We start from the raw sequence: 61,369 nt of genomic DNA on the forward strand, positions 1-61,369 counted from the left end.
AGGTGACACATTTTTTAAGATCAGCAGCTAAACGGAGGGATACTAGAGGCATCAGTTGAATAAATACTGGGGGGAGTATTGGTCTTTTAAACGAACTATGTAATCATGAATACTATATCATTTTCAATGTGTTTCTCACTCCGAATGTTTTTAAATTGTATAGTTCAAAAGTTTTTATTGTACTTTTGTGGTGTTTAATGAAAATGCCGAATAAATAAATTAAATGAAAATGAAATACTACATACATTGTTAATTTGAAGCACCACTCATATTTCTTCTATGAAGATTGACTTTGGCCCATGTAGAATCGGCAAAACGTTCCTCCTCTAGTCTCAGCGGCCCAGAAGGCCGGCGAACCTCAGATGTGTTCGTTATTGGTGGTAACTCACGGGTCGTTCCTGCGTGCTTGTCACTGGGAGATGGCGCCTGCCGTGCCTGCATACAGCTCTATGGGCTGTGTGTGCGGAAGACAGGCGGGCCCTGAGTGCAGCAACCGCTGGCCCCGCCCGGACCTCTGACGCTGTGACACCGGGCCCGGCAGCTGCAGCAGCGCCAGGAAGTGACCTGCGGCTGCACACGCCGGTCGGAGAGGAGGCAGCTGCAGGACCCATCGCAGCCCGCACATACATACCGCCAGCATGCTGCCCGAAGCCCCGGAGGGCCAGCTCAGCGCCGTCAGCAGGGCCCTCTCCGCCGGTACGTGCTGCGTAGTTCTCCCGCCACCCATCCTACCGGGCGGCGCTCACCGTGACTTGCCTTTTAAAGCTCTGGAGGCGTTCATTGCCGGTCCCGCGATGCTCAATATCCCCAAACATTACTTCACTCCCTCTGACTTACTCCCCACTTTTTCAAGATCAGGGGGTAGAATTGTTTCATGAAGTCCACTGTGTATGGTTCTAACGGCATGTTTGAAGGTCTAGTTTGAGTAGCACTTTATCGTCCGAAGGCAATTATTCGTACTCGTTGAGTATATCGGAGGAAAAAGGGACTGGCTAGTTGTTGGTCGTTCTCTAGAGTGTTTTTTTTTGTTGTTGACATTTTTAATTAAAGAAATTACATGCTATTTTAGTGTTGCATGTAGTACATTGAGAATTATTAAATGCTTCCATGTGCGTTCGTGGTCAAAACAAGTAGGTGTTGGTTTGTTTGAGGGATTTGTGCAATTCTTGATAAACGACCTTTTGCACCTCCTTTTATTGTGCCCCAACCTGTGTCTCTTGCAACTTATATTATCCACAGTAGTTAATGTTTGAGCCACATTAATAGTATATTTTACTAATTCTTTTTTAGTTGTGCAAGTTCTTATTTGAAATATTTTAGTTAAATACCCGAGTTCGCCTTGACTGTTTGAAATGGAACAGCTTGCTGAATGAGTTAGTAATGTCGCTGTCATCTACTTCCAATTTGGATTGTGAGCCTGGGCGGTGAACAGGTTCTTTACAACTTGTTAGTAAATCTTCCAAAAAAAAAAGGAAGAAAAATCCCGTTAATTCTGTTAAAGAACTGTTTCAGACAGTCATTAAATGACTATTGCAACCAGCAACAACATGGAAGGGCATAGTCAATCCTTTTGAGATTGTCTTGCAAGCGTTTATAAAATAAAGTCGAACAGGGCTACATCAGGTTCGCATAAAATAAGGCAACTAATCTAGAGGAAAATATGTTTTCTCCCTGTTGCTCTTACAAGGACATTTTTATTGAATTCACCTTTTTTACGGATGAGCAGGTAAAGATGCAAATCAAATCTATAAAGTCTTGCTCACCATTAGACCCAGGCCTTCTTTCATTGGTAAAATTAGCGCATGAGGTCATTCATTGCCTTTCACCTTACCATCATTTTTAACAAAATGTTTAAATTAAGCTATTTCCTTAAACTGTGAAAAATACCCTCTGTGCCTCAACTGATTAAAAATTCACCTCAATATGCACCAGCAATCCATGAATAAGCTCCAAACACTGCAAAATGCCTCAGTACCCATGCTTTTAGGGATCTCCAAATTTCAATCTGCATCTCAAGCTATACGCAAATTAAATTGGCCACCAATCAAGCAACATATAATTTTCAAGGCCCTATGTTTTTCCCATAAAGCGCATCCCAGTATAGGCCTGGACTATCTGAAAGGCAAATTTAAATGGTACTATCCAAGCAGGACGCTCCGCTACCCTGGGACCAAAAATGTCATAGTCCCCAAGTTCAAACTCTCCACGTGGGGGGAAAATGCCTTGTCATCTGCACAGCTTAGGGGTGGAATACTCTACCTCTACATATTAAATCCATGACTAATCTACTATTCTTCAGAAAAGTGCAAAAAAATCTTGCTATTTGATAATTAGTTAAGGCTTCTCTCAGTCATTCTAGGGAGACAGCGCCAAGACTCCTCTGGGTATTTGCGCACTTTAATAGTATATAATAAAAAAATCCCTTTTATATTTGCTTTTTCTAGCAACTAATTTTGTTTAGTTTTAAAGCCTCCACTCGTCCTGTGACAGTGCCTTTTCATGATCAGTTCTAAAGTGCCAGTGAGGTTGCAAGGATAACAATAGTAGCACGGCCACATTTTTATAGTGGAAGTTGCAAAAGAGACAGAACAGGTACCAATGTTTCTCATTGCTTGACTCAAGCTAGGCGAATGCTAGTGTGATTATGAGCAGGGTGTTCATCTGGGATTTGTTTTTCCCTTTAATTTGAAGATTGTTTCCTATTATGTGCAAGGTCATTTATTTGATCTCAGTTCTCATGCAGATTTTGAAGCATGACTTTTAGGACTTCAACATCCTTCAGTCAGACTTGCACTGACCATGAAGTAATCCACCCCATTAAAAGTCTCATGTAGGGCAGAGTAAAATGAAGACACTCTTATTGTAGGCTGTAAGCACCTCCAAAAATCTTCACAGCCCCCTGGTCCCTTATTGCCAGTGATTTGGACACCACCAATCTTCAATAAGGATTCCATTCATATCGTGGTCAAACTAAATATCCTGGATACCATAAAGACTCCAGCCTTTTTTTGAGGGACCATCACCTAGTGCTAGACCATCTCTAGTAGTTCATTATAGAATTAGAACTTTAGTCACATTTGGGGCATACACATTTAGAAGCCCAATTTGTTTACCCTCCAGTTAAAAATATATATACCTACCCTCCTGGTCAGCAAGTGTCTTTGAGATCTTAAAGGGAACATCTGCGCAATCCAAATTGGGACTTCTCTAGCTTTTGTGAAAAACTGGTAACAGAAATATTGACCCCACCATTTTTGGGTAATTTATTATTTTTCTGCAGCAGACTGATGCCTATTATCTTTTCCACAAGTAATTTAGTCTTCACTGATCTTATATTCCGACACAACTTCACCGAAGATAACCTAGACTTAACTCTGTCTGGGTGGGGGGAACTCTGCGATCATATCTCTTCAACTTCGTTATGATAACCTCAAAAAAGTTTGAACACCACCGAACCACGCTTTCACTTCCGGGTGATGTAAATAATGATAAACAAGCATTGCCCAAGAATACAACAAGGTATGTCCTGCCAGAAGAAAGCCTCCTCTCCATAAAGTCACTAAAAAGTAAAAAATAAAAATAAACAGTACATCTAAAAGCAGGAGTGAGTATAAAATGCAGGATACTTCATATCACAGCCTGATCTAGGCACCAACCCCAGTGTAAGATGTAGCCATGCCATAGTTCAGACCCAAGAAATTTAGAATACTTGCGATGATCACCCAATGAGTAGCCTCCACTCTAGGCTGTCTCAAATAAAGACAGCTTAGACAGGCGCAATGGTTGCTGTGTCTAAAATAGCAATTTTCCCAAAACATTTCTTTCAAAGGACACTTTTCTTGCTCTGGAAACCCCGGAGTTTGACACTATTTCTGTGGGCTCTACCTTTTGCATCCTTCACCTTTGCCTCAAGTCTCCTAACACTTAAGTACAGGTGTTTACATTTGAGTTAGACCTGGCCTGTCATTATTGCCATGGTTGTCTGAGTAGCTGTGTGTGATTTGCAGTTTTTCAAAGGTCAGTACTGAGAATGTTAATTTTGATGTTTGTGTTTTTTGCTATTAGCAGGTCCTTGATGGAAGAGGTGTGGTGCCGCGGATAGGGCGACTGACTCCGGAATCTGGGGATCACGGTTCGATCCCCGACACCGGCGGCAGTGTGCCCAGCACCATGTGACTCTGGGCAATAGCTTGCTTAATCTTCCCAACGGCCCCCAGCGCCTAGAGACCCTTACGGGTGATTGTGTGCTTTACAAATGTGGATTATTATTATTATTATGAAGGGGAGGCATTTGCAGGACCTGACCCATGAGTTAATAGGTAGGATAGGGCACATAGATCAGTCCCCAGTACCCTTGTGGCACCACGCAAGCCTGAGTGGCACAAAGTCATGGTTCACTCTCCATCCTTCTTGGGAGCAAGTATTACTGCAGCCAGGCATCTTAAGGGGATCATTTGAGGGGGAACATATTGGAATCTTTGGCTGCAGTATTGCTTGCTCTTCGAAGGGGCATACACATTCGTGCCAAATCACAGTTATGTGCTCAGGATTAGTGCAGTATGTTTAAAGGGAGATCTAAGCTACACAGAGCTGTGTGGTAACACCTTTTCTGACAGCCTCGTTCCCATGTTGATGGGTTTGTTGCTGGCGAGAATGTATCCAAGGTGTTCCATGTCGAGCTGGAAGAGGATGGAGCCCTGGGGTACTCCACAAGCGAAGGGGAGTTTCTTGGGAATATGTAACTGTCATCAGTAAGAGTTGATTTCAGTTGGCAAGATTAGTGTTGTTGTAGTATGGGTATTTAAATGAAACATATTATGCCTGGTGAGACTCTACGTTGGATACAAAAAGCAATCTATTCCGCTGGAGCCCAGTGTTAGCAGTTAGCCATGTATATAAGGATTGTAGTGAGTCATGCAGTTTCCATTCAGTGACAGGCAATCTGAAGTCTTCTTCTCATGAAGCTTAGTGCAAGATGTGGTCAAATGGCTAATAGTGACCTGTAATTCACCTTATTTTGGTTGAAATATTTTTTAAGTAGAGTAACAAAATGTGCCATTTAGCCTGGCAGGTTTACACATTTAAGGCTACAGAATAGATGTTTGCATAGCAACACCATGATCTAGAGAGAAACGTTTAAGGTTATTTTGTAGTTCAAAAATATTCTAGTAGAAACTCATTCACAAATTGAATATAGGGTGTAAAAAATGCAATACTTGACTTCATGATTTTTCAGATTGCTGCAAAATTTCTTCCTCTTTCCCCATCTCTCTGCAATGATACCCCTTGTTAAGTACTTGCACATTTTGTTGCTTGATTGGAGTTATTTCAGTTGGTTCTGCTATGGTTGGTGTAGTCTGTGAGAATAAGGTTGCTGTGTTTTTCCCCCCATCATGTGTCCTGCTGGAGGGTTGTAATTTTGACTCCAGTGTAGATATTAGGCCTTTTCCTTGTACTTACTAGGGTTCACACTTACTATCTTGTGGAGGGAGTAGTAGTGTAATACTAGTCTGTTTCCAGAAGAGTCAGGTGTGGAAAAGTCTCTGGATTAGTGCTTGGTGATCTTTCAAGTCGAAAGGCTGGTAATCACTTCTTTCGATTTGAAAGGCATTGTCACACATGAATGGATATCTATGTGCGGTAGCATACACTGATGCAGGTTTGCTAGTCCTGCGGAAAATGGTTCATGATTATCTGTTTCAGTAGCTGGGTAGAGTCTGATTTTACAGTGTTTTATTCATAAAAAGGGTAGGTGGGTGATACAGTAGAAGTTGGTGAAATTATCTCGGTTCAAGCAGAAGGAGGATTTCTCCTGTCTTGAGATCATTGTGGAAAGGTCCTTGGCTGAGGGAGAAGTTTAGGAAGTATGTGATGTTATGATCTTGTATTACGTTTTACACGGTTGGTATAGTGTTTAGAACTATGAGCCATGTTTGTTCTGTTGTTATGGTGCTTCCCTCATAACCCAGCAGACAGGTTTGACTGTTGCAGCTGGCATATAAGAGGAGCACTGTTGTATCCAAAGATGAGAAGAAGAGTAGTAAATCAGAACAAGATTTATTATTATACAAGTACAGCACTCAGATCCAAGCAGAGTGTTTCTTCTTTCAGCTCCAGCCTTAAACTGACAAGCAGGAGCCCAACATTCTAAACTGCTAAGCAACACCTAATTAAAAGATGCATTAATAACACATTGTTAAAGATACATGTCCATCTAATGTACAAATAAATTGAATAAAAACATAAACAGAATAATAAATAAAATAAACAAAATACAGAAATATGATATAAAACACCTCCTCTCCTTATAACAAATAAAACAAAGTTAAGTTACATAATCTTCCAGGTATTTTGGTGTAGATTTTAACCTAGAACTAGCTCTAATAGAAGAACTTGACAAATCAAGAGATAAAATAGAACCATTCTCTACACTTTCACTTGAGATTGACTCCGATTTTTGTGAAGCATCTCTTGGAACAGTCAAGTCACTAGCTTGTGATGACGCACTTCCTGTATAACCAAAAGAATCATAAAGACAATCATCAGATTGCATCCCAAAATCTGATTCCACTGAATTTCTCACTTTAGCAACATTTCTATTACTCCACCATTGCCCACCTGCGACCATGACAGCATGCTTGCCCACTTTAACTACTGTTGTTTCTGGATAAAATCTAGACCTTTTACTGTAAATGGTCTCCTAATCCTGACCTTGTCTCCAACTTTAAATTGTTCATTTTTCACATGTTTGTTCACCATACCTAATTTTTGATTTAATCTGAGACCTTTTTACTTTGCTTTTTATTTGATCCAAATTAGGTACATTTTTTCCAAACTGAGTTTTACTGACCACCCATTCTGGAGATAATTCATTAAAAGATTCTCTCCCTTGCAGCATGGCAAACGGAGTGACTCCAGTTGTGGAATGAGGAGTATTATACAACCAATTTCTATCACTTACTACTTCTTGCATGTGCAGACCTGAAGATACAGCTAATTGAACAGAATCTTTTATAACACGGTTCACTCTTTCTACTAAACCATTTCCTTGTGGACTATACAATGCAGTAGTTAGATGTTTGATACCAAGATTACTCAAAAAATCTATCATATTGTGTGAAACAAATTGCACACAGTTGTCTGATACAAGAAACCCAGGAACACTTTCAGATCTGAACATTTTTTAAAACAAATTGATAATTTTCAGTATTGAGATCCTTCATAAATTTTGAGTAGTAATCTACAATTGTTTGAATAAATCTGAAACCTTGATTTAAACCACCCACAGGGCCTAAAAAATCTATCCCTAATTTCTCCCAAGGATGTTTTGGAAAATTGACAGGAGATAAAGGGGAATTGGCTGTGCGTAAAGACTTTTCAGCATGAGTACACTCAACACAATTGCTCAATAAAGTCCCAACACGGACATCCATTCCAGGCCACCAGTAATGTAACCTCAATCTTTTCTTTGTACTGGTAAGTCCCCCATGTCATTTGTGAGCCAGGGCAATAACTTTATCTCTGATAGAAATTGGAGGAATGAGTAGAGAACCTCTCAAAACAAGGTTATTTTCAAGACTTAATTCATCCTTGACTTTGGAAAAAGGAAGTCTATCTCTGTCAATTTGCCAACAGAGAGATATTTTCTAAGAATTTCTTGAGAATTATCCTCAACGGAAACTTTTAACCAATCAGATTGAGAAATAACTCCCTTCGTTCATCTCAAGCCTTCAACCAGACTGACCACAACTTCTTTGTCATCAATCACCATATGAAACTCAGGATCGTGTAAGAGACACCTTGATAAACAAGCACTGGCGTTGCCAATAGGTCTCGCAGTAGGAAAGTTGGAGCTATTACAATTGCAAATAACAATGCCTTTTATTTTTATTTTGCATGTTAAAAACATAAAGAGCTTTGTCATTTACAAAACCAATATCTCCAACTTTCCTACTGCGAGACCTATTGTGCACTGCACAGTGTGTGTGAAAGTGGCACTGCGTGGGTGTGAGTTGCTTTGAGTGAGTGTCGTTGCGTGGGTGAGTGTCGTTGCGTGGGTGAGTGGCGTTGCGTGTGTGAGTGGCGTTGCGTGTGTGAGTGGCGTTGCGTGTGTGAGTGGCGTTGCGTGTGTGAGTGGCGTTGCGTGTGTGAGTGGCGTTGCGTGTGTGAGTGGCGTTGCGTGTGTGAGTGGCGTTGCGTGTGTGATTTGCGTTGCGTGTGTGATTGGCATTGCATGGGTGAGTGTGGCGTTGCGTGTGTGAGAGTGGGCTTGCGTGGGTGTGAGTGGCGTTGTGTGTCTGAGAGTGGTGCTGTGTGGGTAAAAGTGGCACTGCGTGGGTGTGAGTGGCGTTGCGTGTGTGAGTGGCGTTGCGTGTGTGAGTGGCGTTGCGTGGTTGAGTGGCGTTGCGTGGTTGAGTGGCGTTGCGTGGTTGAGTGGCGTTGCGTGGTTGAGTGGCGTTGGGTTGTTGAGTGGCGTTGGGTTGTTGAGTGGCGTTGGGTTGTTGAGTGGCGTTGGGTTGTTGAGTGGCGTTGGGTTGTTGAGTGGCGTTGGGTTGTTGAGTGGCGTTGGGTTGTTGAGTGGCGTTGGGTTGTTGAGTGGCGTTGGGTTGTTGAGTGGCGTTGCATGTGTGAGTGGCGTTGCATGTGTCAGAGGCTAAATGTAGCACAGGGAGACCTCCAGCGGTAAGACAATCAAAAACAACTTGGAAAACATTTCATAGTATGAAAAGATCAAACTCATGAACGAGCGTGATACACCTCAGCTAAAAATCATGATAAATAACAACACACATTAGAAGTGAAACTGCAAGTACAGAAGGACCAGCTTTGCTTGTTTAAAACTCAGAGGCAAAAGAAGAGGACATATGTACTTATGACATATGCTCTCCCACTTCAGGCAGATAAGTGTAATGTGTAAAGCGTCTTGTGGAGCAACCATGTCACATGAGCAGATCGTGGAGTCTGAGAATGGCAGCCGAAGCAAATACAAACAAGCAGCAATTGGCCGCGGCCTGCCTGCGAGGCTCAAAGTGTTAGAAGGCAGGTCTTGGGCAGAGGCAGAGTACTGACTTAGGAATGACTGTGAGGCGCATTGGTGTGAAGCACATCAAAGGGCTTCTCCTCCCCTAATTAGGTGAGGAGAAGCCGTTTCGGGAAACTGAAAGTACGGCCGGCCTGCGGCCGGCCATGAATAATTAGGGGAGGAGAAGCCCTTTGATGTGCTGGGCTGGCCCTGAATGCGCGTGCATGTTATCACGTGGTTCACGTGAACTGCATGAAAACCGCGGGGCTGAAAGCCCTTTGGTTTGACGATGTTTTCGCCACTTGAATTCTCGCTCCGCTCGATGCGCTTGCGCACATCGATAAGTCGCGAGACCTAAAAATCTGCTTTAAAGTTTTTCTCTCCCGGGATGTGTCTCATAAAATAATTGAAATCACAGAGTTTGGAAAATAGGCGAACCAACCTAAGACTAGCATTTCTTAACCCCTTATCATTCCAAATAAAAATTAGTGGCTTGTGATCTGAGATAAGAACAAACTCTCTACCCCATACATAAGTGGAACATGTCTAACACCCCACACACAAGCCAGGGCTTCCTTTTCTATAGTTTCTTCCAGAAGAAGAAATCTGGCGAGAAGCAAAGGCAATAGTGTTTTCATTACCGTCAACCATTTGACTAAGCACTGCACCCAATCCAACATTACTGGCGTCCACAGTAATATAGGAAGTGTCATTTTCATTAAAGGGTTTAAGGGCAGGAGCAGTTATTATCAAATCCTTGAGTTTCTCAAATGCCACATTTTGTTCACTTCCCCACATGAACGTAACCTTATTTCTTGTCAATATTCTTCAAGGTTCACTAATAAATGCAACATTTTGACCAAACCTTGAGTAAAACTCACTCAACCCTAAAAATGACCTCAACTGATCATTGTTGGAAGGTTGAGCACACTCTCGAATAGCTTTTATTAAGTCTTGTTTGGGACTAATGCCACTTTGAGAAATGACATGACCCAAATAATCTACCTGATTCAGTAAAAACTTACATTTTTGTTTCTTGACAGTCATACCATATTTGTTTAGAATACCTAAAACTTGGGCTAATTTAGAAAGATGTTCTTGGACTGTGTTAGTAGATATTAATATGTCCTCTTGATATGCTAAAACATCCTTAACATCACCAAAAAGTTGATACATTAATTTTTGAAAAACTGAGGCCGCAGAGATCAGGCCAAATGGTAATCTCAAAAATCTAAAGGGACCAAATGGCGTGTTTAAAGCGGTTAAATCTTTAGATTCATCATGCAGTTCAATTTGATGGTAGGCGGCTCTTAAGTCTATTGTAGAAAAAACCTTAGTACCTTTTGGTTGAGCCAACATGTCCAGAATGCGGGGCAAAGGAAAACAATCAATATGAATATTTTTATTCAGTGATCTTAGATCAATACACAATCTGAGTTCATCACAATTTTTTTTAAGAGCGACTACTATGGGAGAAATCCATAGTGACGAATCAATTTGTTCAATAACACCCACATTCCATAACTGATCAAGATGACTTAAGTTTATCTCCAATACTTAGAGGGACATGTCTGACCTTATGAATAGTCGGAAAGGCATCTGGTTTTAAAATTATCTTATGTTCAAATCCTTTGACTGAACCCAATTTATCAGAAAAGACAGCTTGATGTTTGTTAAAAATAGCTTCTAGAGAAGAGCAATCAGTAATCACAGAATTAACATTTTTGGAACGATCTAGAGACATGGGATTTTCAGTACCTGATCTTAATACCATTTCAAATTTCCCTTGATCCTTCCAGCCAAGAATGTTATATCCTTTTTTTGCAATGTAAATCTTAGACTCAATAATCCTATCTTCAAAGGTGAGGCTATCATTGAAGTAACCCAGCATATCAATCTCTTGTCCATCAAAGGCTACAGTGCGTATATCAGGAGGTATCAAATCAACCCCTTTCCATTTTTTAAAGAAAAATAAATCAGAAAGAATAGTAACTGGAGATCCGGAATCCAGACTCCTGGGGCTGACGCTGCCCATGAGATAACACGGCACAGTGATCTGCGTGTTGGGTATACACGGAGTGAGCACATCAGCACAGTTAAAAGCATTGCCCCCTGACCAGCGCTTTGCATGTTGCCTTAATCGCCCTAGTGCCTCTGGCTGAGTTCAGCTTGGATTTTCTTTGTGATCCGGATTTTGTCAGGTGTTCCCTGAATTCATCAGATACTGCCTCACTTTCCTTGTTATGCCACGAATTGAGGGGCCAACTGCATACTTTTTGTGTGATGCCTGGTGGAGCTACCTCGCTAGCTATGGGGGAGATTGACTGTGGGCTCCCTCCTTTGACTATCACCCACCCAGCCGGAGTTTGGGCTAACGCGCCCGCGTCTCTCCTGACCTTACATTCCCCCTCTCCGCTTCCACTCTTTCCAGCTTCTGTCCTCTGTCCTCACATGCCTTTGCCCTTTGTCCCCACCCTGTATTTCTGTGAACCTCTTCCCTCGCCACTTGAGACTGATCTATTCTGTCTGATGCCCGATGGAGCTACCTGGTTTAGCTATAGGGGAGATGAGCTATGGATTCCCTCCTTGGTCATCACCTACCCAGTCGGTCTTTAGGCAGACTTCCTTTCGTCTCTACGGTTGTCTCTTCCCTTATCCTCACTCTCTCTCATCCCCTACCCCTCACTACTTTCTCTCTCTTCTTTTCTCTCCTCCCCTGCTGACTGTTTGATTTAATGTTTACTTGTTGCTCTTTTTCTGGTATATTGTTTAACCACATTGTTGCACTTCCTGTCGTCTCCTCCCTCATCCTCCCTCTATTTATGTCTCTCCTTCCCTCCTCTCTCAATGTATTGAGACCAAACTATTTTGTCTGATGCCCGATGGAGCTACCTGGTTTAGCTATAGGGGAGATGGGCCGTTTATTCCTTACCCAGTCTGTCTTTAGACAGACTTCCTTTCATCTCTACGGTTGTCTCTTTCCTTATCCTCACTTTCCCTCCTCCCCTATGCCCCACTACTTTCTCTCTCCTTTCTCTCCTCCCCAAATTGTATTGCTGATTGTTTGATTTAAAGTTTACTTGGTGATCTTTTCTGGTATATTGTTGAACCACATTGTTGCACTTCCTGTCGTCTCCTCCCTCATCCTCCCTCTATTTATGTCTCTCCTTCCCTCCTCTCTCAATGTATTGAGACCAAACTATTTTGTCTGATGCCCGATGGAGCTACCTGGTTTAGCTATAGGGGAGATGGGCCGTTTATTCCTTACCCAGTCTGTCTTTAGACAGACTTCCTTTCATCTCTACGGTTGTCTCTTTCCTTATCCTCACTTTCCCTCCTCCCCTATGCCCCACTACTTTCTCTCTCCTTTCTCTCCTCCCCAAATTGTATTGCTGATTGTTTGATTTAAAGTTTACTTGGTGATCTTTTCTGGTATATTGTTGAACCACATTGTTGCACTTCCTTTTGTCTCTCCCGTTGTCTCCTACCGCATCCTCCCTCTATTTATGTCTCCCCCTCCCTCCTCTCTCAATGTTTTGAGACTGAACTATTTTGTCTGATACCCGATGGAGCTACTTGGTTTAGCTATAGGGGAGATGGGCCGTGGATTCCCTCCTTGGTCGTCACCTACCCAGTTGGTCTTTAGGCAAACTTATTTTCGTCTCTCCTTATTGTCTCTTCCCTAGCTCCTATCCTCTCTCCCTTGAATCTCTCCCCTTGCCTGCTACTCTGCCTACCCCCTGTCCTTTGTGCCCTTTGACTAAGCACTCCTTCTCCCCTTGTTGGGGAAAGATCCAATATTTATACTCTGGAGTCTCAGTGAACCCGCTGAGTGAGTCCACTGCGCCAAGGGAGCCACTCACACTTGAGGTATGGTATGGCACCCCTTGCCAAAGCACTCCATCTCCCCTTTTTGGGGAAGCATCCAGTATGTAGGCCTTGGAGTCTCAGAGACCCCTCTGAGAGAGTTCACTGCGTAAAGGGAGCCTCTCGCAATAAAGATAGGGAAGGGATACCACTTCCCCTGGGATCACAGCTTACTGGACTTTGGACGGTGCCTTGACTCGTCTACCGGTTTGTATCCCCGTCATTCTTCCCCTCTTCTCCCCATGCTGTGTCTCTCACCCGCCTTCATTATCTGTCTACTTCCCCTGCTCCAACCCCCCTCCCCTGAATCTCTCACCTTGCCTGATTTTCCCCTTACGTATTTGTGCTTATTGTTTATCGCGACCTTACAAGGAACTATGTTGCCATGCTCTAAGAACTGTGTAACCTTTGTAACAATGTAACCTGTAACTATGATCTGATGCTCATGTAAAGCGCTCTGATACCTCCGGGTCTAGCCAGTGCTATATAAAACTTTTAAAATAAAAATAAATAAATAAAATAAACAGGAACATCACCAATTTTCATATCACATATTGGGTCATCACCATTAGAATCTTGTTGTGAGTCAACCATGTCAACAGATAACAAAATCTTCTTTACAGAATTATTCTGCTTAACAAAACCCACCTCAATTAAATCGTCAGTTTCAACATACATTGTTTTAGATTTAAATTTACATGCTGAAGCGAGATGTCCAATTTTCTTACAATTGGTACATTGTTTCTTTATCGCCGGACAAGTGGGAGAATTAGCGAGATGTGACTTACAGCCACATCTAAAACATTGGAGGAATTTATCTGTCTTTATCCATTCACTTTTGTTAACAGGTCTATCTCGATGAGCAATTTGAGATGTATGTTGTGACACTTTATTTACCGATTCTGTGTGGATGGCTTGTTATTTTTATTGCCAAGTTCTTTGGAAGCTGAGACAGACCTCTCAATGCCCCTTGCTATTTCTAAAGTCTCATTTAGTGAAGGATTTCTACAACATAATATTTTCTTCTGAACTTCGTTGTTATAACAATTCACAACTAATTGGTACCTTAAATATTGTTCAATAGGACCTTCAAATTCACAAGCAGCAAGAATTCTTAATTCTGCTAAGAAAGTGCCAATGCTCTCATGTTCTCTTTGTTTTCTAGTATAAAACTTATGTCTTTCAACAATAATACTTGGCTCATCTTTAAAATGTCTTTCCAATCTCACTACAGCCTCAGTGTCTTCATTCCAATCATCAGAGGGTGGACGAATAACCTAAGGTTGATCAAAGATTCTCTGTCCTTCTGCACCTAAAGCATTGTATAGCATAGCATGTTTTCGTACTGGAGGAAACTTTACTCCATCAATTGCTATAATATAGCTGTTAAAAGATTTATACCACTGAGACCATTTAATTTTGGGTGTACCAGGCTCAGGGAGAAAAGGTGAGGAAAGAACTGTGGTTCGAATAGCAATAACCTACAATAAACACAGTGAGATAAATAAAAATTAATAAAAATAAAACAAGAAAATTATCAGTAATAACCTCATGAAAGGATAACATGAATGGAAACAAAGAGCAACAAAGAAGTTTAAATTTCAATATTGTAGTTAAAGTTTAGGCACTTACTGTTTAAGTAAAAATAGTAAATAAGCTTTCTTCAAACGAAACTTGTGTAAAAAGAGAGGCTGTAAGCATCAGTATATTAAACAGGAAGCTGTGCACATCAGCGTAGAAATGCACCATTTGTTAAAAGGCTTCAATTCATAGTTACGAATTTGGCGCTTTAAATCGCACAACGTTATGGCTTTAATGTGTAAGTAAACAAAATATGTGGCGCCGGATATCAAGTGTATCACCGTGGTTGCTAGGTGATAAAGAAAATGACTGCCACGTTGAATGCGTCGCGTAATGACGCGATGACTTGATGACTTGTAATGCGTGCAGACAAGTCAAAGAGTTCTAGTTAACGAAGACATTCGATGACGATGATGGAAGGCTCACAGAGAATTCCTGAAGTGATCGGTGAGCAAGCTCTAGTCATGGAAGATGACGAAATGGAAGGCTCACGAGAAAATTCTTGGAATGACCGGTGAGCTTTTGATGGAAATTTTAAGTCTCCACAGAGTTTCAAAAATATCCAAGTGTCATCAGATGAATTTTAGAAGCAAAAATATATAAAAACACAGCTTATTTAGAAAATATGTAGATTTCTTCAAACTCGCATAGAAAAAACAAAAACTTAAAATCATGTAGTTCTCAGTAGAATTAGGAAATAAGTCCAATGCGCAATGATAAAATTGATTTGTAAGTCAGTATCTACGAGCATGCATGAATAATGTTGAGGAAATGCAGCAAAGCTCCCAGTAGAGGCAAATTATGAATTCAATGTGCTACGAGCTTGCATCGATAATATTAAATAAATGCAGCAACGCTCCCAGTATAGTTAGATCATGAATTCAAAGCACTACGAGCCTGCATCGATGACATTAAACAATTGCAAAGAAGCACCCAGTAGTGTTAAATTAATCAATGCGCAATTTAATTTCTACGAGCTTATGAATGTAAGTATTCATCAATTAAACAAAGCTCTAAGTAGGAATACATTAAAATGAACTTATCTTGAAAAATAGATGAATATCTTCTTATAGATCAGCAAGTTGAAGAATTTAAGAATGGAGACCTTCATTCAGTAATCAAGAAACACTGTAGTTCTGAGAGGATCTTCTTAGAGGCCAAAAAAAACAATGGGTTCAAAGAGTGCTGACTTGACCACCTCGTCGCCAAATGTATGTTGTATCCGGAGATGAGAAGAAGAGTAGTAAATCAGAACAAGATTTATTCTTATACAAGTACAGCACTCCGATCCAAGCAGAGTGTTTCTTCTTTCAGCTCCAGCCTTAAACTGACAAGCAAGAGCCCAACATTCTATACTGCTAAGCAACACCTAATTGAAAGATGCATTAATAACACATTGTTAAAGATACATATCCATCTAATGTACAAATAAATTTAATAAAAACATAAACAGAATAATAAATAAAATAAACAAAATACAGAAATAGGATATAATGAGCACCATATATTGAAGAGCTGTACATGAACAAAGAAGTTAACTTGGAAAGAAAGCGTCTAAGCGAAGTTAATTACAACATAATTTGGCGACGATTGGTTAGTCGAGCAGGTTCAGGTCTCTTCGTACGTGGATGTGAACCTGCGTGTTAAAAGCACTCAGTTAAGTTGAGCATTGCAGAGTGCTTTTGGTGGCTGTTTGTGTAAAGATTTTGTCTATGTGTGCCTCAACATTGAATTCTAAGTATTTGAGGTAATGTAATGGGAGTGCAGCCACCATTGTCACACCCGCTTTGCAGTCAAGTAACGTAGGCTGTTGAAAATGTGACTGAAGAGCGGCTTTTGAGGGAATGAACAGCTGAGGCAGTGAGAGGGGAGCTTTCTTTGAGCGATCTAAAAGGGACTCTACCTATAACTGGAAGTGGGGTTCACGTGATATGGCTGTCAGAAGTTGAAAAGGGGAGAGTGGCCATTGAGCGCCAGGGCTTGTCGAGCAGCAGTCTTGGATCATAAAGCAAAGTCACCTCTTGTCAGCAGCACTAGAAACCGTAATGTTGTGCCACTCAACTCAGTGCAACAGGCGTTCATTAAGCAATCGCCTCGAAAGGGTGAAGAAAAAAACAGCTGCGGGAAGCGAGTAAAACCGATCGATGAGCACAGGGGTGTTCAAAGGGGAAAAGGGGCAGCCACACCTGCTGACTTCTATTGCAGGAGAAGCTGAGAAAATGAAAGGATTTGTGCTGAAAGAGGAGCAGAGGTGTGCCTTAAGGCAAAGCCACACCCTGTAATGCTCATTTCACAAGTGTTGGAATTAAAGAGGAAGTGTCTACAATATTGGAACAGTACTGCATTTCTGTTGGGGGAAAATAAAATAGCACAGGGTGATGTTTGTATGGTCTCAAAGAAGTAATCGCAAGTAAACACAACCTCAAAGCATTGTAATTGGTACACACGTACAGAACATTCACCAGTAATGTCTTGTGTGTCTGGGTGTTAAAAGGTGACATCAAGAATGGACGTCACTGTAATTTCTCCACCTCCAAGTTTTTTTTTTTCTGATCCAGGGATCCCATCCTATGAATGGGTGCATGTGTTTGATAATTATTTGGATGCACAAGTATTCAGTTCAAGCAGGAAAATAGTGAATCTACCTACCAGCCTTGGAAAAGAGGGTCACATATATTTAAGTACCTTCCTGTTGCAATGGATAATCAGGATCAACCTACAGAGGGTGTGTATATAGAAGCTTGGATGAGGTTAGAAACGATTTGCAAAAGAGACCAATGTAGTGATGAAAAGGTATAGGTTTATACTCTATCACAGAGGGTTGGAGAATCCATAGATAAAGTCATCACTAGACTACGTGAACTGTCACTTAAGTGAAGGTTTGACACAGTGGTTGAAGAAATAATAAGGGATCATTGATTGTTCAGTGCAGATGTAGGAAAACACAGGAGCGTTTGGGGCAGCCAAAGATCCGACGCTGAAGGATGCACTTGAGATTGCAAAAATAGTAGAGGCGTCAGAGTACTATATGAAGGTAATGGATTGTAGAGACTGTAAAGTTAACGCCAAGGGTAAGAGTGACACTTCAACAGTGGACAAAGTGGACGAGGAGGTAGCAGTGAATTTTCCTGGAAATTAACACTGCCAGGAACTGGATGTGGAGCAAGTGTGGGATTAACTACCATAACTCAGCAGAAGACAGCCCAGAGGCCAGATAGTGCTATTTGTTGGTACATTAGGTGAGGTTGACATATGCACAGAATGAGTTTTGTATGCTGGGGAGTTAGACAGTGAGGACAGTGTGAGGAACAGGCCCAAGGCAGAATTAATCATTGGGGACAAGAAAGAGGAGTTGATGGTGGCTTCGGATTCATTATATACTATTTTACTCAAAGGTTTGTTCCAGTAGGAGTTGCTCAATGTAATATTGTTACCAAAAGATATCAATTCTGGATAACATCAAAGTGAACAAATAGATATTTTAATACAGACATTCGTTTAAAAAACAGGCTTGTTAAAGACAAACTGTATGTGGCTGTGTTGGGACCACCCACATTGGGTTGGTACCACCAGTATGACGTCCATATAAAAATTGATCCTCATGCAGCAGTACAGGTAGTGGAGGTAGAGGAGTTAAGAGTGGAAGATATAGTACTGGAAGTTGCTAAGGAGGTGTTCAGAGAGGGGGTAGAGCACTTAAAGGGCATGTAGATAAAATATGTGTTGAACAAGGAGCCATGCCAATCCAGCAGAAGGTTAGGCGGGTTCTGATAATGGTAAGAGATGAAGTGAAGAAAATGTTGAATGAAATGTTGGGCAATGGAATAATAGAACCTGTTGAAACGTCTGCATGGATCTCTCCAGTGGTTATCACCGAGAACGCTGGCAGCAAATTGCGATTTTGCTTTGACTTAAGGAGCCTTAACCAGAGCATTGTTTCAGTTACATTTACTTTACCGAATATCAACAAGATAGTCTTGTTGTTGCAAGGAGGAAAGTACTTTTCCAAATTGGACCTGCAGCATGCATACCGCCAAATTCGATTGCATGATTCTTCTAAACCCTTGAACGCTTTTATTACAATGAAGGGCACTTTCCAGTTCACAAGGATGCAATTTGGGCTGTCATCCGCGGCAAGGATCTTCCAGAGGATGGTGATCGAAGTATTCAAGTGCTAAAAGAACATCATTTATTTCCAATATGATATTTAGTTTTTGGAGATAGTGTAAGCAGTTACAGCAAAGCTTTGAAAGAGACATTAGCCAGACTGAGTCTGGGTTAATGCTATGCAGAGAAAAATGGGCTTTCCAAGTCCCCTAGGTCGAATATTTAGGACACGTTATCACTTGAAGGAGTGAAACCAAAAGAAGGTTTACTTGCATCAATAAGATTAGCACCAGTCCCCCACACCCACAATAAGGACCAATTATGATCTTTTCTTGGTCTATTTGAGTATTACTGAAATTTGTAAAGAACGTTGCCAGCAAAATAGAGTATTTGAAAATTCTCACGAGGAAAGGTGCAAGTTTTGTTTGATGAGCAGATCAGTAAAAAGTGTTTTGAAAATTGAAAGGAAGAAATTTGTGGTGCAGTTATTCTCATACCTTTTGACCTCAATGAAAACATCATTGTAACGGTAGATGCTAGTGAAACTCGCATTTGTGCAGTATTGTTGCATAAGGTGAGATCTTCGGAAGAAACTGTAGCTTTTGCCTCCCGCTCTTTGACTGTTGTTGAGTGTCATTACTCTGTTATAGAGAAAGAGACTTTGGCAGCAGTTTGAGGTGTAGAATATGTCAATACGTATATATTGGGACACAAGTTTTTTCTTTGCGCTGACCACAAGCCACTGTTAAAGATTTTGTCTCCAAGTGAGGTAGGAAAAGGGTCTGCAAGACTTGTACGTTTGACTTCTAGGTTGCAAGAATACAACTTTATTGTTGAGTATATAACTGGTTGATGGAATGTACCAGCAGATTGCTTGTCATGGTTACCCTTGGATTGGAAGTGTGTGGGGGAGGTAGGGGTGACTAAATGTGCAAGGGTGGGGCAGTGGCCAATGTGGAGGATGTTGTACAGTGGAGCCGGGGAACAGTTGGCAAACAGGAATAGTTATGTGGAGAGTGATTTGGTGTTGAAGACAGTTCTAAATCTGATACATAATGGTGATCGAAGAGAGAGACCTTACCCAATGGATTTAGCCCTTCACTAAAATCTTAGATGAATTGTCAACAGTAACAGTCAAAGGTATTATGCATTGTCACAAGATTGTTCCTCCCCATGGCATTTGCAGTAGATTTTTTGATTTGGCACATGAAGGGCATCTGGGGCAGACAGTAACAGAAAAGCGGTTGAGATGTGAGTTTTGGTGGGCAGGTTTGGATAGTGATATGGTAGAATGGGTTGAAAGATGTGTTGAATGCAGTGAGTGCGAGAAGGGATTAAACATTGGTGCTCAAGTTGTAACGAGTAGTATTCGCGATCCTGGTCAGGCGTGGCATAGAGTATCTGAAACACAAATTAACCGGGTTAGGTTCAAATCAAACTGCACAGCCAAACTCAAATGAATCCAATCAATCAAATAGTCATAGTGTATGCCTTGACTTTATTGGTCCTATGGTAGGTGTGATCTTAACTAGGTTTGGTATTGTCTTAACCCCTTCCATGCTCATGACGAGCTCAGCTCGTCATGAGGCACAGTTGAGCTGTGCTGATGACGAGCTGAGCTCGTCATGAATATAGGAGCTTTCCAATTTCCAGCACAGGGGAAAAATAACCACAGCAGCGATGTGGTTAATGGATGTTCACTCCTGGTGGTTGATCGTGCGATTGCTTCCTGCGATCACTACGGAAGTCACAATACTGATTTTGTGTGAGATTTTCAGAGAAGAAGGCTACCCTGCCTTTCTTGTAACTGATAATGGAACTCAGTTAACTTCTTATGAGATGAGAGAATTTTTGAGTTTCTGTATAATTATGCAGCACTTTACAATCCCCAAGCCAATGTGGAGAAGTGTGGCTCAAATGGTTAGAGCGGCAGACCCTGATGCAGAGGTCTGGTCCGGGACCAGGGTTCAATACCTGCCTCGGCGGGTCTTGGGCTCAATTTCCTCGGACCTGATAATTCTCGCCTCGGTGCCTATTCTAATCATGAGTCCCACTCTGCAACTCAGGGCAATAGCTTGCTTAATCTCCACAACGGCCCCAACAGTGCGTGGATGCCTGGCTTCACCTTGGGGGTGCCCAGGAGTGGACATTCCACAGGGAAAAACCAGGAAGGGTTCCTAGGCGGTTTACGGACAGCGCCGGGACACCTCCGTTGGAGGTAGCTGTGCACTTTACAAATGGCATTTATATTACATTACATTGTAAAGAGAGCCAACCGCATGGTTAAAGGTGCAATAGAATTGATTTTGTCCAATAACTTGGAAGTAGAGGAGGTCATTTTGAATTTGGTGTGGGCATATTGCACCACGGAGAGTGCTACTACCAGTTGGGTGCCCTTTTGTGCCATGAGAGGGAGGAAAGCTACACCAAAATAAATAACAATTTGGATAAGGGACCTGGTTAATGAAAAATTTGAGAGAGTTAGGAGTGAGAAAGATGTTCCCTGTTGGTCTGGTGAGATTAAGGATACACTACGAGTCAACCAAGATGATTGTGTCAAAGTGAGGTTGGGGTGTTTCAGGAGTGGATTGAGCAATCAATCAATCAATCAAAGACATTTATAGAGCGCACTACTTACCCGTAGGGTCTCAAGGCGCTTAGGGGGGGGGGGGGGGGGGGCGTTATTGCTCGAACAGCCAGGTCTTGAGCTTCTTCCTGAAGGAGAGGTGGTCTTGGGTCAGGCGCAGGTCGGTCGGGAGGGAGTTCCAGGTCTTGGCGGCCAGGTAGGAGAAGGACCTTCCTCCTGTTGCTTCTGTACGGATGCGTGGGACGGCGGCGAGGGCGTGGCTGGCTGATCGGAGGTGGCGTTTGGGAGCGTAGAAGTTGATTCGGTTGTTGAGGTAGCTCGGGCCTTGATCGTGTAGGGCTTTGTGTGCGTGGGTGAGGAGACGGAAGGTGATTCTTTTGTTGACGGGGAGCCAGTGCAGGTCTCTCAGGTGTCCGGAGATGTGGCTGTTACGTGGGATGTCGAGGATGAGTCTGGCTGAGGCGTTCTGGATCCGCTGAAGTCTCTTCTGGAGCTTGGCGGTGGTTCCGGCGTAGAGGGCGTTGCCATAGTCCAGTCGGCTGGTGACGGGGCCTGGGTGACGGTCTTCCTGGTCTCCGTGGGGATCCACCAGAAGATCTTCCGTAGCATGCGCAGGATGTTGAAGCACGCCGAGGAGACGGCGTTGACTTGTCTGGTCATGGAGAGGGAGGAGTCAAGGATGAAGCCCAGGTTGCGTGCGTGGTTCGTCGGTTTGGGTGCAGTGCCCAGGGCGGGGGGCCACCAGGAGTCGTCCCAGGCGGTGGGCGTGGAGCCCAGGATGAGGACCTCCGTCTTGTCTGTGTTCAGTTTCAGGCGGCTGGTCGTCATCCACTCGGCTACCTCCTTCATCCCTTCGTGCAGGTTGGCTCTGGCGGCGGCGGGGTCGTTGGTCAGGGAGAGGATCAGCTGGGTGTCGTCGGCGTAGGAGATTATGTTGAGGTTGTGTTGGCGTGCGATGGCCGCGAGGGGGCTCATGTAGACGTTGAAGAGGGTAGGGCTCAGCGAGGATCTTTGAAGGACGCCGCAGATGACTTCGGTGGCCTCTGACTTGTACGGTGGTAGGCGGACTCTCTGTGTTCTTCCGTCGAGGAAGGAGACGATCCATTCCAGTGCCTTCTCCTGGATTCCGACGTTGTTGAGGCGTTGCACTAGGGTGCGGTGGCAGACAGTGTCGAAGGCCGCGGAGAGGTCTAGGAGGATGAGGGCCGCTGTTTCTCCGTTGTCCATCAGGGCTCGGATGTCGTCGGTGGCGGCGATGAGGGCGGTCTCGGTGCTGTGGTTGGCACGGAAGCCGGACTGCGAGGGGTCGAGGGATCCGTTCGTCTCGAGGAAGGCGGCCAGCTGTTTGACGGTCTTCTCGATGACTTTGGCTGGAAACGGGAGTAGCGAGATAGGGCGGTAATTCTTGAGTTCGGTGGGGTCTGCTGTAGGTTTCTTGAGAAGAGCGCTGAGTTCGGCGTGCTTCCAGCTCTCGGGGAAGGTGGCGGTGTCGAAGGAGGTGTTGATAATGTCCCGCAGGTGGGGTGCGATGACAGCGTCGGCCTTGTTGAAGACGTGGTGAGGGCAGGGGTCGGTCGGAGATCCGGAGTGGACGGAGTTCATCATGCGGACGGTGTCTTCGGTGCTGATCGGAGTCCAGGCTCGGAGGGTGGTGGTGGGCAGCGTTGCTGTGGTCGTGGCGTGCGTCGGTTGGGTGCTGAAGCTGTTGTGTATGTCCGCGATCTTGTTGTGGAAGTAGGAGGCGAGGGAGTTGCAGAGGTCTTGCGAAGGGGTGATGTCGTTGTTTCCTGCGCTGGGGTTGGAGAGCTCTTTCACGATGTTGAAGAGTTCCTTGCAGTTGTGTGCGTTGTTGTCCAGCCGGTCCTTGAATGAAGGCAAGATCTGTGGCCCTTTTCAAGTCAAGCAAGTAAATCACTGGCATGTAGTGTTGACTAATGGACAGAGATGGAATCTCAGAAGGGTGACAAAATATTGTTCTGCTGACAAGTCAGCAAAGATGAGAGAGGATGGAGATGCGTGTAGTGGTTACGTGTTAGTGCAGGATCTCCAGAGGTTGGGCGGGTCACAGGTAAATGGTGAAATGAGAGTTGTAGGGCCAGGAAGTGATAATTTAGGAAGTAACTAAGTTTTTGGTGAAAATGTAATGGATCCACCATGTTCTAATAGATCCTCGTGAGTTAGGAGGCCTCCTAGTTACTTTTTTGTGGTTGAGTAATCCTTTTACTTCATACCTTCTGTAATTTGCAGGTTCTTAATGCCTTTTGAGTTCTATTATCAAAAGTGCTCAAGAGATTTCAAATTGCTTCAAATGTATTTTTATAGATTCAGTGTTTCATTTATAGTGTATATGATCTTCAATTAACATCTTAAGTTTAATTTATGCTTTCAACCTTTATATAGTTACATGTTTAGTTTCATATGTCAAAGTTTTAAGATCTATTCAATTTGCTTTTCTTTTACGTTTAAAGGAAGGTATATATGTTATGATATTGTATTATGTTTTACACTGCTAGTATAGCATTTAGAACTTTGAGCCATGACTATTCTGTTGTAATGGTGCTTCCCTCAGAACCCAGCAGCTTTGGCAGTTGTGCTGGCCGATGGGAAGAACACCACGCATTGAAGAGCTGTACATGATCAAAGAAGCTAACTTGGAAAGAAAGCGTCTAAGTGAAGTTAGTTACGACATAATGGCTTCTTATAGAATAGACAATGGTAGAATGCTGTCTTTGTTGGAAGTGACTTAGTTTGAGGTCATGATGTTGGTAGGTACATCATGTGGTAGGAGTTTGAAGGAAGACCACTTGGGAGAATAACAATGAAACAGGAGTCAGCGTGAATGTCAGTTTCGACAAACCATTGTTTTCTTAAAAAGTACATGTCAGATTCTTTAATTTAGGTGCTAGAAATCATAGAAAATTATGGAAAAATTCCTGTTTGATCACAAGTCTTGGAAAATTGATATATACATTTCAAAATTATGATGATTATTCCATCTGATGGCATTCTGTAACAGATGGTACTGCTATTTCAGAAGCAGTCATGCTTATCTTATGAAAGTTTTGGATTGAAAAATGTGTTTTGTTAGGCATGCTGGCCTTGTGTTCTTACTTTTACTAAAGTGGACAGAGGGCTCTTAAATATTACGAGTGTCACTGTTAGTGATTTGCAGTTTACAGAGTTATAAACTAACAACATTTCTTTCTGCACTATATAGCAGACTAGCATGTGTTAAGAGCATCATATTTTTCAGAACTTGTAATGAAAAAGAAATACTTAATTTGTCAGCATTTGATCATGACGCATCTTAAGCCATGATACATTCAATCTTATTCAGGAGAAAAGTGGAATCGGAGGAGATTGAGAGGGGCGGAAATAACTTTTTCTGATGCACAAAAGGCATGTGGTAGTACTGGGTTGTAGAGGGGGCGGTCGGTCCCTAGGTGGTGAGGGCAGAATGTACAGCTTATGCTCTATTTCCCAGCCAAAGTTCTTAGTTGGCTTGTTGCTACATATATCTGACAAATCAGGTGGAGTTTAGCTGGTTGCTAACTGTCTCTTTGGCTGGGCTCCATAATCAAAACCTTCCTTAAAATTATTTTCCTATAATCAAACCCCTAGCTCAGCATGCTTTAATGCTGCAATATGTAGCTGCCACCAACCCCCCCACCACCAATTTCAGGTTTTATATTGATGCTATCCATGCAGTACGGCCATGGTAACAGCCATGGCAACTGTGGATAATGCAGTAGGTAGCATCTCCTTGGTTTACAATTAGCTTGAATGTAAAGTTAATGGTGAACAATGACTTCTTCCTCTCTGCCAAGTACAGCTTAATTGCTCTAAGTCCACTTGAGAGGGAGACAGAGGTGATTACACATAGTATAGACCTGTGCACAAAGGAAGGCAAGACTGGTAGATTATACTACCTAGTGCCCGGTTGCTGTGGTCTTCACACTTTTGATGATTCAGTTCTATTTAATTTGTACACCAGGGAAATTAATCTTTAAATTTAAGAGTATGTATCCATCCAGATAGTAGATTAAGTTAAGTTTCAGTGACCTCAATATCTCAATACAATGTGTGTATGTCTTCTGTCACAAAAGCACCCCAGGTCTCACATTTTATGACTATATGTTGTAGTAGATTCCACTTTGCAATGTGGTGCATAGATTAGGATTCTATGAAATTAAAGTCCACGTCTATAAAAAAACAACAATAGGTCTCACATTTTTTGGAGTTGGAGCTATTGGCATAGATCAACAGATACAGAACAGAAATTGCCCTTTGCAGGTGCAGAAAAGAGCATTGCTCCGTGAAACGGCCTGAAAGCCTAAAACTATGTTGATAGCCTACAAAATAAAAAGACAGATCAGCATGACAAGGAGCAACCATGGACGTATTGGGAGGACAAACGCTAGCAAACAGTGAGTATAATCCCGTGTGCGTGACCCAATCATGCAAAGGCGGGAGACTCGGACCCAATGCACCAACAAAAACCTAGTATTTCTAAATGGCACAACAACTAACAAATGACCATTCATGGGCATGCCAAAAGCCGATGGAGATAACAGGTCTTGCAGACAGCGCATGAGCGCTGCCTAGGCTCGACCTAAAAAGTGTAGTATACAATAAGATAGTAATGTTAAACAATATTTTATCCAGTAAATGTAGTGTTTACTGATTAGTTTTAAAGTTGGCTTTTGCAAGTAAGCAACAAGGGGCTATTTCTTTCAGCGTTTGTGATTATACTGCACTAAAATGCAAATGATCTGAGTTTTACATTTTTGCCTTTTCAGCCTCTGTACTTTGTCAAGTTGAACCTGTGGGGCGATGGTTTGAAGCATTTCTTAAGAGGCGAGACAGAAATGTGTCTGCTTCATTCCAAGAGTTGGAAGATGAGGAGGAGTTGTCAGAGGAGTCGGATAATGAAGAATTACAGCTGGAAGAGTTTCCAATGCTGAAGACCCTTGATCCAAAGGACTGGAAGGTACGGGGCATAGTTTCTGCATTGTTGTTTATGGCAGTACGTGTATTTTTCATTTAAAGTCAGTGTCCTGAACTGTTACTGTTCTTTATTACAGTGGTTCTTAAACTTCGGACTACTGTTGATCCCCACTTTATCTTTACTGAAATCCGGGTACCTCCACTGAATCATATGTTGAATCCAGGGACACATCGTCCTCGTTCAACTACCCCCCCTAACTGAGTGATTATTGGAATCTGGGGGCCCAAGCCTAAGCAATTTCGATGGTTCGAACTGCAAAACAATACAAAAATTACTGAAACAAACATTCATCAAACAAATGATGAAATATTTCATTTATTTTGCAAACAAATATAAAATCAAATTTTTAATAGGAAATTTGGAACTTTAAATTTAAGTTGAGGCCACTCATTGTCCATACTGTATTCTGTTTGGTGTACCTGCACTTCGCCCACAAATCGATATGACTATACCAACCTAACATTTAGCCCCCTAATTTTATATTTCTTCACATTTACAGAACATTTTTAATTTTTCAATTTTGCTTCTTTGCTGACATACACTTTACTAATCTGTTAATATAATTTTTTTGTCTAAGCAGCCGTGAACCCCCTGAGTGGGTTTCGTGGACCCCAGGGGTCCAAGGCCACAGGGTAAGAACCGCTGCTCTATGGCTTTAGGCTGTCGGAAAATAAAAAAGAAAGCCAAAGCCCCCTTGAGATTCATGGCATATCACCCAGCTATACTTGTTTGAGATTCTCCTAGCTGTATTCAGATTCCTGCATTCACATTTTTGATGTTTTCGGTTTCCTTCCTACCTGACATCATGACAAGTAATGCAGAAAGTTTGAAGGTTTCAAATGTTCTCAACCAAACCAAGCAAGAGCAATTCCATATTTTTACTTTTATTGGAGAGTGAGTCCTCCCACATACTTCATACGTGAATAGATAGGGTGTTCTGCTCCCCAACCCTTGTCACTCAAATTAAACACACCACGTACCAGGGGAAAACGCTATCTGACCACAACCCCCTAGAGATCACCTTTTCCTGGGGGAAGATCCCCTCTTCAATCCCAACATGGAGGCTGTGCCTGCAATTTCTAGAGGACTCCGTGTTCTGCACTACTCTGGCCACAACCATTACTAATTACTTCAGTGAAAACCCAGACACCGCGTCCTCACGCTTAACGGAATGGGAAGCATTCAAGACCGTTCTGAGAGTGGTGAGTATTAGTACCATAGTGGGAGCCCAACACATGATCAGTACTGATCTACAGGAAGTGGAAGATAAACTGGGTAGGTTAGAGCAGGCAGCGGTCTCTGACCATACTAAGGAGGCAACCCTCCAAGAAGCACGTATATCGCATGCAGAATTAATTGAGCGACTACGGGTTATAGATCTCCAATCATACACGCAAGAGAAACATGCTGAGGTCGATAGATCCGGCACTCTCCTGGCCAAAATATTATGAGATGCGTCATCCCCCACCCCCGTTCATGAGGTTAAAACACCAGAGGGCACAATAATGAACTCGCAAGCAGATATCATTCTGGTGTTCAGGGAATACTACAAAACACTATGTGAGGCCCCTGTGGACTCTGAGAAGGGGAGGTGGGGAGGCAACTATCGCAGCATTCATGGATGACCTTAAATTTCCCCAGCTAACACAGACACACCAAAAAGAGCAAGGAGCACCTATATCCTAAAAGGAGATAAAGGATGCAATTAAGGACCTACCTCCAACTAAAACTCCGGGGATAGATGCTCTCCCAGTGGAGTACTACAACACTTTTTCGACCGCGCTGGTTTCCCTCCTAGAGCGCCTTTACCAGTCAGCTTTAGATACTAGGTGCCTCCCACCCCCCAAGCACTGGTCACTTCCCTTCACACGCCAGGCAGGGACTCTACTGATATCTCTGGGTCCCGGCCACTCTCACTATTGAACACCGAATACAAAATCTTAAGTAAAATACTGTCTCGGCGCCTACTCCCCTTAATGCCACAACTTCTACATATAGACCAATGTGGTTTTGTACCAGGCTTAGCACTTCTCTTAATATCAGGCGCCTGTACCTTGTGCTGACCGCCTCAGCCTATCCTAGGGCAGGGTGCATCTCATTAGACCGGAGGCAAGCGTTTGATACCCTCAGCTGGAAGGACATGCTGGCAACACTTGCGAAATTTGGCATCCCTCTGGCCTATATATACTGGGTTAAGCTATTATACACGGCACCCACAGCAAGAGCCCGGACAGGAGTACACATTTTACAGTCTTAACCAATCAGTTGTGGTCCACGGCAAGGCTGTCCGCTTTCACCACTATTATGTGTAATCGTACTTGAGCCCCTAGCTATTAAGCTTCCGACAGAGGCGGTAGGGTATGGTGTTTGTATCATTGACACTACACACACCCTGTCATTATATGCGGATGACATTATCCTTTATCTACACAATCTTCAGGGTAACCATGGGCCTATTCCACGCATCTTCACCCAGTTCCAAAGTGTCTCTGGCCTTACCATTAATGAGACCAAATCATACACATTTTATTTTCATGCTGCGGAACAACAAGAGCTTATCCGCTTTGACCCTCTAACGCTCCCGATTGCACCCACCACTTTTAAATATTTAGGTATACGAATATATAGCGGCCCACAGGAGTTACTGTACGGCAACCTCTTGCGGGCAGTTAAGGTACTCAAGTAGCTTTTTGGACGTCACTACCACTGTCTGTGGCGGGGAGGGTGGCCATTGCCAAAATGGCCATGCTCTTGAGACTGCTATACTATTTAACCTATCTACCCATTGTGATTTCGACTTTTATCTTTAAAACCCTGAATACTCTCCTGCTGGAGCTAATATGGGGGAAGGGCTGCAGGAGGGTGGGGCTCTCGAAACTTCAGCTGGGATTGGAAAAAGTGGGCATGGGGTCCCAGATTTTAGGGCATATTGCTAGGCGAGCCAGCTGCAGTGGTTAGCGTACTGGCTTGCTGAGCATAACCTCCATTATATAGGGGTCACACAGCAAGCGTTAGCTCAAGGTGCCCTTCTTACTCTATTGTTGCCCAAGGGACGGGCCCTGCCTGCGGCCCACTCACTATTGAAGGTAGCCCTTACCTATTGGAGACAAGCATTACACTACACTAATCAGCAACACCCTTATGCTCCTAACATTACGCTGATTGTGATTGCCACACCCACAGAAGTAATCACCGCCCGGAGCACAGGAAAATGTGAACACTGTTGGTATGCTATTCGATGAGTATGCCATTAGACCATGACAACTTTGCCAGGGAACAGGGGGTGCCATGATCCCTTTATATACTGCATACACGCATCACTAAATACGTCAAACAGTATTGGGCACCAAAAAATAAAGAGCTCCCCACGAACAAGCTGGTACATACACTACACCTAATGGGTATTGGGCGTCACTTGACTTGGTGGTTGTATAGAGGCATTCGCTCCCATGCAGGAGTCTCGCAGGAGGCACTTAGAGCAAAGTGGAGTGTGGACATTGGGTGGGATTGATCGAACAAGGAATGGGACTTCCTTCTGGGGTATCCTAAGAAAGTGTCCAGAAATGCTACGTTTAATTTCATCCAGTATATGGTGCTACATAGGGCCTATATTACGCCATGCGCTTATACAGAATATATCTGGAAGCGAAAGTCCATTGCCCACGATGTCTTTCACATGATGCCGTTCTCATACACATGCTGTGGGCTTGCCCACACCTGTCGGCCTTCTGGGCCAACATCGTAGGGATCCTAAGGACTGTAACGGAAATTGCAGGAGGGGACACAGCAGCATACTCTATATTGGGTCTAGGGCGCAATCACAAGAAGCAGACAGTACAAGCCTGATTTCCCAACCTCCATGAGGTGGAAGTCTACTGTGCCCCAGGCGACGCTTGGCTGGCATGGGGGAGAGCAGAGAGTGCAGCAATCAGTCATAAAGAAAATAGGGGCTTGCGGAAGACTGATCTCACTGGACTGGGATTCAAAATTAGAGTCATTTGAACCCCCACTAACATGATATACTGTAGGAGATAGCATCACAGACCACACTAAGCGTAGGTACTGTGCCAGAGCTCCACCTTTTACTCTGCTGACCGAATATAAACACCTGCACGCTGTGCTGCTAGGACTGCATATACAAATATGCTAGTCCTATGTCCCGCAGTGCATACAAGCGTGAAGGAGTGAGTCAAGTAGGGTGGGTGGGGAGGGGGTAGGTAAGGGTGAAAGGGACTGGGGGGTTGGTTGGGGAACATTGTTTTGATATGCATACTGTTACCGTGAACCATTCGGCAAGCACTATGAAGGCAATACTTTGACAGTTAGCCACAGACATTTTAGCTGTTATGGCTTTAGTGGATTATGTCATACATTCTGGATAGTTCATTTTCTTTGTGACTAACAGTATGCACCTAACTACAGTATAAGTGTGCAATGTCTTGATGTTATTAACGAAAATCAATAAAGTAAAAAAAAAAATGGTGAGGACCTTGCATGGCTGCCATTGTTTGACGTTTCATATAGGGTGGACCTGGTATTGGGATTTGGATGGTTTGGCCCTGTCATGGATTTATGCGATAGGGCCAATTTAGGAACTACTGCTAAGGACTGGGCTGTAAGATTACAGTTTTTCAAGCTGGTCTGTCTTTGTAAGACTTGAGTTGCCTACGTACTTGTGGATCATGATGTCCTGCTAGGTGAGCATTTCTTTACAGTTTTAAGACTCCAACTGTACACACCATTTCATACCTCACTGCTTTTTAAAACATTTTTTTTAATCTGAAATGAAATCCAACTAGTATTTTTCTTGCCTTCCCACTGGCCTAACACATTTACCCTTTCTCCTGCAACCTCTTTGACATTTACCAAGTTACCATTGATGCCGAGATTCTCTCATAATCAGTTTTTTTCATAGTGTCGGACCGAAAAAGCACCCATCATCTCACTCATAAAACAGAGCACCAACAGTTATATTGTGTTCTTTTTTCCCTTTAGTAAGGTTGCAAGCTTAAACATGGATTTCATTTCTCTGATAATGCTCAACTTTATTTGAAATAAACTGAAAGTATACCCAGTCGTGTTTAAAACCTAGTATGCTTTTGTTTTGTTTTACTCTACTTTAAAGTCTGTTGCATAAATATATCACCCTTGCTTGGTGTTTTTGCGTTTATAACCGAGAGCAACTGTTAGCTAACCCACTGAAATGTTATTTGTTATAACATTGACTCTTCTTCTCCACTTGTAACTGTCACCACCCATTTAGTTTGGTTTCTTATAGATTTGTATGGAGTTATTTCTTTGCCTCCTTTCAGCTACAATTAAAGCTGCCTTACTGATTGTGAGATAGTGGGGTTCTGTTGCAGCCCCCCCCCCCAACGCACACACACACACCTTTTGCCTGGCTTTTGATGCAACTTTGATTGTGGAGTACAGGATCTTTGCTGTCTAGGTGCCCAGTACCAGTGTTCTTTCCCTAAAATGATTCCACAATTGGCCCTTCAGGACCCCTGTAAGTCCCTAGTAAACACTACCTGTGTGCCATGCCAACTACCACAGCCTAAGATATAGATAAGTCACCCCTCTTCCAGTCAGAACCGTGTGCAAACCGCCCAGCGATTTTGAAACTAGATAAAATGGCAACAGAATCCACAAGTGTTAGGACAAACACAAAGAGACAAACAAAGAGGATTTCGTAAAATATAAGTCACCCCATCACTCATATTTTAAAGTGAAAGCCCAGGGCCCAACGCCCATGGCAGATTCTTGCACAGTACTCTCCCAATCTCAGCAGGAGAACCAAAATATTCAAGGAGGGCCGGCATCCGGCACTAAGGAAGGAATCCCAAAATAGATTGTGTTAAAAAAAATAGATATGATCCCTTACTTAGTATCGAAGAAAACACCATTTCCTCCCCAGAAGTTAATAGTCCTACCGATAATCAAAATTCTCGCATTGTCTCTGAGCAAAAGATAGCACCATCTGTTCTCTCACAGGACACTACAGAGACTAACTCAGCCAGACTTGAAAATGCAATGGCGGTAATGTTAACAGAAGTGAGAGAGAGATTTGCGACATCTGAGCTTAATCAGCAGAGAATCCAAGGGTACTGTGAGACCATGAAAGAAAAAAAATCAACAGCTTGGTAGATAGAGTAGGGGCGATGGAATCGGCGCATAATGAGATTTTTAAAAAAGTGGACTTCAATCAGGAAGAGATACAGAAACTTAAGAAAAATGAAAGGGAGCTCAGAGATAAACTAGAATCTCTTGAAAATAATGTGAGAAGAAATAACATCAGAATTTTAAATGTTCCCGAGGGTCTCGAAGGAGGAGACATCAAGGCTTTCGTTACCACCCTCCTAAAAGAGTACATTTCGAATCTGGATTTAGACGTATTAGTACAAGATGTGCAAAGAGTCCATCGAGATCCTTTTGTGGCCCGTACTGGAAGGAAAACAGTAAGAAGGATTTTAGTGAATTTCAAAACTTATTCACTGAAAGAAAGCATCCTTGCTGCGGCACTAAAAGTTGGAACATATAAGAAAGATGATTGGTCTTTTCGTATTCGTTCAGATTTCTCTCGAGAAACCTTAGACAGGCAATGGGAGCTCGGGAAATATATACAAGACTTAGAGACCTAGGAGCTACGCAAATATCCGTTTCCCTTCCTCGCTGAAGGTTATGAGGAATACTGAAATGCACACCTTCAGGGACCCTAACAATGTGAAAACTTTCGAAGATCTGATTAAGGCACAGTCAGTATAAAAGATAGCTAATCAAAACACCAGGAGGTAGGAGAGCTCATAGGAGGTGTCAAGATACCGTGTGTTAGTAGGGAGGGTTCCCCGGGGAGGGGGGGTCATTGGTAAGAATTTAAAGTTCAGAGAATCGCACAAGGCACAAAGGGTGGGGGAGCAAGTGGGAGAAAATATATTTAAAAAAAAGTCCTCCTATGTCCAGTCCAGTTGTTTTTGTTTTCTTTTTACCTTCCTTTTGTTTTTTGCTTTTTCTGAACACTACCATTTCAGGATAGGTTATGTTGTCAAGCCATTTCAAGGTATAGCATTCCAGTTTCTTAAATATATTCCATGGCAGGTCTATATAATATTCAATTATTGAAAGTGCTATCATGGAATGTTAATGGCTTGAGAGTGGATCCAAGGAGAAAGAAGATAGTGGAATATTTGAAGATGAGGGAGGTAGACGTTATCTTTATCGAAGAGTCCCATTTACTAAAAGAAGAATGGCTGGAAATCGTAAAGCCTCAAATATGGATAGACCACTGTATATGTACATCCCAAACAGTTACAGTTAAGGGGGTGGCTATAATAGTTAAAAATTCAGCCCAATGTATTATTGCTGAAACTAAGGTTGACCCTCTAGGCAGATGGGTGATTACTAAGGCAAGGATTCAGGGCACAAGGTTAGATTTTGTATCGTACTATGGCCCAAATTTGGATGACCCCTTGCCCCTACGTCCTTTAATGCTGCGTCTACTTGAATTCAATATTCCAGTTATTATGGGGGGCGACTTTAATCTAATCCTCGACCCAGTCCAAGATACTACCTCTAAGAAGACCACTGCAGTAACCTAAAAAATAAGAATCTCCCTGAAATCCATAATTCAGGATCTCAGTTTAGTTGATATCTGGAAGCTTAAAGGCTCAAGAAGGGGGTGGGGAGAATCTGGTAAATTTACCTTTCATAATAAAAAACACAATCTAGGATCGACTTCTTCCTGGTATCCCGCTCCATTAGTTATCTTAAGACGGTTACCCATATACCGGAGCATCTATCAGACCACTCGGCTGTTTCTCTGCAGCTCCAGTTCTGAGGCAAGTCTGTTGAGTGACGTTGGACTAAGTCGTTCCCTTCTTCTAGAAACCCCGATAATTGATAACTTGAAAAAATTAACAAAAGAGTTCTTCCTCTTTAACATTGATACTGCCCCCCTAAATAAAGTGTGGGATACCTATAAAGCATATCTTAGAGGCATCGCAATCCACCAAAATGCTGTGCAAAATAAGAAAGTAAAGGAATTTACCTCCTTAGCAGAACACATCAAAGTAATTCAAGATAATTTGAGCCAAACTCTAGATACTAACACCACACTTTCACTAGAAGCGGATCGCGCCAAGGCATAGACAAATTTAGCAGATCACTTGGAACTCAGAGTAAAACAAAGTTGGGAAGCAAGTAAGCTTGCTAATTATGAATATGGGGAGGGTAGCGGCAAGCTTTTGGCCTGGAAGGCCAAAGATGACCGAACTAGAAATAATATCAGGGATCTGAAATGTCAATCCATGGGGGATATTATCACTGAGGACGGGGCGATTGAACAGGAATTTGTTAATTTTTTACGAGAATTATATACAGACGATATAGACACAAATAAGGCTCAGGTAACTGCTTTTTCCCGGACATAGATCTCCCACTGGTAAGTGATGAAAACAGAGAGGAATTATCGGGCCCTTTCACAATGGCAGAAGTTCACAGCACAATTAATCTGAAAAAGATTAAGGCTGCAGGGCCAGATGCTAGCCTAAATGAACTATATGTCCTGCTGAGGGAAGAATTGGCCCCGATTCTGCTCCATCTTTTTAATTCAGCCTATATCTTAAAGCAGGAGCTCCCTTCGTCCTGGGACTTAGCCACTATAATCATCCTCCTTTAACCTAACAAGAACCCTAGAGCATGCAAATCATATAGGCCAAAATCATTGCATAACAGCGACTACAAAATGTATACACAGATTATAACCAAAAGGTTGTAGCGGATGGCGGGCACCATAATCCACAATGATCAGAAGGGTTTTATGAAGGGAAGAGGTGTGGCGTCGCAGCCATGGCGACGGACGCTGGAATTTGGGGATCACGGTTCTATCCCTGGTGCCAGCGGCAGGTTAGCCCAGCACCATGTGACTCTGGGCAATAGCTTGCTTATTCTTCCCGACGGCCCCCAGCCCCTAGAGACCCTTACGGGTGATTGTTTGCGCTTTACAAATGTGGATTATTATTATTATTATGAAGGGGAGGCACTTGCAGGACCTGACCCATGAGTTAATAGGTATAATAGATCTAGCCATAGAATATGATAGACCCCTAACTGTAATAACTTGTGATGCTGCGAAAGCCTTCGACAGTGTCAGCTGGCCCTTTCTCTATGAAGTGATCCAGCGTTTTAACATGGGGGACCTTTTTGAGTCCGCAATCAAGGCCCTGTACAAAAACCCTACAGCTCGGATATTAGTAAATGGGAGTTTATCTGAGCAAGTTAAAATTAGAAGGGGCTCCAGACAAGGGTGTCCACTCTCCTCACTCTTATTTAACCTATATATTGAGCCACTGGCCATCTAGCTAAGAGCATGTAAAAACATCATCCCATTTTCTTGTAAGGAGTGGGAAAAGAAAACCGGGCTTTACGCCGACGATCTAATGATATTCACAGGCCTTCTACAGCCAGTAATTTCTGCTATCTGGGAAAATCTAGAGAGTTTCGGTAAAATATCAGGCTACGCCGTCAACCCATCCAAAACCAAGATTATGCAGTGGAATACAAGTTTCCAGAGTGACCTTATCAAAAAGAGGATTAGATACTTGGAGATTGAGGTGGTCCAAAACTGAGACTTACTAGCAAAAGTGAATTTCGATTTGGTCCCCTCAAAAATTAAGAAACAACTACAGCAGTGGGACTCTATGCCTTTATCGTTTTTAGGCATATCAAACCTGTTGAAAATGTCTATCGTACCCAAATATACATTCATATCCAACTCAAAACCACTGGAATTCAAGAAGGACTGGATTAAAAAAGTACAAGGTTTATTCTCCAATTTTATCTGGGGAAAGAAAGGCCCAGAATTGCATGGAAGAAATGCAGGGAAAAGAAGGGAAATGGGGTTATAGCGTGTCCAGATCTTCAATATCGGAGAGCCTTCCACCTGAAAGTTTTTAGGCATCTGTTAAAACTCTCCCAACCTTTCACCACTGTTCCGAGCTCTGACGTTTGGCCCGCCAGACTTATCCAGCTTCTTTCTTTATAAGTCTGGAGATCCCAATTTTTTTTAAAAAGTAAGATAAAAAAATATATATATCTTGCACTCCTCTGTGTTAGGCCTAAGGTTGCTCGCCCACACTACCACTGATGGAGCACTTTGGGTTTTACATTGTGCCCTGTACACTTTTGGGGAACCCCTGGACTCTGCACACGCTAGAACCACTTAGTGGTGATTTATACAGAGCCAGCTTCCTTCACTGATCTTCAGGATGGCATACTGTCCTTTCTAATTCTTCCTCTTCTGCTTCCACCTAATCACACCATTTCTTTGGCAAGCCTATTTGCCACCTCTTTACTACCAGTTAACACTTACCTCTTTACTTACACCTTTCACTGCAATTATAAACTTGCTTTTAGAAACACAGATTTCAACCCCCTCTCCCTTCTCGTCTGTGTCACCTTTTGCTCTCTTGTTCTCTGTCCAAATGTCTTTCATCCTCACCTCTTGCCGGGAGGGTCTTCTTTGTCATTGCTTGCATTTGACATACAATCTTGCACTATATTAGCTCGTTGTTTCCCACAAGTATGGTCAAGCTTGTGAGTCCCTCTTTATTTTATTGCTACTTTAGAAGTTAGTATATCTTTCTTTCCTCATTCGTAGTTAGTTGGACTCCTTGTCAATACAATATAAACTATATTTCCGTTTAATTCCTTAAAGCTCCCATCACACCAACTACTATGTTCCTTTCATCTCTCAAATTTTTGTTTCCACCCCGAAATTATGAATTCTGATTTCTCCTAAATTCACTGCAAAACTACTCTGCACAATCTCCTTTTACTCAAATGCATTTTCTAAAGTGAGCACTGCTAACAATATTCCAGACACTTGTTTCAGAGACTGGTAGCCAGAGAAGGGATATTATTTTAGAGGAACCTGTCTCGAGGGAGCTAAGCGAGATTTGGATTTTCTAACACCGCGCTTTTAACGCTCATGGGTGGAAATGCCCCTAATAGTTTTAATTACAAGTATTCGATTAAGACTTGTTAGTTTTCTTTAAAGAGACAAACAAAGACACATAAAGAGGGCAGGTTTTTTAAAATTCTGTCTGCAAATATCTCGTACCTTCATCATACATCTAAAATGTTCTGATAGATTTATTTTACACTTTGTGCATTTGAATGCCTTAAATCTAAACAGAAAGTAGTCCGATTCTATCCTCAAGGAGAATGTTCTGTATTCAAATTATACTTTTTCTTCAAAAACATCCCTGTTTCCAAACTAACGATGTACACTTGATTGTAGGTGAAATGCACAATACGCCTTACCCTTGCTCCGCAACCAATAAGAAAGTAACTGGAGTATCGATCCCAGTAGACTCAATATTTACTTCAGGATGTCATTGCGCAGAGGTAGCTCGAGTAACTTCAACGCTTGTACTTTTTACACTAATATGCCCAAATTTTCTTTAGGTCTCGCCTAGGCAGCGTGCATGCGCTGCTCTAGGAGGACTTTTAACCATCGGTCTTCACTTTTCAAGCATTGCACTCGTGCTTGTGGCGGCATCGACTTTGCGGGAGCGAGCAGCAGTGCTTTAAAAGTGAAGTCTGCTCTCCCAAGCGCGCGCACCATTTTTGTTTTGGCACCGGGGCAGCTTGCTCCTCATTGCCGTCGTGCTTTTCTTTTCCTATGCTGTTTATTTATTTTTTTGAGCACCGGGGCAGCTTGCTCCTCATTGCCGTCACGCTTTTCTTTTTCGTCGCTGTTTATTTATTTATTTTGCCACCGGGGCAGCTTGCTCCTCATTGCCGCTGCGCTTTTGTTTTCCAACTCTGTTTATTTATTTTTATTTTTTTTGCACTGGAGCAGCTTGCTTCTCATTGCCGTCGCACTTTTTTCTTTTCTGTGACCCAGCTGGCCAAATTAAATTTTTGCACTTGTATACCCTTTTCGTAAGCAGTGCAGCACAAGTGGCGTGCTGCGCCGCTCAAAAGTTACAATATTGAAAAATAGTGGTTTTGAGTCCATATCTGCACATCCGCCGGAGGTGATGCATGCATCGGAAAAACTTGTCCTGTTTTGCAGTACGGGGGCATGTGTAATAGCTGCCCAGGTCCTCCTTTTCAACAGCTCGCAGACACAACAGAGGTAGGGGAATCACGGGGAGTGGAGGATGACACTAGGAAGTTTAGGATGACAATGAGAGGTCAGGAGAGGATATGGTTCTACAGAACATCTGATCCCTGCGCTGCCCTTAACACTCCACACGTCCTGATTGTGTCTATTGTTGCCTGGATTCACACACTCGCAAGACTTTCACCTCTCACAAGATCGGGAAACACTTGGGCGTAGCTGGCTATGAAACCCACTACTGCCGCTAAACTGCCTGTTATCGAAGTTTTCTTTCGATGTGGTCGAGTCTTCGTGAGCAGTTGCTTCAGTTTAGATGCCCGTTCTTCCAGAGACCAATATCCTCCAAAGATAGGCTTAATTATTATTGCAACATAATAAAGAAAGAAGATCAATAGACTACAGTTATCTTCTGCTAACAGTAATGGCAATCGAGCAGCGCAGCCGAGCACATACTTACTGTCCTTGGAGAGGGCTCTCCCGTCATTGATTCTTCTGTCATGCAAACCTTATTGGCAGGGTTAGACTGCTATCATAATTATGCCCGGTACTCCCAAAAAAGGTGGGCCATATTCGCAGATTGTCTCTTTCCATCTGCTTAGTCTCATTGGAATTGGACCCTTATTTTTTGTTAATTTATTTTTCTAATTTTATATAACGCCAGATAATCCCTGAAATTGAGTTTGCAGTGTTGTATGCTCTCTGCATGCACGTGTAGTGTCTGGTATTCCCTGGAAGGGAGTGTATAGTGACTGGTGCTGTCTGGAAGCGGTGTGCAGGTCTGGTGCTCTCTAGAGGGGAGGTTACAGTGACCACTGCTCTCTGGGGACAGTGTAACGAGCCCTGGCAGGGAGTGTGTATACAGGTCCCGGAGGTCTCTGAAAGGGAGTGTGCACCTCATGGCGCTCGCTCTCAGGGATAAGTTCAGCTTCTGTTGCTCTCTGCAAGCAGTATGCAGCACTTGTTATTCCCTGCAGTGTGCAATGTCTGACAAGGAGTGTGGAGTGACAGTTGCTCAGCTCTCCGAGTGCAAAGTGAATACTGTGTTATTCATTTCCTGGGTGGCAGAATTTAGGGAGGTTTTATTTTCCCCAGGCACCGCGTATAGAGCACCAGGGCATCACTGGCAAGAAGTATGCAATTCCGGGCACTCCCTGGCATGGAGTGAGTAATTCCTGGTATAATCAGGCACGTGAAAACGGTCAAATGCTGCATCTGCTCGAGAGTACCCTGTTGCTTCTTATCCATGCTCAGTTTTTCCCTTAATTAAAGCAAAAAAAAACATGCAGCTGTTTCACTCCAAACGGTGTCTGGCTACAGTTCCGTATGAAACTTTTTCACATGGAACGTTTTGAGTGTTAATGTCTGTTCTCACTAGGGGATGGTATCGGCGTATTGTCGTTCGTCTGATCTGTGTCGGTTTGGTGACCTTGTGAATGGCCATGACACACCTCGCCCTTTGTGTAAAAAAAAAAAAAAGAAAAAAAGAAAATCAGGTGACCCAATGACGTGCTTTTTAGGTCTCGCCTACGACGAACGCGCTGAAAGCGCATTCTTGAAGCGAGAACTATAGTCTGCGTCTCAGCAGTCTGAGACCGACGAAGGGAGACAAGACCTGGCCGCCCGCAGCGTTTCCCCATAGAATAACGTTGTGCGCGCGGCCAGGTCTGGTCTCCACAGCATGGCAGGAAAGGATCAGATCGCGTCGCGCGCCTCTCTGGAATGCAGGGGGAGTCTGCATACCAGCGCGCGGCGCTGATAAACAGGCAGGTGTTTTGTCGTCCGTCTCTGAGCACCCGCTTCACTGCCATATGCCTTGGAAACCAAAACCTAAGAGCCGCGCGACGTGAGCTGTCTACCAATGCACCGAGATACAGCTAATAAAACACAAATACTCTCATCTGACTGATAATTCACACCCGAGGCACACATCCAACTATTAACTGTTTCTAAACACAGCCACATCGCTCCAATGACAACAGACATCTGCAAGGTCTGTACACGTGCCATTGTTGCACGCGCTCCGTGTTCCACTTAGAGACTTGGCAGGCAACCATACACTCAGGCTGAGACTTTCAGATGCAGGTCTTTGTACTTGAGTCCCCCCAAAACCACCAGCGTCTTTCAACTTCTCCAGACAAAAGATCCTCTTTTAAAACTTAAATACAGGCCTATGCCTTGCTCCCTGTCTTGTGCATTGGGCCCTGCTCTCACTGGGACAGTGTAATGCTGTTCTACATATGCCCTCAAACCAGGGCTTACATGATATCGTCCTGAAATGTACCTTAGTAATCCTCATTCTTTCAAGTCTTCTGACATAACTGTACTCGAAAGATACCTCACTAGCAGCAAAGTCCTCGACTAACCAATGGTGTTTTTTTCAGCATTGCACCACTAGCCGTCTGTTTGGCAGGGACTGGGTAATGGCTCACGTAAAACAAGGGAAATGTTTTACCACATAGGATGTTCACAAGTGTGCTATCTACCTGGAACGTTCGTTCCACAGCAAACTCACGGGATAGCTCTACATATCCAGAAAGATGTCTCTAGATTGTATGACTGCTTCAAAAGATGTTTTCTCATTACACCGTTTCTCCTGCATGAGGTCAAGAATGCAACTATACCCACGCTTAAAAGCTAGGTGGTGAGATAAATATCTCAGTCTGGACCACTGAATTTCGTTTACGTTGAAAAACTCAACATTGGTATGATTTCCTTCTACTGAGGCAGGCCAGGCCACCACAACCCACGCCAGCAGACCCCCGTCTGTTTTACCCGCGCGCGGCAGCTCAGCGCGCGGCCGTCCACAAGTGTTTCCGGAAAATGTCTAAATATAGCCGCCTCTGCCACGCTCCCAACGTCCGCGCCTCTCGTAGGCCCTTCACAGCCTCTCGAAGCGCCCACACACCAAGTGCCTGGCGGAGTGCTCGTCAAGTGCAGAACGATTGTTGTTTCTTTTTACAGTTTTTTGCAGCACAAACTCTATCGGAAGGTATCAGAGCGCTTTACATGAGCACCAGTTACGTTATACGAGGACACATTAATTCTTGGTAGACACAGGGAGATGCAGTGATTTGACTAGAATCACAGGATGTTGAGCCAACGCCAAGACTTGAACCTAGTTCCCAGCTCCAAAGTCGGCAGCTCTGGCCTCAGTCACCCCTTGAATATATAACGTGTTCCTTGTGTTTATGATCTGTCAATTGAACTTCAGTACACATTGTAAACAAAAGAAGCAGTTATTCGCATAGGGCCAGGCGTATTTCAGTAGGGACAAGTTTATTATGCGTTTAAAGTGTCTGGGGCTCAGTTTACGTTTCCTGCTCCTTGGCCACTTCGGCCACCAATTCCTCCAAAAGTATAGGCTCCGTAATAAAACCATAAACACAAATGCTGGTGTGAATACCTGTCACTAGCATCAAGTGGCCAGAAGCGTTTGAGGCGCTATAAAGAAGAAAATAAGTACAATAAACAGCCGTATTTACAAGAGTTTGAGCTATGGCATTGTAAATGACAATGTATTTTATTTATGTGTTAATTATCAAAACAAATATATAAAACACATTGTCATTTGCAATACCAATAACCTAAACTCTCACAAATGCGGGACCTATTGCATTGCAAATCCTTGTTTTACACTAGGTAATACCCTATTACTGTTGTTTCTACATCACTATTATTTCTGCTAGAGCCCATGAAGTGTTAAGTACACTTCAGCAAATTCAGTAGAAACTACCACCTAACAAATTACATTTGCACAGAAACCTTTACTGACACTCGAACAGTTTGATCTTTAGCTATCAAAAAAACTTTATTTTATATACTTGTTTCAAAGAGCAGCATTGCTCACAGTGTAATCTCCGATAATTGCGGGTAGGAGCATTAATACCGGAGTATTAAATCGGTAAGACCTGATCTTCATAACAGTATGCCTTTTTAAACCGTGTCAGCGCAGCAGTCCTCTCCTCCCCTCACTTATGCTGTCCTATTCAATGCGGCAGTGTACCATCAGAAACATTTTAAAAACACTTTCTTAGATTTTCTATGTTTCTTTAGTGAATAGTTCAGGAAGCAATTTCATCCAATATAACGTTTTTAATCAAGAGTATGTCCATGGCTGATTTACCCAAAAACACTCTGCTTGCGAGTGAAGGCTGTTCCAGTTCCACGGGCTGTGTACAGGATATGGAGAATAACTGGATTTTTAATGACCAGTGGAGAGGAGGGTCTTGAAAAGCAACTCTCATGATGTACACTAAACATGCCCTTCACGCCTAATGTACATTTGAAATAAATGATTTTTTTGTCAGTGTAAATGATACTAGCATTTATATAGCAAAGAGTCTGCCATTAGTATAGCATTTGCAGTGGGTTGCATTAATGCTTCTGTATCCTAGCTACTCAGATTGAAAAAATATATTCTATTTTCTAGAATCAAGATCACTATGCGGTCCTTGGACTCAGGCTCTTAAGGTACAAGGCCACCCCAAAGCAGATCAAAGCTGCTCGTAAGTACCTCTCAAATCTACTGCATGCCTGCTTTAACCATGTATTTTTGTGTGAGTGGAAGTATCCTTCTCTCACTTAATCATTGTGGCATGGCGTCCATTACTTTTATGGGCATTTAAGTGCATATCTAAAAGTGAACAAAGTTTGACTTATTTGCTTGCAAATCCCATTTGAGCCATGATGCGTCCTATGTATTGTAATCACTGTTTCTGTATGGTGCAAAGGCGAACAATTTTGGTACTTTCCTGGCTCCGTATGTTTTGCTCTTGAACTTTGCCTCTGTGACATAGGTGATACATTGGTCTAGTGTCAGATTACTAGATTTTAAAATGTAATCTGTGCAAAATTATTACTTTAGAATTCACTGATTTGTTTGCTTTCTTATGTGTCATAGAATGTGGGATGCACACTATATAATAAATTGAAATTACTTTGTACTAGATAAAGCTATGGTTTTGAAACATCATCCTGATAAGCGGAAAGCAACTGGGGAGCAGATAGTTGAAGGTGACAATGACTACTTCACCTGCATAACTAAAGGTAAGACAGAACAGAGAGTAAGATAGCCATCTGTTATTTCTTTTTGTTTGTATTGAGGTTGTATTCATATTAATTACTGGTGGCACATCTTTCTTTTGCAGCAGTTTTTTATTTTTAAGAGTATTTTGCAAATTTTAATTAAAGAAAAGGGGAGGGGGTGCATATGCGCCACCTTCTCCCCAAGGCCATTTTAAGTCCCTAGGGCCCCCGCCTCCCTGAGGTTTATTTTTAAAATTATTGGGAGGGTGGCAGCATGGCCCCCCACCTCCTTTTGCCTTTAAAGGCCCAGGGACCACCACTTCCTCGGGGCGTATAAGCATAAAAATAGAAAGGGGCCTGACCTCGCTCCAATGTTAAGAGTTGCTCCGGGGATCAACACCTCCCTGGAGTACAAAACTAGAAATAAGGTGGAGGTGGGCTGCACAGACCCCTCTCCTGGCCCATATTTGGTTCCAGAGACCACCACTTTCCCGGGGCTGACCCTGTGCTAACCGAAGGTGGGGGGGCCGTGGGGCCCCTGTTGCTTCCCTTCTGGAGCTAGTAATGATCCTGAGGAGCTCCAAACCCCTGGACCATCTCCCTGTCTCCTGAGCTGAAAACCCTCAGGATATAGAAGTTTGCGTCCGCTTGGCATTAGGTTTGACAGCGCCTGCCAAGCAAGAGAAAACTGTAAGTCCACTCACTCCCAGCAGGCGAGAGAAGGAAAATGGCTCCAACCCGCAAGAAGCAGACTTCATCTGTTTTCCTGCCCAATGTCAAGGGGCAGGAAAACAGATGAAACAATTGCTCCCACACGCAGTAGGCAGCATATTAGCTGCTCCTTTCGTTAGGGAGCAATGCTGCATACTGCTACTGGCAGGGAGCTGGCATGGACCGCGGGGGCTTCGAGGCCTCCCCCTACTGTCCCCAATGGTGCAGACTGGGTGCCCTGGGTGTGCTCCATGACACCCCGCATCAAGAGTCCAGGTGCCAGGGATGGGGTCCCCAGTGCAGAAATCGGCCTGGGGAGGGGAACTGCAATGCCCCATCCCCTTTACTTCATAAGCTGAAGAGGAAGTAGGGATTGACATCATTGTAGTCTCGTCATCTTCTCTTGAGGATTCATTTTATCACAGATTAGTGGATGAAGACTCTCGGGGAACAATCACATTGACGAAATACCATGTACACAAGGTCACTAGAGACATTACCTCGTGGTCCTTTATGCAGCTGTAGTGTAGAATATGCACTAGACATTTACCCAATGAGGTAGCACTTATTAGTTAACCAGTAGAAAGTACCCCAGTTTGGGTAGACATTTTCGAAAAACTGAGGACTCTTCTTTGAAAAAATTAAGGTCTGTTATGGCCCGGATGCTCATTTCACAGAAATGAAATCTCAATGGGAAGCACTTACAAAAAATAAATACAGCAGGTGCTCTAGTTAAAGCTCCACTTCTGTAAAGCACAAATGATCCTAATTTCTTGTGCTTGGAGAAGGCAAAGCAAGTGTTTTCTCATAGTCTAAGATGAAAATCAATCTCAAATCCTAATAAAGGTGAATGCTTCATTGTTTCATTGGAGCAGAATCTGATCTGTAGTGACTGTGACAAGTAGTTTCTTTCTTGTCTTGAGAGCAGAGTCCATGGTTCTCCCTTTTAATTACCCTGAGTATGCAAAAGTCCAAAATCTGCGAGGTCTGCCTGTTTAGCCCTGCCCATATTCCTTAGTAGTATGCAAAGGTCTTCCCACCTTGATGGACAACTCCGAGCGCATTTCCCTGCAAATTTTGGTGGAAAATTCTTGATGCAGAGGAATTTTGAGGACATCTACACCAAACAAAGAATCACTTATACGTAGGAGGAAGCACCCTTGTTTGGTGGGGATTTTCCTCTTTGTAGTCTCATTTTCTTCTATAAACGAGCATTCATGTTATCACAGATTTGTGGAGCAAGATGCTCAAAGAACAATCACGTTGCCAAAATGACATGCCCACAAGGTCACTGGAGACATTTCCTTGTGGTCAATTATGCATTTGTGGTGTAGAATATGCATTAGACGTTTACCCAACAAGGTAGCACTTACTAATTAACCAGTAGAAAGTCCTCCAGTTGGGTAGATGTTTTCTGCAAAACTGTGGACTCTTTTTGGATAAAGGGGCAGGTGAGGTTCGGTTCTGGCGCAGCCACTCACACAGCTACTGACACACCCACACAGATACTCAGGCATCCACTCACACCTATTCAGCCACTCACTTATAATCTCAGACCTACACACCCACTCACACACCCATAAAGCCACTCACACACCCATTCACAGACCCATACTGCCAATCACACACCCGCTCTCATACCCATATAGCCACTCACAAAACCAGTCACACAGCTTTTCATGCACCCACTCATATACCTATACAGATACTTGCACACCCACTCATAGACCCCTACAGCCACTCACACCCACAGACCCCTACAGCCACTCACACCCACAGACCCCTACAGCCACTCGCACCCACAGACCCATACAGCCACTCGCACCCACAAACCCATACAGCAATTCAGACACCCGCTAACTAACCCATACTGCCACCCATACAACCACTCATACTGCCACTTACTGATCCATACAGCCAGTCACACAGCCACTCTCAAATGTTACAGGTTACAGTTAGGAAATACAATTTTTAAAAACCTTAGAAATTCACACACAAAAAACAAAGGTTACAGGGACTTTGGAGTTAGGAAATAACATTTAAAACTATTGTAGAAATTCACTGAAAAAACGAAAGGGCACAGGGATGTTATAGTTAGGAAATAGAATTTTAAAAATGTAGAAAGTCACTGAAAATATTAAAGGTTACAGGGACGTTTAATTAGGTACAGATTTCACTCATACAAAACCAGGGAAAATCAACCGTTCTAGTTATCTGAGCTAACTATAACTTACTCCCCCTTAATGCACCTCACATATTACATCACACATGACATAGTCAGTGATATCACTGATGACATCACTATTTACATCATCCACAGAACCACTCCGACTCACCCATAAAACCACTCCGACTCACCCCTAACACCACTTACACACCAACTCACAGACCCATACAACCACTCACAGACCCATACAACCACTCACAGACCCATACAACCACTCACAGACCCATACAACCACCCTGACCCCTACCACCATTCCCACCCCTACCACCACTCTGACCCCTACCACCATTCCCACCCCTACCACCACTCCCTCACCCACTCAAGCACTCACACCCATTCACACACCCACACAGCCACTTGCATGCCCTCTGACAGACCTATACAGCCACTCTCATACCCAGTGACAGATCCATACAGCTACTCACACACAGATTCAAACAACCATACAGCCACTCGGACACCCACTCTCACACTGAAACAGTCACAAAGCCACTGAGATGACATATGTTAGAAACAGTAGCATTTATTAGTAGTACAGAAAAAATAATAGCTTAGTATATATCTTTAAGTCTTAGCAACGTTTACAAAACACTTGCTGGATGATGTCTTGAGTGATGTCATTTGAGATGTCATCAGTGATGTCACTGATCATTTCATGAGAGATGTGAGCTTATAACCAGTGCATTTCAGGGGGAGTTGGTTATAGTTAGCTCAGGTAACTAGAACTACTGAATCTCACTGGTTGTGTACATGTGAAATCTGACCGTAACTATTAACGACCCTGTAGCCTTTTTTTCTTTTTCTTTTTTTCTTCAGTGAATATATACATGTTAGGGCAAGGACGTGTTTAGGGTGGGATAAGGTTTTTGGGTGGCAAGGGTGTTTTTGGCGTTTGGGGTGGGTGTGGGTTTTTGGGTGGCGAGGGTATTTTTGTAGGTTTTTGGGTGGAAAGGGTATTTATATGGTGTAGGATGCTGGCTCTTTACATGCTATTGCCACTAGGTGGTACTACCATACATAGAGTCTCGGGGTTCCCCAAAAGTGTACCCGGCTCAATTTAAAACCCAAAGTGCTCTGTTAGTTGTAGTGTGGGCGAGCAGCCTAAGGCCTAACACAGAGGATTGTAGGACATTTATTGCACAAACTTTTCAATGCGGTCAGGGCTTGAGTCTGGGTACCACGCGGGTGGACGGCTTCCCCCCACTTACTTTACCGGGGGAACACCGTCCCCCCTTCTAAACAGCTGGACTTCACTGTTTGGACTCTCTGGGACGAGATCGGAGCTCCAAGATCTCGTCCTAGAGAGGACGCAGTGGTAAGGCGGGCACATTCCACGAGCAGATGGGCATTTGAAGGGAGGTGGGGCGGTGTATAAGAACTGCACATTGTGGACAATTGAGAGGGTGGTAAGATCTGCGGACGGTGGACGCAAGAAGCCGCCGGCTGAGCAACAGATACAATACAGGACTGGAGTAGTTAGAAGAATAGAGCGAAGCGGAGGGGGTAGGTGGGGGTGGAGAAATATGGGGGGAGGACTAGGGTTAGGGGAGCCAGAAACAGAAAACGGGTCAATGGCAGAGTCCCGTTCTCTTCAGTGCGAGGAAGATGCGAAGGTGTTCTGGGGAAGGGGCGGAGGGCTTTTAAGTTAGGGATGTGACATCCCCCCCCTCCCTATGTTCATGCGATCACTGGCACAGCATGGCTGCGCTCATTGGCGTGAGGTGAGGTGGGGCGGTGTGGGGAGGGGGTGGTTCTATCGGGTTTGGAAACACACTGGGAGGCAATGAGCTCAATTTTGCAAACCACCTTTTTTTGATGTCACTTCCGGCCGTGACGTCACTTCCGGTGACAGCGTCCCCTCACTTCTTTTTTTTTTTTAAGACTTGTGCCCTGAATACGGTCCAATGTTATCCTTTGGGGAAAATAATATTGAGGTTAAACATGTAAGTATTGCACTTAAAATCCTGGTCTACAGAGTCAAAAGTCAGCAAGGGCCAGGGGTCAGGTGAGTACCGAAACTGCACCACCAGTGGCACAAGGGCGGCCGGGTGCAGGGTGCAATTTCGACGTCTGCCACCCAATGCTTTGCAATGGGGATTCTTCTTTCGGCAAAGAAGCTGCAGCCGTGGCACCGAAGGTTGCAAGAGGAAGACCAATGACAGCAGAGGTAAGTAGAGATATAGGGGGTTGTAGGGGCATCATCTGTTTAGCCCACCAAGGCCCAGGGTCTTCGGGTGCAAGGTTGCCTTTGGATGTTGGAGTCTTCTTACTAGAGACCATTGCAGTCCGGGGCAGCCTCTTGTTTCACACTGCAGGCGTCGTCGTATCGGTCAGAGCAGTCAGCCAATGCTGGACACTAGGTCAGGATCACTATGGAGACTTCACTGCACAAGTGAGCCACTCAGACTCCTGCGGCTAAGGACAAAGAAACCAGACGCCTGGAACCACCACTGCATCCGACGCCTAAGCTCAAGTCTGAGTGGCCCACCAGTCCCAGTGAGGTCCCCCAGTGCTCCAGAGTCCGAGCCCACCATAGGTTGACCCCTCCAGGAATCCCCGATGTGGCCTGCAGCCTCTGCACTAAGGACCCCTGACCTTTAGTGACCCGGTAAGATGAAATGCGACTTCAAAAGGCACCCCTGCATCCGCCGCCTTGCGAGCTTGAGAATAGGCCCTAAGGTGCACCTACGTCCATGAGCACTCCTACTTTCCTTGCCAGCTGTTGGTTCCTCTTGGAAGACTTCATGGACCAAGCCTGCAGCCAAAATCCCAAACTGGCAACTCCCATTATAAACAACAGGGCACCTGACGCCAAAACAGCACCCTGCACCCGGCCGCCCCTGTTCCACTGTGGGTGTACTTTGTGTGCTGACTTAAACCCCCTCTTTCCCCTATGCTCCCACAACCTTGTAGCCTGCTCGTGAGCAGCAACCAATCGGAAGCCCCCTATCCCCCATTGGATAAGATTGGGCCTCAGCACTCTGCACCCGGCCCCCCTAGTGCCGCTGAGGGTGCATTGAGAGTGCATCCTTGACCCTGGGGGAACTCTTGTTGTAACCCCAGAAATCCAACTCCCAAACCTAAATACTTACTGATAAACCGTTAACATTGTTTTCGCCCATCGGACTGCATTGACTGCTTTCTTGTGAAAATTGTTTTAAGTGTGGAGTTGGTTTGTATGAAACCGTATGATACTGCGTATGTAAAAAAACTGATTTACTTACCTTTCTTCTAGGAAATGTGCAAGTGTGATGTCTAGGCATATCACACTGAGTAGAAAAAGTAACTTGAAAGTAATCTGAAAAGTAACGTACTCAGTAATCTGAAAAGTAATAATAATTGTTTTATAATCAGATGACTTAGCTGTAACCAATCCAACTGCATTCAAACCAAACTGTATTTAACTGCATTATTCTTGCAAAGTATTATTATACTTACCTGTACCAGGTGTGGCTTGGTACTAGAAAATCAAATACAACTAAATATTTTTATACAAACAAATTGGTCAATTTTAGTCTTTGAGTGTCACATCATTTCTTGCCTGAGTGTCTACAATAAATGCTTAACACTGCCCTCTGATAAAGCCTTATTGCTCGCCCACACTACCACAAATAGAGAGTAAGGTATTATCTACTTTAGCCTTTGCCTACCTTTGGTGATCCACTAGACTCTGTGCACACTATACCATACTTTGGTATAGTATATACAGAGCCAGCTTCCTACTCCCATTTTCCTACACATGGTCAGAGTGAGGGAGGTCCCAAGGGACCCTCTTCAGCTCCCATGCTCTAGGTACCAGGCGGTTGACATGTATTACCTCTTTGGGTGCTTGCAACTTCCAAGGTCCAACAGCTATGTGACCTCCCCTTTTCTCTCAAGGACACAGTAGGGCCAACTCTACTTGTCTAGAAGGGCCCTAGGGGCCACAGGTTCCATACCCATACCTTCTGCCCTGGTTTCAGTTCTACCAGAGCAGCCTTTTGGTCATACCACTGCTTTTGAAACTCTCGGCTGACTTAAAGATTTGGCTTTTTTTCTCCTTGTACTCAGCCATCCTGGAACGAAGGCCAAGCACATAGTCCACCATCTAGCTTTTGCTGGCATTAGGAACTCTGGGACAGGGTTATGTCCACTACCCACAGGAAGTAGTCATATAGGAGGTGTAGCTACCACAGAGGTAAGTAGCCCATTGGCTACTACCCTTCACTCCACTTTACGCCCCATAATTCAGTATTTAGGTGGCCCCTTGACACCAACAACTCAGATTTGCCTGACTAAAGAAGGACTAAGAATAGCCAAAGGCTGCTAGAAGTGAATACTAGATCTGGCCTTGGCACCAAACCCTAACAGTCCTACCCTTGCAAAGCTCCGACTCGTCCTGCAGCTGTGCATCTTCCAAAAGCCTTGAAGGCTGCCAGCACTTCGCAAACTAGCCAGCATCTCCCTTAAAGTGAAGGAGCCACTTGCCCACAGGCACCGACTGCAGCAGCCGAGGAAGTGGTCCCCTTGCTCCAGTAAAGCAGATCCGTCTCACTAACAAGTTTGAAAACACCCAAGCCCTCAGTTGTTGCCCTGCACCAATACCCGGGGTAACAGAGTTGTTGCATCAGCCTAGGCTTTTTCATTGTCCAGCCCGGACACCAACTGCACCAAGACAGACCTACCGATGTGGGACAATGAGTTTCACTGAGGCCAGCACCAAGAGTGACTCTGCTGTCCTGTTTTGTCCCCATCTCCATATCGACCTAGGAAGTGAGTCTCCAACGTCAATGGGCTGCTGACCCTTGGGGTCACTACGCCCTCTGTATGACCACTTCCTTTGGGAAGTGAGCATAACCCTGTCCCAGAATTTTTAAGTATGCCATAAAAAAAAGATGGCTACTGCCAAAAAATCATCCCACCTCACAGTAGCCCACCTTGGGTGTGGTACTAGCCTGGAGGTGGTACGCCTACCTGATGAGCTATTTTTCCCACTTTTCCAGGTGCCAATGGGGATCTGGACATAGGGGTGGCTTCCTCTCCTGTGAGGCGAGCTAGATTCTCATTCGAAATGCGGCATCTTCTTTGAAACTCGCTGGCCATAGGAGTCTAATTAGCAGGTCATCCGGTGGGATGGGGTGTTAAACCCTCTTCCAGGACATACTTTTATTTAGATTCTCCTGAGAACAAAGGCTCTCGCCCTAGGACGTCAGAACAGCGCCTTAAGTGGCAGGCAGAAAAGTCAGCAAGTACACCAGAGGCTGGTAGGTTTTCAAGGGGCAACCCTAAGGTAACCTCTGAGTGCATGTATTGGTAAATCCGATACTGGCATTATTGTGGGTTCACCAATAAAAGATTTTGATACCAAACATCCCTATTTTCAGTGAAGCCATCATGTATTCAGGGAACTCTTGTTCACCAGTGTCCAACACATGTTTTAAAACGGCTTCCCTGGTCACTTGTACTGGCAGTAATAGGACTGACCAGGACAGGGGATTATCTGCTTATGCAGGTATGTCCTCACCTGTAGTTTTCAGCACCCTATCTTAGGGTGATTAGGCCTGCTGTAGGGGTGACTTAAAAATATTACACGCAGTGCTCGGAGACAGGGACACAGGGATGTGACACGGGTCTTGTTTTCGCTTTTATCTGCACAAAGACACGCAGCCTGCAATGGCAGTCATGCATGTGCTTGGTGAGGGGTCTCTTATGGTGGCACAATTTGTGCTGTACCCCTTAGGGACCCTCTTTAGTACCTGAGACCCATGGTGTCAGGGTACCATTAACTAGGAACATACAGAGGGTGCTAAAGGTTTTGCAAATTGGGGGAAAATTGTACAGTTTTTGAAAGCTCTGACACCTGGCTTCTGGATAGCAGGAACCAAGAGCCCTTTCAGTCGAAATCACATCATATACCAGGCAAAAAGTGTGGTGGCCGTGTCATAAAGGGGCACTTTCCCTCATAACCCCTCCTCCCACCCACCCCCCACATTAAAGGAGAATAAAATAAACCTTTCCCAATAGAGTCTGCATCTTCTAAGTGTAAGAAACTGGAAAACCTTTTGCATTGGCATTGTCAGTCCCAGGCCTGTGTTCCACTGTGAAGTCCATTCCCAGTAGAGATGTGCATCACCTCAACAGTTTGGGGTTTTTGCCTTTCATTAGCATTCACCGTCACAGAGGCCTGTGGTCAGGTTTAAAAAGGAAGTGATAGTCAAACAAATATGGCCTCACCTTCTTCAGGGACTAACCCATAGTAAAGGCTTCTCACTCAATGGAAGTCTAACGCTGCTCTGAGGCGTAACCTCCTGCTAATGAAAGCAACAGGTTGGTCATGGTCATCATTTGCTTGGGATAGGACCGCTCCTATCCCATGTTCAGAGGCATCGGTCTGCACTATGAACTGCATGGTGTAATCTGGGTATTTAAGATTGGGTGCTGAGCACATTGCTTCCTTCAGAGTGTTGCAATCCTTTTGACAGCTCACTGTTTAGATCACTTTGTTTGGCATCTTCTTGGAGGTCCATTCTGTGAGGGGGGCTCAGTGGACCCATATCCCCTCACAAACCTCCTGTAATATTCAGTCAAGCCAAGGAATGCCCTGACTTGGGTCTGGGTGGTTGGAGTTTCCCAGTCCACAATTGTCTGGATCTTGGGTTTTAAGGGTTGAACTTGGCCTCTAGTTACAAGGTGGCCTAAGTATACATCTGAGCCCTGCCCTATCTGGCAATTGCTTACCTTGATAGTGAGACCTGCTCTTCTCCGAGCCTCAGTGACTTTGCCAAGGTGGATCAGGTGATCCTGTCAGGTGAAGCTAAAGCCAGCAATATCGTCAAGATAAGCTGCACTAAAGGATTCCAGCCCAGCAAGGAGTTTATTCACCAACCTTTGGAAGGTGACAGGGGCATTCTTTAGTGCCAAAGGCATATCTGCAAATATTAATGCCCATCTGGGGTTGGGAATGCTGATTTGTCTTTTGCTCTAGGTGTCCGGCCTATCTGCCGGTACCATGATGTCCGTTCGATAGTACTGAGATGTTTGGCTGTCCTGGTACTGTCAATTAGTTCATCAGCCCTAGGAATTGGGTGTACATCAGTCTTGGTCACAGCATTAAGGGACCCTATATATAGTCCATATAACACATCAACCCTTTCTTTCCACCCTGTGTGTGAGGTTTGGGGACTAAGACAACTGGGCTGGCCCAGGGGCTCTCTGAGGGTTCAGTGACTCCCAATTCCAGCATCTTGGCTACGTCCGCTTTGATACTCTCTTTGACATGAACAAATTGTCTGTAAATGTTGTTTTTGACAGGTAGACTGTCCCTAGTGTCCACATCATGTGTGCATCAGTTGGTCTGACCAATGGTCAAAGAGAAGAGCTAAGCCTACTGATGCATAACGTGTCTGCAGTCAGTCTGCTGTTGGGCAGTGTGAGAAAGTGGCTCTATATATACTGGACCTTAGTAAGGTACAGTGTGTATAGAGTCCACAATCCCCAGAGGTATAACAGAGGTTAAAGACAGGTGTGACCCTACTCTCTAAAGTGGTAGCTTGTTCGAGCAGTAAGGCAGTACCAGAGGACAGTGTAAAGCATTTGTTGTGCACACTCAGTCAGCAAAAGGTTTCACACACTCAAGGACTGAACTCCAGGCAAATTGTTTTTATATCAAAATATATAGTTGTTTTATTTTTAGAACCAACAGGTGTCAAAATATACTTTTCTCAATATGAGTGATCTCAGATGAATACTTTGCAGAAAGGCAATAGACTTTGTAAACACAATAGGTATAGGGGTTACAGTAGGCAACACAATTCTAAACACAATTAAACATTGAGCTCAATTGGTTTTTCTACATAAATGCAGTTGATTACTGTATAGATTACTTTTGTAATCCCAGGACTGGGTCCTAGATTCAGTCTTGGGGTCTAAGCTGAAAACAGTTTAGTAAAAACGTTCTGGTTATTGCAATGATTTTTAAGGAATAAAAAGGTATTTTAAAAGTTGACACTGAAACTTTTCAATGAAAAATTGGCAATGTTATCCTATGGCAGGAAATTGAAGTCACAGGCAAAGTACGTTCTCGTTACTTTTGTAATCCAGTACTGGGCACCTAGGTCCAGCACTGGGAACTCTATCCTAGACAGGTAAGCAATTACGTTTCAGTAATTGGCACGATTTTTAAGGAATATTTGTAACTTTGAAAAGTAGACAGAAGAATTTTCAGAGCAAAACAGTCAATGGTTTCTAATGGAAGAAAATTCAGTTATGGGTAAGACCGGTTAAAATTACTTTTGCAGGTCAGTACTGGGCTCAAAGGTACAGTACTGGCTCCTCTCCTGATTCCAGGTGAGTATTTCAAAATTCGTTACTCAGCTGATTTTATAGGAATATTTTAAAGTTTCAAAAATTCACACTTCTCCAGCCTTGTACCAGGTGGCCTCCATTGGCGTGCCTACCCGGCCCCCGTGGAAGAATATGTAGCCGAGGGGTGAGCAGAGACCACACCAGTGCGCGATAACGATACGACCTAGAGATAGGGGCACCGAACAGCTACATATTCTTCCACGGGGGCCGGGTAGGCACGCCAGTGGAGGCCACCAGGTACAATAAGGGAAGAATTCAAAACGTGCAATTTATATGCTGACCCAAAACCCTGAAGAAATCACTGGTAAAGTAAATAACAGTGATGAAACATGTCGGTTGACTTTTAATAGAGTGAGCTAACAGCACAGAATAAAGATATAGTTGCCAGTTTGCTCAGCTCTTTTTAATGGCGATATATCTGTATTCCATTTTGTAGGGATATGGGAACACTACAATGGGCTATGTAACACATGTGACACATGATGGTTGTTTGGTTTGATTGCACTATCTTTTTCTCCCACTTTATTTTCGGGTTGACAGTAGCTGATGATGAGAAGTGAGGAATCAGGCGAGTACCAGTCTGTCAGATCCTCCCCTTGGTGTTGCTTCCGTGAGGCACTGTCAACCTCCCCTCCCCCTTTTTTCACAGTTGGAAGATAGAGGGAATTGTTAGATTGGTGGTGGACCACTCAGACACACATATATAGGCGCATGCGTCGATCCAATCTGTAACAGAGTGCAGTTCATATAGACAGAAGGCTTAATTATACCCTTTGTCTTATTAAAATAAAGATTTTTTTCTAACCACAGAGCGCACAAGGGGTAGGCCATTATTGTTGATAGTCCCATGATCATACCTTTCAATGTCTTGTTGAGTCTCTCAACAAGGCCATTGGTTTGTGGGTGGTAGGGGGTAGTAAATTTGTACTGCACACCACACTCCTTCCCCAGGTGTTTTAGGTAGCAGACAAGAAGTTGGAACCTCTGTCTGAAACCACCTCCTTAGGAAACCCTCCCCTGGTGAAGACACCCAGGAGGGCCTTGGCTACTGCAGGAGCTGCAGTAACCCTAAGGGGACCTGCTGGTCGCGGTCAAAGGGGTCCTTTGTCCTGAGGCTGCAGGCGTCGCGGTCGTCGAGGAGGGTCTTTGGGCACTGGACTTCGGGTCCCAGTCGCCGGGGGGACTTCTCCGTGGCCTTGGATCACTCGGGCACATGCCGGGCTCGGCGGGTGCGGAGTGGGTTGGTCGGGAGCTTCCTGGCTGGCACCAGGGGTATGATTGTTGAGCAGAGCCTCTGCTTAAGGGAGTCCCAGTCTTTAAGAGGGTCAAGGCAGGCAGGTCCTCCGGGTGTCCCTAGGTTGCTGTCCGCAGGAGTCGCCGGGATTAGGCAGGGGCAGGTTCCGGGATCAACAGGCCTGTAGGGCTGGTGCCAAGTCAGTTGGTGTCGTCCTGTTAGCAACTGCACGGCGGGTCGTCTTTTTCTTGATCTTCTTCCTTCTCGGGCTCTGAGGAAGGAAGGTGCAGGGAGCCCCTAAATACTGCATTTAGGGGCATTACAGGTAGGGCAAGGACAGGGACCAATAGGTCCCTGTCCTGGGGTGGGTACACCCCCTGGCCTGCTCCTCTCCTGTGGGAGGGGGGCAGGAGCCTAGCTGTGATTGGGCAGGGCTCCCCATCTTCAAGATGGCCGGAGCCCGGGTCGTGATTCACCTCTCCTCTCCCACCTGAGGGGAGGGGTTGGCACAGGCTGGCACACCCCCCTTCCTGACGTAGGTTTTCCGCCAGTCTTCCCGCCAGAGAAGGGGCCAGAACTGGTGGGGGCTAGTTGCTGGGTATAGCAAATGATCTGGGGAAGCTCACGGAGGCGGCAGGCTTTAGAAACTTCCTCCTGCCCATCCTGGGGGAGGAGACCTAGCACCTCGCCCAGGATGTGCATTGTTGCAGGCCCAGGAGAGCAGGGGGGCTCTCCATCCAGGGGTCCAGCAACATGTCTGCTGTGTGGCAGCCTAGGCAGCCTCTCGATCCAGACGTGGATTGCAGGTTTAGGTTTCAGGGGGCATCTCTAAGATGCCCTCTGGTGCATTTTACATGAAATCTCACACTGGCATCAGTGCAAGTTTAATGTGCTGAGAAGTTTGATACCAAACTTCCCAGTCTTCATTGCAACCATAATGGTGTTGTGGAGTTCGTAATGACGACCTCCCAGCACCATATACTCTTAATGGCAGCACTGCACTTACAGTGCCCAGGAATGGCCATGGGTACTGTAGGGGCACTGGGTTCATGCACCTGTGCCCACACCACTGAGTTAGAGGGGTGACTGAGGTATGCCAGGGCAGTGGGTTTTTGGGCCTGGCACACAGGGATGTGGGCCATGTCGACTCTGTTTAGTTCTGCACTTAGACACTTGGCTTGCAAAGGCAGTGTTTGGGTGTCAGGGTACAGGGCCCCTAAGGGTGGCACAATAAGTGCTGCAGCCCTTAGGGGTCTTCTCTGGTCACCATGCCCTGGGTACCTAGTGTACCATTTACTAGGGGCTGAGAGGTGGCCAGAGATGCCAATTGGGTTTTAGTTTCAACACAGTTTTAGGGAAGGAACACAGGTCCTGGGCACCTGGCTGGCAGGAACCCAGGGCACACTCAGTCAAAGCACATCAGCAGTTCAGAAACAGTGGGGGCATACCAATGCAAGAAAGATGGCACTTTCTCACAGGCAGCGAGGGTCAACTGACCCATCTTTAGATCTTTAGGGTTGTTTGCAAAGAGGCCAGGAAGAGTTTCACTCTCTACTTCCTGATACTCATCGTTGACCATGAGCATGCTCAGTTCATCCCTGTCATGATGGGCTTTAAGGCAGTTGACATGGATGACCCACTTGGGGTTCCTGTAACTGCCAAGGTACACCAGATAGGTGACCTCCCCTTTTTTCTCAAGGATAGGGTAGGGTCCACTCAATTTGTCTTTGAGGGCTCAAGGAACCAAATGCTCCGAAACTCACACCTTCTGCCCTAGTTGGAACTCCACCAGTGCCTTTTGGTCATACCAGACCTTCCGAATCTCTTGGCTGGTCTCTAGGTTTTTAGTTGCTTTTGTCATGTATCGAGCCATTCTGGAACAAAGGCCAAGCATATAATTAAGGCTCCCTGTTTTCTGTTTTTGCCTTTTTATTTACAGATAAATACAGACAGAAAATGTGTTTTCTGTCTGCATTTATTTTTTAAAGTGGATAAATACAGAAAATGGTGCTTCTTTTAAGTAACTCTCCATGTTGTCTTTAATGAATTGTAGGCCAGCAGATGGACAGTATGGGAAATTAAAAAAACAGGATGAAATGTCTTCAAATAACAGCATATGTTAACATATATTTATGGTATATTGCTAGTATTTACCAGTGGATGTATTGTTATGTAATATTTGACAGCTTAAATAGCTAAAGCACGACGCACATCAAAGTACGAGTGTGCTTTGTTAAATAAATATGGAAATGTACAGTCTTTCAACTTCATTTATACGCAAAACACAAAATAAATATGGATAGATACAGATAAAATGGCCAAAAATAAATGTGGATAAATACAAATGGAAATGTTAAAAAAGAGCCCTACATATAATCCATAATGTCCTGTTTAGTCTCTTTGAAAGGCCTCTCCCAGCCTTCTTTCACAAGTCACAAAGGTCCCTTGACCGGATGACCAAATCGAAGTTAAAAGGGGAAACCTTACTCTTGTCTTTGGCATTTGCTTGTAGGCGAAAAGCAGTCATGACAGTAAGACATTTCATGGTCTTGCTGAGTCTCTCAACAAGACCCTTTGTGGGTGGTATGGAGTAGTGAACTTGCAAGTCACTCCAAATTCTGCCTGTCTGACATCACCTTTTTTGGAAAACCCTTTTTAGTAAAGATACCAATGAGGGCCCTAGCTATGACCGGAGCATTAGTAGTCCTTAGGGGAATTGCTTCAGGATACCTGGTAGCAAAATCCACTACTACTTCTACAGTATAAATCTGTTTCCTGTGGCTGAATGAAGTTCAAGGGGACTAACCATATCATCCCCTACCCTTTCAAAGGGAAACCTAACCACTGGGAGTGGAATTAAGGGGGCCTTTAGGTGGCTGTTTTGCAACTGGCTTGTCAGTTGGCACAGGAGGTACACAACTGCTTCCCCTTCTGGGACATACCTGACCAGTAGAAGTGGTTCAACAACCTACTATAAGTTTTTTTTTATTTTTTATTTTTTTTTAAACCTTTATTTGGAGACAAGCAAAAGACAGCAGTGGTACATTCATAATCCATACAAATAGTGAGAGACAGTGCAATGTAACAATATGATCAAAATGTCCAGGCTTCATGTCAAGGCATAGCACAGTGTAGACAGTAATGGAAAAGACATATAACATCCGTAATCGTACATCGTGGAGCGCATCCGAACAAAGCAGTAGGTGATGGGAGGGGTAGAATCCTGTAGCACACATTCGGTAAGGTAGGGAGACAGACATCGACCTAGTGGACGACCAACCATCGTTTACCATGTGGTCAGAGGAGGCCCCCCCCCCCCCCCCCCCCCCCCCCAACCGCCTACAAGAAAGCAGTTACTGGCACAACATACCCTTCACAGGGGCATCACAGTGCGACATACATAATCAGCACAGCAACAGAAGAAGAAAAGAACCCCAATCACAGCGGGGCTTGGGATCCGGCAGGTGCCAGCGTGGTACAACAAACATCGTGCCGGTTAACCAACCCCAACCCGGTCCTCACTTTCAGATTCAGAGTCCTGCACCGCCCTAGTGAGGAGGTACACCTGCAACGGGCTCCAAAAATCCTTAGGCCGACATCGCACGGGCATCATCTCCGCATACACGTTGTACTGGTCCTGACGCTAAATGATATCACGTAACCAGTCCCTGAACTGTGGCACTTTGCCCCGTCCCCAACAGCAAGCCACTCGTCGTTTGGCCAATAATAAGGCCACATCCACAAATCTACGGTGGAGGGCGGGTACCCCCTTAGTGTACCCCAACAGGAGGACCATGGGGTCGAACAACACCCCATCCTCGGTCATAATCTGAAGAGCAGCATGGACTTGCACCCAGTACTCTAAAACGGCCGCACACCCCCATGCCAGGTGCAGGAAATCAGCACCCACTACCCGGCATCGGGTACACCTATTGTCTTCCGACAATCGAAACCGAAGCTTCCTGGCCGGGGTATAATAAAACCTCTGGATGAACTTGTAGTGTATAATTTTCAAACGGCAACTAGAGGAGATATTGGCAGTAACACCACAACAATACTTCCACTGTTCGTCAGAAATGGTGATGCCCAGTTCAGCGTCCCATTGCTCCCGCACCCGACTAGCCGGGGCAGCACGCTGCCGTCTAATGGCACCATATAGCTTCGAAACCAAATGTCGCCCATCGGAGACTAACAGTACGTGGAGTGGTAAGCTCACGTCCGGCTCCCTAGGGAAATCCGGCAGTAAGGTACGCAGGCCCTGTCGCAGGCGGACATAATAAAACATCTCCAAGGGGGAACAAATTACATCACCAAAAAACTGGTCCTGGGTACGGAAGGTGCCCTCATGAAAAAGGCTTCCCCAAGTAAGTGCCCCAAGACGCTTGCACAGACGCTGAAACCCTGTCTCCTGTAATAGGGACAAAGCAGGATGATACGCTAGGGGTAGTGCAGGTGAGTAGAGGAATGAAAGACCTAGCAATTTCGCCACACGTTTCCAAGCATCCACGGTGCACGTCACCGTTGTCTGGTGGGTGTCCACATCGCCAACATTGCCCAGCACCATACCTTCTAACGGGAGAGGGTGGGCGACCCATTGTTCAGCCGCAATATGTGGCATGAACGGCGTGGGACGCATCCAGTGGTATGCATAGTGTGTCTGAGCGCTTAAATAGTAAAGTTCAAAGTCAGGAACATCAAATCCTCCATCGACATAGGGCAACGTTAAGGTAGCCCACACTACTCTCGGTTGTTTACCCCCCCAGAACAGACGAATGAGCTCCGAGCGGAGACGTTTAAAAAAATAAGCTCCAGGGTGATACGGAATGTTCTGAAAAAGATACAGAAATCGGGGTAAGACCACCATTTTAATCAGGGACACCCTACCCGCCATGGACAAAGGTAATGACATCCATCTCGTGATGTTATCCGCCAGTTTAGTGATAGCTACGCCATAGTTAAGTCTAATAGTCTCCTCTCTGCTCAAAGAGACCACAATACCAAGGTATCACAGCTCCGAGTCACACCACTCCAAAGGGTAGTCCAACGGAAATCGATGAACCGCCGCAGTGAGCGGAAAGAACTGGGACTTCTGCCAATTGATATGTATCCCAGAGACACCACCAAAAGCAACTAGCTCTCGCAAAAGCGCATTAAGATTCGTCTGTGGATCCTTCACATAAAGTGTGACATCATCCGCATACAAAGAGATTCCCACTTGGCGCTGAAAACAATTAAACGCACTCTGTTGGTGCAGCTGGCGGATCCAGCAAGCAAGGGGTTCTATGGCAATGGCAAACAGGAGGGGAGAAAGAGGACATCCTTGCCTGGTCCCCCTTGTAATAGGGAACTGGGGGGAAAGCACACCATTCACTACCACCCTCGCCACCGGGTCAGTATACAACAATTTGACCCAGGAGATAAAGATCCGAGGAAACCCCATTCTGCATAAAACATCAATAAGGTAACCCCACTCCACTGAATCAAATGCCTTAGTAGCGTCCAGAAAAACGGCGGCTACCGGGAGCTCCGGAGC

The 61,369-nt window shown here is 44.3% G+C and overlaps 1 protein-coding gene across 1 annotated transcript; it reads left to right on the forward strand.

The window, feature by feature from the left end:
• Positions 1 to 534: 534 nt before the first annotated feature.
• Positions 535 to 43,342, forward strand: LOC147659424 (dnaJ homolog subfamily C member 2-like; the record flags this gene model as incomplete). The annotated part of the gene is made up of 4 exons (XM_086951753.1): positions 535 to 696; positions 25,964 to 26,154; positions 42,726 to 42,801; positions 43,244 to 43,342. Coding segments are annotated over exons 1-4 (424 nt in total), but the record flags the coding sequence as incomplete, so codon positions are not given.
• Positions 43,343 to 61,369: the final 18,027 nt, after the last annotated feature.

This window comes from Lissotriton vulgaris, unplaced genomic scaffold, assembly GCF_964263255.1.
Source record: "Lissotriton vulgaris unplaced genomic scaffold, aLisVul1.2 SCAFFOLD_2427, whole genome shotgun sequence".
NCBI lineage: Eukaryota > Metazoa > Chordata > Amphibia > Caudata > Salamandridae > Lissotriton > Lissotriton vulgaris.